Below are 72,089 nucleotides of genomic sequence, written 5' to 3'. Positions count from 1 at the left end.
AAAATTCTAGAATGAGTGAAGGAGAAGATTGTTTGTTCTTGGACCGATCAGATTAGACACTTTGTAAACACAACAACTAACCAAGTTGAATTTGCCCAACCTACACTGGAGAATTGGTTGGGAACTAGTAAAGGTGATTTGTGTAGAGTTTGAGACTCTATGAACCAAATGATTCAAAATAAGCATAATGAGATACATACATCATTTAGTCGCAATATTACACAGTTGTTCAACAACATATCTCAAGCATGATTAAATTTTATTTTTCTAGAAGTCAAACGAGCCGAGAAAGTAGGTTCTTATAGCTTTAAATGTGGTTGTACACTTAGGATGGCGCATGCCTCCCATGCGCTTATTTAATTTCAAAGAAGGTGAAACTTGATACCCTAATACGATTGGACAAGATTTGCACTCATTGGAAAGGCTTAGGTTTGATGATGATGGTGTGATGAAGGATGGTAAATGGAATATCTCTATCTTGACCAAATGAAAAGTGATACAAGAGAGATTTTTTAAAGCAAGTGATAACATGAAACTCCACATCAAAGAGCAAATGAGAAAGATTGCTTATCTAGATACCACAAGTTTGAAGCCACTGTTTCAATCAGTAAAAACAAAAGGTGTTCCTAAGAATGTAAACCAACACCGAGTGACAAGATAACTATGCGATCTCCTTCCTATTTTAAACATGTTGACACATTTTTCCATATTCTCCGACTTCGAAATCTTAAAAAAGTATTTTCAAAGGAGGTCACGTTAGCAAACAATCTTCTTCACCACCTTTACCCAAAACTAGGGGTGTTCAAAACCAAACCAACCCAATAGAAAACCGCAAACCAAACCAAACCAAACCGAAACCGCAAAAAACCGCATTTGGTTCGGATTAGTTTGGGTCATCTTTTAACAAAACCGCACGGTTCAGTTCGTTTTGCGGTTTGTATTTTATAAACCGAACCAAACCGAATCAAACCGCATTATCTTACAACCTAACTTTTACTTAACTCACATCCAACCCAAACTTAAACCTATTATACCTTTGCCTTATGATTAAGAACAATTTTCTCATCCTTACACATATAATTTCAGTCCCAATCTTCTCAAATATCTAATAACATTATCGCACTTTTTTGCCACATACATCTTCTCTCTTCTTCTATAATCTCTACTCTCTTATATTCTTTCGTTTTCACCTTCTCATTTTTATGTAAATGTTCCATATTTCAGTTTTGTTTTTATCGCACATCTTCTTCTTTAATCTCTCAACTTTTTTTTTCTTTTTCACCTTCACTAATCTCTCATCTCTTCTATTTTTTTTTATTATAATAATTTTTATATCGTTTTATGCTATTATTTTTTTATTTAATATTTCACTTTTGTCTAATTTAATTTTTACATATTAAATAAAAAATTGTTGTCAAAATATGACGTGTTTTGTTGTTATTTGATAGTGTATGAATGTCTAAATACAAAATTATGTTGTCATCTATATGTGTATGCATGACTCAATAAAATATTTGTAAAAAACCGAACCAAATCGCATTAGTTTGGTTTGGTTTGGTTCGGATTTTTTTTAAAAGTCAACCGAACCAAACCAAACCGCACAATTTTTTCTCTTGCGGTTCGGATGATTTTTTTCGTCAAAACCGCCCAAACCGCACCGCGAACACCCCTACCCAAAACGCTATACATTAAAGAGGTGTCGCTTTTTATGCACAAATACATTAAACAGATTGTAAATATTGAGGGAGAGGATCGAGCTATTTCAGCTTTGCTTAGTAAAGGAGAGGAAAATCATACATTTTCTGCCAAAAAATTATCAAATAGTTGAAGGAGTATAAAGAGTCATACACAATGCTATTAGGGAAAAAAGAATATTTTGATGCAATTCATAAATCTCTTATTCCTTGAGTTAGCGGTTCAATACCAAAGGAAAAATGGACGTGTTTCCCTTAAATGAGTCGTCTTATAGCAAGTGCATATAATAGAGTGTGTATTGATCTAACAAAATACATTTTCTCGAAAACATTTTTTCACTGTAGTTTGTCCCACCTCAAAATCCAACTGATCATATTATGTGTATTGGATGACTTTCAAAATCACTGCATTTTGTTCATGTTTATTTGAAATTGGTATGCCCTATACCACTCACTTCCGGGTGGACAACTCATTCAACAAGGAAATCTCAAACTCGGCCGGATCATTTTTTGGATAGGAAACAAGAGTTCACCAAGTTAAGCGAGATTGAAAGAGAATCAAATAAATAAAAGTCAAAGGCGGAATCACCCCATAGATATAGATTTAGACAGTGACACATGTTTCATTTCATTTTAGTTTTTACACAATAATGCATTTTATGTGGTTAGACACATTTTGTATGTAATCTTGGATTAATGTTAAAGATGTCAAATGTATACATTTTCATAGATCTCAATGTATGTTTAATTTCCCAAAATTTTCTTCATTTTTGTTTTCTATAACAGGTTTTGTTTCTAAAATAGGTTCTGTGTGAACAATATAGGGTGAATATGGAAATACATTTCCGAATACACCACAAATGTTTAAAAAATTACTAACATGGATTTATTCGAAAAATGGATTTTCGAACTCACCCTAATTTTACTAAACGAAGCAAGGTGTATCTAGAAGTACATCTTCAGATTATCCCTTGAGACATGATTGTGTTTGAAAAATTCATATTAATCTAAAACTTGTATAAATATGGGTGCCACTAAACTTGTTAGCACAAACACACAAAAAATACAAAATGTCTTAGTATGCATATTTCACTTTTGTCTTCTTCAACGGCGTGAAACCCTTCTTAAATTTATGTTCTTAGATATCACCCGTCTTGTCAATCTAAAATCAAAACTACATAATTCATACCCAAACAATTGAAGAGTTATGAAACTCTATTATCACCCGCCATCTATTGATAGCGATGAGAAGATACAGTTATCAAAGTTTTAGCTAAAGACAAATGAAGATTTATCTGTTATGTGAAGTGCACTTTAGTGTTACGAAACAAATGTCCGATTGAGTTGGATGCGAAGATTGCAAGATCGACCAGAGATATTTTAAAGATGTTGAAACGTCCAACTTGATGATGAGATATATTGTTCGATTTACGTTAATAATTATCTATGGAATATTTATTTTTTATATATGTCAAATTATTGGTGTTAATTTATCTCTATTTCTATATTTTTATATACAAAATATTGAAAATATAAAAATTCTCTTATTAGTAAATTTCAAAATTCTCTTTTCCCCTTATCCTCCTCTCTATATCATCCCTTCCCAAATTCACTCTGTGTGGCCTCTATCTCTCACAATCTTCACCCCAACAGTATCCAACCATGGCTATATGCATGGGTTTCAACATAGCAACCGCATTCAAATCCCTTTCCATTTCATCCTCCTCCTCCTCCTCATTATCATCATCTTCCTTTCTATCCGGTTCCTCCACTCTCCGTTTCACTCCATCACCATCTCTCCCGCGGATTCATAGGTCAGCACTCATCATCCGGAACGCTCACAAGAAGGGAGCCGGAAGTACCAAAAACGGCCGTGACTCCGCCGGAAGGCGTCTCGGAGTTAAGGTTTACGGTGACCAGGTCGCTAAACCTGGTTCTATCATCGTTCGCCAACGCGGAACCAAGGTGTGTGTGCCACTCATTCTTATCTCTTTTGAATTTTGAATTAGGGGAAAATCAATTAATTGTCATGAATTTTATATGAATGTGAAATTATTTACATGTTTTATCAATCACAAGAAATTTGTAACTAACTTGCAACTAATAAGTAACTCTCATCTAGTGTAACTAATTTGTAACTAACTTGCAACTAATTTGTAATTGATGCTAATATCTCTAAACACATACAGACTTGTTTTTCAAAGGCGTCGGTGCTACGTAGTGTTTTATTGTTAGGATTGATATTGTGGGTGAATTGAAAGAAACTGGAAATGGAATGGTGTGTAATTTGTGTTGAATAATTTGAAGATGTGGTTACTAGAGAATTATGAATTATGATTGGATGGGATGTGTGAGTCTGATGCATTTCGTTTTAATTCCCTTAATCCTTTGGTTCTCAGTTAAGGAACTCTGTTTAATCCGGTTTTAGTCTATTAAGGACGGACACTAGAAGCACAATACCGATGCTGACATGTTGACACCGGTAATAATTTGAAAAAAAAATAAATTAAACGTATTGGTGTCGATTTTGGATATTGACCCACAAACACATTTTTTCAGAGGTGTGAGGTGTTGGTGCTATAGAGGTTTTAATTCCCTTGATCCTTTGGTTCTCAGTCAAGGAAGTCAAGGAACTCTGTTCATCTAGTTCGGGTCAGCTAAGTAAAATATGACTAATGATTGTTTCAGTTAGGATTTCAAGATATAATGTTTTGAATTTGATTATGGATTTTAAGATATCCTATGGGTAAGTTACTATTCATACAATTAGTCCAAACATTATCAAATTGCGGTTATTCCGCCATCCCATTTTTAGAGTCGGCCGCTCCACTCCACTATCTAAGATTGATAACTCTGTCTCCGGATCGATCTTTAACCAAAGAAAAGTTCATTATTAATTAGGTAGTAGGAATATATAGTTAATAGCCTTAGTTGATTGAGAAAGAATGTAGGAGTGGAAGTTTGTGGTTTAATGTGGTTTTCTGGTGTGAGTTTTCAACTATGAAGCCCTGATTCTTATACAATAAGTAGACACGATATGGCTATATTTTAATTTAAAAAAAGTATAAATGCACAACTTATAAAAATCACTAAAAATGATGATTAAAAATGATTCACATTACTAAAATGATTAAAACCATGACAATTACGTATCTTTTCCGAATCAATTAGAATACTGCAAAAAGAACTACATTAGTACCATCCAAAATAAATTTGGGCTTCATAGAATTCTCTAATATTTTCACTACTTAATACTTGACACTAGTTGCGTGTACCTATGACATTCAGCCACATCCCAAACATATCAGCGACGTTTGTTTACAAAAAATTAAAATTCATTTCCCGGTTCCAGGTACGTATCAGGCTGTATCGATGTTGGATAGTGTCAGATACGTTACTTTGGCAGTTTTGAAGTATTGGGGCTTTAGAGGTTTTCAATGATGAATGGAGCTTTTATAACTTATGCACTGTTGTGGACTAAGTCTCTCTGAACAAGTAGCTATAGCCTGCTAGCCTTGAACTTTGCAGATTGGGATTAAGAATTTCACATAACTTAGTCAGTTTAGTTTTATCAATAGTGGACTATAGCTCCCGAATAATAGGGAGATAGGGTGGCAGTCTCTGCTAATAGTTAATGAAGCACGGAGTGGTTTGCTATAGCGGCAGTAGCATTTCACAACCGCAAAACTGCTAAATGCTTTATAAAGAAGAAAAAACTTGTTTAGTAAAATATTTATCTGAACTGTCTCCTTGGTATGCAAGGTCAATAAGAACGAGCAAAGAATGTCTACTTTCGTATGAGCTAGAAATCCATATAAAGTAGAACTAAGAACGAATAATCTCTTTTGAATCATAAATAGTCTCTTTTGAATCGTTGAGCCACATTGTGTAATTAACTATATGGGATTGCTACTGAATCTTTTGATTGTTACTCAGTATGGTAAAACTATAAGCTATTCCATAACTTTTATTCCACACTTTTTAAGTTCTAATTATGTTTTTTTTGCAAAACTTGAAGTTTCATGCAGGAAAGAATGTGGGAATTGGTAAGGACCATACAATTTTCTCCCTGATTGATGGAGTTGTTAAATTTGAGAAATATGGACCTGACAAGAAAAAGGTAATGCTCTTTCGCAGCTTGATTCATGTGGCCTATAATCCTAAAGTACAAATTAACTTACTAATAAAGTTGTAATAATATGACAGATCAGTGTTTACCCACGAGAAGTTACGCCTCCAAACCCCGATAGCTATAGAGCAAGGAAGATAGAGTACTTCAGGATGAGGCGTGAGCGCAAAAAAGCTGCAAAAGAAAGAAGAGCATTTCGACCGCAGCTGATTCTCGCTTCTGCTGATGATGCTGCTGATGATGCCGCATCAACTAATGTAGATTGTTGATTCTATACTTCATTCACTTCTATGTAAAATTTAGCAGTCTTCTGTTGTTTTTCTTCTGTGTATCTGTTAAAACCTTAGCATTGTACTATTGAATTTGGTTGAGCACTGAGTAACCACTATCTGTTGGTTCTGCAGTGATGGAAATTGATTTTAAATGAATTAATTATGTAAAATTGATTATGGTTAAAAATGATTTATATTTGAATACATTCATGCAGAAGTGAGTCAACAGGAAGTTTCGGTGTAAAAATCATGCTCATAAAAGCTATAGAGCCTACTTTCGACTAGAATCAGTTTTGAAGGTCATAATCAATTCAATTTTACTTTTGATGAGTGAAACACATCAAAATCAATTTTACACCTTAAAAATCGCTTTTTACCTCTTTTAAAATGGAAAGCTCACATATATTGCTTCAAGTCTATTGTGAATTTTTATTATGATTTTGGTGTTTTTCACACACACACACAATAAGGCACCTGAGTTGCATATTAACAATTTTTCATTTGATCAAATTTGAAATGCATCTTGATCTAAATCTACTAAACTTTTAGGTAGTAACTTTCTCCAACACTTCAGAGACAAACTCGCATTCTTATTCATTCACTTCATGGAAAAATTATAGCGAATTTGTTTATTAACAAGCATCGAAAACTACTAATCATCATCGAAAAACTCTGAGCGAGTGATTTGTTCGGGTGAATCCTCCATCAACCATAAGATTCTCTCCACTTATATACTTTGCATCATCACTCGCAAGAAAAAGAACAGCATTAGCCACGTCATCAGCAGTTAACTCTACACCCTGCAAGTTCGCGTTTTTCCCGACGAAAGAACGAAAACCCTCCATCGCATCCTCGGTTCTTTCCTCCTCGGGCAAATGAGCCAAAGCCAAACCTGTTGCAACACAATAAGGCGACACGCAGTTCACTCGTATTCCGTGGTTCCCCAATTCAGCTGCTACATTCTTTGTTATCCCCCACACAGCATGCTTTGAGCCTGTATATGCATGAGGCCCTACTCCTCCTAAGGAACTTGCAACACTTGAGATAGAAATTATTGAGCCACTTTTCTTTGGGATCAGAAAATGAGCAGCATGTTTCATTCCATGGAAAACACCTTTCACATTTATGTCAAATACTTTGTCGAATTCGGACATGTCCACGTTGCGGATATCAGGACAAGGTGCTCCGGAAATTCCAGCATTGTTAACCATGATGTCTAGAGTGCCGAATTTACCAACAGTATTGTGTACTGCATCCGAAACATCAGTCTCTACCGCAACATCACAATGAACGAAATAAACATTTTCCGGATCATGGAAAGAATCACAGAGCTTCTGTCCAAGATCGTCTTGGACATCGGCTATACAGACTTTAGCACCGTGGGAATGGAACAGGCGGACAATGCTTTCTCCGATCCCGGAGGCACCACCAGTTACCACTGCCACTTTGCCTAATAACCTGAGAGAAATAACAGAGAAATTCGGCTCAAATTAACTTTTTTACATTATAGGTAAAGCAATGCAATGAAATGCACAATCGATTTTATCTAACTAGCTTAAATTTCTTGAAGATGTTTCGGGCCTTCATCTGGCCAAAGTAGCAATGAAATGTACATACCAAAAATAGATGCTACTTTATTCAGATGACGGCCCAAAACATCCCGTTTATTAGTTGTTATACTTGAATTTTCCGCTTAATCAAGATTTGAACTCCAAACACATTCGATCAAACCAGCTATCAGGTCATAACACTATATAAAGCAAGTAATGTAGCAACTCGATCCATTCCGCTAACGAATTCCGCTTCCTCCTAACAAACTAACCACTAAAATTTGCCTATAAAAAAAAAAACCAGAAATGGCCTTGAAGAAGCCCCTAAGTCCATTATGTAATCTTGCAGGTTGAATGCCAGATTTGAGGGCTTGCAAGGCGGACTACCGCACAGGGTCCAAAACTAAAAAAGACCTCATAAAATATTTGTCACTGTTAAAGTATGATCAAATACGGTCTCTATTTGTTTCGCCGTAGATAAATCGTGACTAATCTACACACGGCCTCCAAAAACATATGACGGCTCCGATCATCATATTACATATAAGGCCTATAAATGAAAACAATCATAAATCAATTTGAACCCAATACACATTGATATAGATCTGAGATTAAACTAACAATGAAAGAACAATGAATATCTGACAGTAACAAATTTTTTTTATCAAAGATTCTTCTGTTAAAAAAAGAGATCAAATTCAAACAAGATCAATACAATTTGCAAAAACATAACCTCAGTAAATCTTTGTTGTGTCTTTTATTTATCAAACAAACTTAGTCAACTAACTGTTATCAAGTCAAAAGCTGACCAAAAACAGTTACCACAAAATTGCATGTATGAAAGAGATTTAAAACATAGAAAACAAGAACTATGAAGAACAAAGTAATGTTGTGAAGTGAATGTTACCTTTGTGCTGGTGGAGCAGGAGTTGAAGCATTGATTGTGGTTGACATGGTTAAGATGTGTGAAGTTTCTCTCTCTTGTTCTACAGTTTGTTTGTTCTATCTTTTTCTTTCTTCTTTTTCATGAATTCTACATTCTATTCTATTTGAGTGGGTTCTTTTAAAATGTGACGTTTTTGCTTTTCATTAAAATTGGAATAATGCATGAAAAAAGCTATGTTTTATCTTAGATTTATTTTGAAAAAAAAAAAGAAGTATTAATTAATATAGAAATTAGACACTTATTATCAATAAAGGTAATGAATGCAAAGGTATCTATATTAGGTCCACATATGTTGCGATAAGGATATATAGGTGGTTCTATATGATAGTATAAAGAATCTTTTATTAAAGTATTAAATGAAATGGAAAAAAACAAATAAGATAATAAGACTAATATTAAAAGATAAATAGACTAATAATGAAATATAATGACAGTAATCTTTCTTTATCGATTCCCTCTAATTTTCAAAAATTTGACGCAACCGTGTTCTGTTGTGATGGTAATAAAAGTTCAAATTCAAATGAGTTTAACTTCTCTTTTTTAAAAAGATTATGTAGTCTACTTAGAGTTGATTTGGACATCATGTTTGATTAATTTCATCGTTTTGCATTTATACTTTGTAATTTTACTTCTTACTTTATGACTTTGATACTTAAGGTTAAATTCCCGTGTCATCTTGGAGATTTTAGACCTATTTCCTTGACATGATCCTTGTACAAGCTCATGGCTAAAGAGTTGACCATTAAACTTGGGTTGATGGAGAAGTTCATTTCCCCTAATCAACTGGCTTTACTTAAGGGGAGAGTGTTGATAGATGAAGTGGTGATTGTTAACGAGGTGGTCGACTTGGCCAAAAGATCTAAAAGACATTGCCTGATTCTCAAGGTGGATTTTGAGAAAGTGTACGATTGGAATTTCCTAGATTATATCTGTTCAAATTTGGGTTTAGTGAGAAATGGTGGTCTTTGATGAAAGCTTTTGTTTTTGTTGGGAATCTCGCGATGCTAGTTAACGGGTGTCCTACCCAAGAGAACAACAACCAAAAGTATTTGAAACAAGGGGATCCCCTAGCTTCCTTCCATTTCCTACTAGTGGCCTGGTAATGAGGCAGAGGAGATTGATCTTTACTCTGGGTTTAGGGTCAGTAACTTCGGGTTAATAGTGTCTCATATTCAGTATGTTGATGACAACCTTCTGGTGGTTGATCCTTCTCTGAAGAATTTGTGGTGTATTAAGGTTATTCTAGAGGTTTTGATATGGATTCGGATCTCTGCATTAACTTCTTCAAGAGTAGTCTTATCAAGGTTAATGTGGATCATGTATTTCTTTCTTCAGCTGAAGATTTTCTCCAATGTGAGATATAATATCTTTGTTTTTTAAGTACCTTGGTCTGCCAGTGTAGACCAACCTCCGACTTGAGTCTACTTGGAATCTTTTGGTTGCCTTGCTTGAAAGAATACTTAATTATTGGAAGCATAGATATGTGAGTTGGGGGGTAGATTGGTTCTCCTAAATTTGATGCTTAATGGTATTCCTCCCTTCTTTTTGTCTTTTTTTTAAAATTTTTATTATAGTTTAGAAGAAAATTGTGAAATTACAAAGAAGACTCCTTTGGGGGAGAGGGGGGGGGGGGGTCGAAGGGAATGTCTAAAATTTCATGGGTGAAATGAAAATATGCGTGTAGATCTAAAAGTAAAGAAGGGTTAGGAGTGAGGGATCTCCAGTTGATTAATCGTGACCTTCTGACAAAGTGGAGATGAATGTTGCTTGCAGAGGGACTCAGGGTTATGGAGGGATATTCTTGTGTAACACCCCAAATTTTTATTCAAATTTTATTTTATTAATAATGTGATTTTGTGTGTGATATGGTTTTTTTTATTATTAGTGTTATTATTATTGTTATTATCAAGATAAGGACTATGGAGATTAATTGAAATAAAAAGTAGAATGAGGTAGAATTAGTGGAAAAAGGAAGTTGGAAAAATAAAAATGAGGAGGGGAATTAAAAAAATAAAAATAAAAATTGTATTAAGGAGAATGAATAAGAATAAATGGGATTAATTAGCCGAATTTTAATTAGCAAATAAAAGGGAGAGTTAGAGAGAAAATGAGTGGTACGTATTCATTTGAAAGAAAAAAGAGGAAAAGCCTTGACACTCCATGTTTCTTCTTCTTCTCCAAAAACTTCAAAATAAAGTCTAATTCATCAATAGGATAACATTAGAGATTATGCAAGCAATGATTTCCACCATTGTTAGGAGCTTCACAAAGAATTTACGCACTAACAAGTTAAAGAGGGATTGCTCTATAACTTCGGTATTTTGACATTTAGGAGAGTAGGGTTTTCCCTTGAATCCCGAACTGTATGAATTTCCTATGAGATGATGATTCATAGACCCTAGGTCATGAATCTTTCACTTATCACAAATGATTTAGTTGAATTGCAGAATTTTGATGTAGTTTTCCCATGAATCATATGTTTTAATGTCATTATCATGTGTTGGCTAAATGATGATGTATCGTTAGTGCTCCATTTGAAATTCAAATTTTCCTTCCAACTAGGATTGTAGGTGTTTGAGTAAGGATTATTCTTCTGAAAGTTGGCATATTGAGCTTCAACACTCTCGACTTCGGGTATACGATTCTCGATTGTACGTCCTTCCCCATAAGAATCATTCCTAAGTGTTTAAATCTGAATCACATTTTCTTAGGCTAGTTGGGATGCTACTAATTGTTTGGAAAGTGCTTTCATTTGAACTTGCAATGTTGTGTGTGCATCAACTACGAGAACACCTTTTTGCCCCATCGCTCGTTCACTTGAGTGATACTCATTATTACACATATTCTCTATCTGTACTGTCAACTCCTCACATATCTTTGCTTTTAGCGTACCTCCAACTGATGCGTCAAGAACCATCTCGTTTTTATTTTCAAACCGCCGATAAAGTGTGTCAATTATTCCACAACACTCATATTATGATTCAGACACTTACAAAGTAACAAACTGAATTTTCCCATGCAACAGATAATGACTCGGACTCTTCCTGATCAAAATTGGAAATTACAGCATTTCTTTTCACAAAATTGAGTGTTTGACTAAAAGCGTTCTAGAAACTTATCTTCCAATTCATTCCAGGTATGAATAGTACCATTTAGGATGCATTGCATTCAATATTTAGCGTGACCTATCAAAGAAAAACCAAACAAACGTAATTTTACATAATCTTCAGTGATGCCACCATTTGGATTGCACATCGAGCATGTCTATTAGAATTTAGCAAGATGCTCTCAAAGATTTCTGATTGTTTTCCTGTTGAACTAGTTATCCTTCAAACCTGAAAGTACAGAATTCTTAATATCAAAAGTTACAGGATTAACTGGTTGAAATTCTAAGGATATATGTCCAACAACAGTCCTCTTGCAATAGTCCCCCAACGTTTGTCGTGGTGGAATGACCATTTTTTTTCTTTCTTCCGTAGCTTTCCGTGTTTCTTGTTTTACTCTACAAATTGTGTATGTTATTCTTCCCATTTCTAGATCAATTGATATAAGCGTCGAATTCATACCTTGCATAAACAAACAAAAAATACCTTAGTAGCATCGCACTACTCAGAACAAAATAAGTGTAAAAAATAAAAATAAAAATAAAATTCAAAATTACTAAAGTAAAATAAAATTTTAAATATAAATAAAAATACAAAATTAAAAACGCCGCACTTAATTGCCTTGTCGAAATTATCAAGAATCCCGAATAATAGTGCCAAAGACTTGATGATAATTCTAGCAAGTGTACTAGTCTTGTTGAAGTAATGAAGTAATGGGTTAAATATGTTTTTGGTCCCTACAAATTACCAAAATTTGCTTCTGGTTCTTATAAAAAAATGGTATGTTTTGGTCTCTACAAAATTATTGTGCACGTAGTTTTAATCCATGCTATTGAACCAATGTGTATTTTTGAATGATTCTTTTGCTGACATATTTAGAACGTTGAAAAAAAAATTCCTTGAAAAAAAAAGAACTCAAAATTTGACTTCTAAGTCGAGATTTTCATTACTTTTATCATTATCTTTTGAAATTTTAAAAATTCATATTTAATTCTTCGTATTTTGAAAAATTTTAAAGTTTGGTAAATAAATATTTTACAGTATTCTAAACATATATGAAAAAAAATCATTCTAAAATTTAAAAGTTAAAGGGTAATAAAACAATTTTCAAAATTTTAGAAAATAGTAGAGATTAAAATTGCATGCATAAAAATTTTGTACTGATCAAAATATGTCATTTTGTTAATAGGGACTAAGAATAAAATTTGAGATATTTATAAGGACCAAAAAGATATATAACCCATATAATTCTTTACATGAATTGTGAATTTAAACAAGGTAACTATATTGTGAATTACAAGTAATAACAAAGAGGGGTTTCAATAATGATTCAGTTACGAAAACAAGATTTGAAAATTATCGAATTAAAGTACGATTATGAAAGGCAATCAGATCTTTATTTCAAATCCCCTGATTATACATGTTGATGAACTCTGTATTAATTGAATTACAATTACGCTATTATGTTATAGTGAATTAACAAGGCCACTGCACCCAATTCTTTGGTGTACATCTCACTAATTTACACAATAGTTTCCTAATTTATACAATAGTTTCCTATATCGAATCGGTAGACTTGCGTTCAATAATCCCTACTCATCTGATATAAATTTGCACGCTCGTCACACATACAAATAACATTAAGATCAAGAACAATTAAATAATGGTAATAACATAACAACATTCAATTAATTTCAAACAATCATATGATCCAAGAGAGTGTAAACACGTTATTCTAAAAAAGACCTAATCTATAATAACTTAGCAACTCATAGAAAATTTAACAATTATCATGAGTTGATAAGAATTCCCCATCAAAATCTAGGAAAATAAGCCCTCCAATGACTTCATTGCTCTGAAAAACTAGCTCCAAAAAGCTCTTGACCGTCACTTTCTGTCTTAAAAAGCATACTTTAGAAAGTGTGTGTATTTTGTTTACATCATACTCCATCTAATCTTTGTTAAAACAAGACTTTGATAAAGAAAAAGTGAGGTGAAGAAATATTGATATTAATTTTTTGTGCGAAAAAGGAAAGAATATATAAAAAAAGTGAACATAAAAGGATTGGTTCAAAAGATGCATGATCATTTCATTAATCTTACCATTCAAATGAGTAACATATTTTAAAGTAAATGAGTACTTACAAAAAAGAAAATTACAAAGGATAATATTGAAATAGCCAATGGATCATCAACGTCGAGGATAAACTCTCATGCTCGATTCAAGTTTGGTTGATCTTTTACACACTCAAAGATTGAGGTCGATATGTTCGCCTAAAGGAGAAATGATATTTCAGGTTTCATTGTGATTTGTCATCGAATCATCCAAGTTTTCTTCTTCTTCTTTAGGCTCCTCTAACATTGAATTCTTGACTTTTACTGCATTTGGAGGACTATCGATGATTCTTCCTAATTCTATACCCATTTCGACTTTCTCCCTGATAATGACTAAGTTGGAGAAGTTTATTAAAGATATTCCTACCATTTTCTCATAAAAGAGGTATTTGAGTGTATCAACAAACATTGTAGCCAATTCTTTCTCAAAAAGTAGAGGTTCAACTTGTGAAGCGATTTCTCTCCAACATTGAGCATATTCTCTAAAGGTCTTATCATCCCTTTTTTCCATGTCTTGTAGTTGCATTCGATCAGGAGTCAAACCTAATTTCTACTTGTATTGCTTGAAAAATGATTCAGCTAAGTCCTTCTAAGAGTGAATTTAGTCCTTCTTGAGGTGCATGTACCAACTTAGGGCTTCCTTAGTTATACTTTCTTGAAAGAGGTGAATTAAAATTTTATCATTATTGGCGTGAGGAGCCATCTTTCTATAGTACATGATCAAATGATTCTTTGGACAATTGACCCCATTGTACTTTTTGAAGTCAGGTATTTTGAATTTTGGACGAACCATAACACCAGGACCAAGCATAAGTCAATTCCATTCAGATTGTAACTATCACTCATTTCTATTATCCTTAGTCATTCTTCCATGAAATCTCTCCCTTGATTGAGTATCTTGGGTTTTACTGATTAGCGATGGTGCAGAGTTTTGGCGAGTCCATGATTTTAGGTACCACTTCCCCTTGAGGATGATGAAGAGGTGGATGATTATATATTGCGGTTGAGGAACGATGTTTTGGCACCCCACACTCGCAACCAGACGTTCTTGGTTTTTTTTTTCTTTTTTCCATCAAAGATTGTAAGGCTACTGAAATCCCATCCATTTTTTCTTCGAGTTTGTTAACTTCATGTTTCAAAGTTGCTTGTCTTAATGAAGAGAAATTTCAGGGAGGTTGTGCGTCTTCATTTATGAAAATTTATTTGAGGATGAGCGGTAGAACTACTGTTTAGCGCGGACTAAAGAATAATCCATAAATGACTGGGAAATTTGGTGTCCCTGTCTGAAGTAATTGACTTAGGAACCTCATGAAGACGCACAACCTCCCTGAAAAACAGTTTGACTATGTTGGACGTATCAGCAGTCTTCCTGAAAGCAATGAAGTGGGTCATCTTGGAGAATCTGTCTACTACAACGAACACAGAATCTACACCTTATTGTGTATGAGGCAAGCCCAACACAAAATTCATGGCTAAATCTTGCCAAATATCATCAGGAATAGGTAAAGACATATAAAGACCAATATTTTGCTCTTGAGTACCGACATATATTTTCTAATTGTTGTGGCTAACGATGATCGACATATGTTATAACATCCACCAAAAAGGTGGTCCAAATTGTCTATATGTTTTTGCAGGGGTATGCCCATATGTAGAGAAAGAAAACAGGTTTGTGGCAACTCTTCATTGTATCCAATGACAAATTCCCACTGAGCGTTAAGTAGGAAATGATGCGATATTCAAGCCAAAGAAAAGGTTAAACAAAAAATATTAGAAATTATATTAAAAATAAATAAAAGTATTAGATTACATGAAATATTATCTTAAAGAGACAAGTGTTTTTTTTTTTTTTGTCAATTATTTGGTCTTGAACTTACTTGTAAAGTCTCATAATTTGTTTTTGTTTTCCTTTGATCATGAGTTACTCAGCGTAAAGAGTATCTTCATGGTCAATTTTAGTAATTGTCTCATTGACTAAATTAATGATCAAACCCCATCCAAAGGATCTCTTGTATGACCATGATCATGTCTACAATAAAATAAAATTTAACCATAAAAATTTCATTATTGATAACTAAAATATCAAAACCAACAAAGGGCTTACATGTTCTCATCAATCTGCCTTTCATAGTGTGGAAGTCAAACGTTATATCAAGAAGTTTTACAACAAGTGCATCTTCTAAAGAGCAAACAAGTTATCTAAAACTGAATCTATACACACCATATTGTTCACATGTGTATCATCAAAGAAGGTTTTGCTTGAACGTGAGGGTGTGAGGAAATCTCATACCATATTGTTCTAGCACAAATCAAACAATATGTTCATCCCAACATTCTGAAAGTGTTGCCCCCGACGAGTACTATTAATTTATTTCTTGAGAATCAGCAGTGGCGGATCTTGCCTAAAATATTAGGGGGGCGACAAGAATTAACTAAAATATTATAATTGCAATTTACTAAAATTTTATAAAACTCAAATACAATTTTTCCAAATATTCAAAATAACTTCAACAGAAAATAGAAATAGAGTTTATAAAAGGAGATATCCAACCTCAAATTAAAGTACCTCCTTCCGCTCTTTTAAAGACTTGAATCCATCAATAATTGAATCAGTGCTGAAGTGTCGATGTTGAAGCTATACAATTTTCATTTTCATCGGAAATTTTCCTTTTGAAAAATGCATCGATTTTCTTATGTTGACCATTAAATAGCTCCTAAAAAATACACAAATAATCAATCTCACTTTTTAAATAATCAATCACACATTCACACTTAAATTAAATATAATAAAATCTAAAAATCAAACTAAAATTTAATTTAGCATTTAAAATATCAAACATTAAATTTATAGTTTATAGGTAGAAAACACATCATCACATAAAACCAATTTAGAATTGAAATTATTAAAGTAAATCAGAAAGCAATATTTTGTTTGTTCATGAAAGTAAAAGATAACACAAACTTTAAATGCAAAAGCTTAAAGCCATGAATAAGCCATGAAAAAAGTTGTCACTGTTTGTTCATGAATGAAAAAGACTTTATAATAAGAATATCAGCGAACGAACCGTAAATAAAGATGAAATTGTAGTTATTTTCGAAGTCGAAGATGTTGTTGAATTCAAAGCCGAAACTGTAAACAAAGACGAAGTCGAAGCTGTTGAAGTGGTTGTCGAAGTCGAAGCTGTTGTTGTCGAACTCGAAACCGTTGTCATTGTTGAAGCTGTCAACAAACAATTTTTTTATCATCGTCGTCGTAGAAATAATTGATAGCTTTGCTTGGTATTTTATTTGTGAAAAAGGAAGAAAAGAAAAAGTTTTGTAGAAACTATAGTTTAAAAGTTTCTTTGGAAGATGAAGATGTAACAGGGAAGTGGCTTGGGTAACTTTGATGTTACTATGACTTTGTAACTTTAGTTGATATACTCCCTCCGTCTCATAATAAGTGTTCTATTTGAGTAGTGCGCGGTTTTTAAGAAAATGATTGGATGTGTTGGTTTTAGTAAAAAAGTTAATGTCATTTACTAGAATACCCCTATTAATAGTAGTTGAATATCGTGGAAGTTAATAAATAGGGGTATAATAGTGGAAAAATAATAATGATTGATGCTTTGGAATTGTAAATAGACAATTAATTTGAGACAAGGAAAAACTGCAAATGGGACACTTATTATGAGACGGAGGGAGTATTAAATTAATAAATAATTAATATATATTATATTAATGTGATGAAATTTTTTTTAGCCTAAAGTTATCAAAGTTATACTATTGCAAAGTCATTGAATCCTGGTCCATGTAACAGTGTCGTGTAGATGTTGTAGCTTATGGAACTATGCAAAATAAAAAGTAAAAATTTGAACCGTTAACTTATTGAGATAGAGTGTTAGACTATTAGTGTAATAATAGCTACTACTTTAAAGTTTTGTTTTTTATTTGTTCAAACTTCAAACCCACCTTGTTTACGTTATTAAATTATTATTATTTTTTTTTTAAGTGAGGGGTACCCGCACCCCTATAGATCCGCCACTGAGAATCAGGAATATCAATAAAACTCAAATAATCCTTGAGCACTTAATAACACAGGCTTCTCAAGAAATCCAACTGAGTCATGAATTGTAATTACATTAGGGAAAATACTTACATAGAAACAGACATTAGTGCAGTAATCGACACACAGTGCCCCCAAATTCGGTACCCATATTATTATTACTCATTCAAATTTTGTCATTATTCGTGATGTTTACGCAACATTTCATCGATAAAAACTTATATTTTCTTATTTCAATGTCTCAAATCTTTGTAATTATATGAGATAATTTTTTTATTATTCCCCAAACATATATAGTACAATGAGATATAGAGATAATTCAACTAAAATTTTGTAAGATTTTGGTAAAGTTATTTAATACATTGTTGTGATTCTTGTGAGTTTTTTTATGAGTTAATTAAATTATAATAATTTAGTGAAATAAAATAAAAGTTAAATCATTTAAATTAATAGTTTTAAATTAAGGGTATTTTAGTACTTTAAAAATAATTCATATATTTTTTTTTTCTATTTCTTCTATCTTTCTCTTATACCAATCAACACATCAAATCAGCTTTTTTTTCTCATTTATTTCTCTCTCTTCATACTTCTTTTCACTTATTTCTCTGTTCACACTTTCTTCACACAACCAAACACACTCTAATTGATTTCAAAATCCCCCTCAAATCTCTATATTTCACCACCATCTTCATCTCATTACCCTTCACATGTAATTCTTTATTACCCTTATAAAAATTATTGAAAAAAACTAAAATATCAAAATCAAAATTAATTGTTTATATTTTCTTTATTCTTTGTTTGTATGTGTGAATAATAGTTTTCTTTTTTCTTGAATATTCATACTTTTCAGTGGAGCTTTAATTGATTGTTTTCTTGGTTGATGAATGTGTTTTTTTTCAAAATAAGCTCCATATTCAAATTTAATCACTTTGATTGTAGACGAATGAATGATGCATGCATGCATTTTGATACATTTAAATACAAGTTTCCTATCATATTTCAGTTAGAAATTACTTTTATTTATAGAAAATTTCTTTATCCACCTCCCTATGGGGTCACCTCCAGCGAAATCCCCAACTTACCCCTGCTTCGGAGATATATCTCCGAAGTAATTTTTTTTTTAGATTTTATTTGACTTCAGAAATGTATTTCCGAAAACACCAAAAAATTGGTGTTTTCGGAGATGCATTTCCGAAATGCATGAAAATTCAAAAAATACGTTGTTTTTAACAATCAGATAATATTTCGGAAGTTCATTTCCGAAAAAAAGTGTTCATATACCATTTTCGCTCCTTCACTATTTCGTCATTTTTCTCCAAAACTAACCCAAACCCTCTCCAAAACTTCCATCAAAATCAAACCATTTTTCGTCTCAAAATCAAATTTCAAACCGTTGATCACGTTAAAGGGAGCATGAAAGCTACAATTTGAGGTAAACATCTCTCATTTCATTCCCTATTTTACTACATTGATTGATGAAATCTGTGATGGAAACTGCAATGGTTCGGAAGTGCATTTCCGAAATAAGTTACCTAACAAATTTCGAAAATGTACTTCTGAAATCATCTCTGGCAGTAAAAAACAGTTTTGGTCAATTTTGCTAATTTTTGTATATGTTAGGTATGGTGCATCCGGACAACATTGTTGACGATGACGTAGTAGTTCCGGAAGTTGTCAACGTTAATAACGATCCGGTTATCGACGTTAAATCTATGATCGATGAGGTAGATGTACGACAACAATTTACAAATGATCGGAGTTTCGCTTGTTGTGAACAATTGCGTGATTGGTGTCATACCCCAAATTTGCCCGCATCGGAGATAATGGTCAATTTGATTTATTTAAATCTCTTCTATTAATTATCTTCTCCTTATATTTGATTAAACTCATGTTAATTTTTAAAGTCATTTTAGATGGGAGATTTATTTTCATGTTTTATCAAACGGGTCCCTTTTTCTCAAAGAAACTTTTCAAAAATAGATGGCCCATTAAGATCATAAGCTTGGCCTATCAAATATAATTAGAAGTTTTATGATATAACTTGTTAAAATGATAAAATAAAACTTATTTAATATATGTATATAACTTGTTATGGCATGTATATTTTATATTTTTGGTGTAGACTAACAATAACTATTAAAATAGTTAATTACCTGTACATATATACATTACGAGTATATATTGTTGACTAGGGACAATATTTGGCTCAAAGAAAGTTGGTTATCATTATGCTGAGTTTTATTAATATTATTATTTATTTATTTATCATCATTAATCAGGAGTATTAATACTCTATTAATTATTAAGTGTTAGTATCAATAACTATTATTGTTGATAATCACTAAATATAATACCTTTGTTGTTAATTAGTGATTAATTATCAAATTTTAATTCTATTATTATCCATTATTCACTCCAACCATTATTATTTAATTAATTAATTAACGATAAATTATTAACTGTTATCATTTTAAAATCATACTATTAATTAATTGACCAAGTCAACTAGGGTTACAAGAACCCTTTCTTCTTCGACCTCTCCCACCGGCGCCGCTCCAACCCACTTTACCACCACAAACTCTAATTCGGTTTCAACCCAATTCCAACAAAATCAAATATAGAAAAGGAAAGATTTAAGATTTTCATTGATTAAAGATGAAATCAAGTACATATCTGAAGAATACTACAAACCAAAATCTAAATCAATAACGCATAATAAACACCAAATCAAATCCGGAATTAATTTACAATCAATCTCAATCAAACTCATAAACACAAATCAAAATGCAATCAAAATATTTCCTAAATCAAATTGAAACTTAGCACTATAAAATCAAACCTAAACTAATGTAAAGGGGGACCGGGAAAACATAAAACAAAAAAAGAAGGAGTATAAGAAGATATAGCGACCCATTCTTTGAAGATTAGAGGTTTCAAGTCTGAATCCCTAATCTCCTTTCGTTCCGCCGCCACCTAATAACAAAAACAAGGAGGAGGTTAAAAATCGGAGTGAATCTTAATACAACCACAGAAAGCACACGAGCAAAAGGGTAAAAATTCTTCACTTAACTTTAATTTTTGTTTATGCATGTTATTCTGGGGGGTGCAATTGGGGGATTTTGGGAATAAGGGTTTAAATATTTGTAGGTTTTGGAGATGATTGCATGAAAATATTTATGGGTTGAGGTTTGTTGTTCATGGTTTCTGGTTCTTGTGGTTAAGAGGAAGAACGAAAGAGAAAGCAAATGAGAAGAGAGAGAAAAAGGAAATCGGTGGAGAGTGAAAAGGAAATGGGTCATGAGACCCTTCACGTTTTTTTGTTTATTTTTGTTCATAAAAATGAATTAATGATCATGTGTGCACCAATTACCATACTCCCTAGTTACTTTCTGATCTAAATTAATCTATTGCGTAGATCTCCGCTAATCTACCGTAAGTACGAACACTCGCACACACTGGATTCCAACGGATCCTTGTTATTTCACATGGGCTCAAATCCTACGCTAATCACACCCCAGTCTGATCCTTTTAATTTTTTTTATTAACAAATTACACCCTTCTAGCATTTTGGACTCAATTGATCTTTTGGGCCAAACTTCCTCTCATTTTACTAACCTAGGAATAAAATATACCCCCGTGTATAATTCTGAATAAAAATGATTAATGGTAGTTAATAACTTTTATTTTGATTAATAAATATATACTTCTTAAAATTTGAACAAATAAATTAATATAATTAATATGTTTGATAATTTTGTCCATTTAAATTTTTTTTTTATATATTCATTAATTCTACAATTTTATTATTTATATAAGATCGTTTTTTAATGTATAATGATCAAATGAGTAATATGGTTAGTAACTACTAAGCCAACGACATTATAATAATTAGGCAAGCCATTAATTTTAGATTAATTAACATTTTATTACTTCTAAAAAATCACTAAGTTTACTTTTACCTTAATTAACCTATTTTTTTTATATAAATCGCTAAAATATCTAAATAATTCAAATTTTTTTCTTATTATCATTTCCAACATAATAATTTGAATCTAATATTATTTTCCCAAAAAATAGGAAAGCGAATTTATTTTAAAATCAACCGCGAACTACGTCTACAATTACACTAATTCAAACTCGGACAAATTCAAAGGAGATTTCTAAAATACTTCGCAATCTCTAAAAATACAGTCAACTTTAATATGAACTACGGTACTCTGACTTCCTCATTGCACTAGAGGATACGTAGGCATAAGGTTTTGAAACCCTAGCGAGTATAACCATAAAAAACTAACATTTAACCTTATATCGATAAAAACCATTTTTTAGGATATAGGTGAATGTACGTTTACCGTATCTTCAATTTAAAACCTAAACCTAGAAGGGGTCCCCTTGAATACAAGGGAGATGAAGGGTGCCTAACACCTTCCCTCCGTCTAACCGACTCACGAACTAGAATCTCTGAACATTAGGGTAATCCGTTTAATTCCCTTCCCTTAGGATAAAATAAATGGTGGCGACTCTTTTCCTTAAAATTTTAGGCCGGTTGCTACAATTGGGTTCGTAGCGAAGCTAGTAAAATTGGATTTGGCATTGTTATTTTAAGGTCCGACAATGGAAATAGTAGACGGAAAGCTTTTTTCATTTTGAATTGCGAGAGAGGTGGGGGTTATGTACCAACAAACCGGGTGTTAAAACACGAAGACACGAAATCAAGAAAGTGTGGGTGTCCGTTTAAGTTGCGCATGATTCGGAGGGATGATGATTTGTGGCGTTTAAGCATCATTTGTGGAATTCATAATCATTCCTTGGATGCCAAGTTACACGGGCATCCAATGGCGTGTCATTTGTCCCGCGAAGAGAAGAATGTTATTTCGGATTTATCGATAGTCAAAGTGGCGCCTCGCAACATACTTGCCGATTTGAAGCGGAAAAAACCGGATTGTGTTTCAAATATCAAGCAAGTTTACAATGAACGACACAATCTTAAAGTCTTGAAAATGGGCCCTCGGTCGGAAATGCAACAACTTTTGAAACTATTAGGCGATAACCAATACGTGTCAAGCTTCCGAACGTCCGAGGACAAAGTTACGGTGCGTGACAATTTTTGGACTCATCCCGAAAGTATCAAATTGTTCAACACATTTGCAATCGTTCTTGTGATGGATTCGACTTACAAGACCAACAAGTATAGGCTTCCTCTTCTAGAGATTGTCGGTGTGACCTCGACGGACAAGACATATTCGGTCGGATTTGCTTTTTTGGAATGTGAAAAAGAAGATAACTTTACATGGGCTTTGGGAATATGCAAGTCTTTGTTGGTTGATCAAAAGGTTATGCAAAGTGTCATTGTTACCGACCGAGACAATGCTTTGTTATCGACCGCATTACTTTGCCGGTATCACATAACGTGCAACGTAAGAAGTAAGCTCAAACCCGCGGTTGGCACGAAAGATAGGCCGGATGAAAACGGTAAAGTCATCAAAGCCGGTGTTGTGGTGGATAGAATTATGGCCGCGTGGAGGGAGATTTTAGATGCACACTCCGAAGAGTTGTATACCGAGAAATTGGTACACTTTAGGTCTTTGTGCGTTTCCATTAAGACTTTTTGTCATTATGTCGAATCCACTATCCTTGACAAAGTAAAGGAAAAAGTTGTTTGTGCTTGGACGGATCGAGTAAGACATCTTGGTTGCACCACGACTAACCGAGTTGAATCCGCACATGCAGTGTTGAAGAGATGGTTAGGTGATATCAAGAGAGATTTATGTCGGGGATGAGACACCGTAAACCATATGCTCCAAAATCAACACAATGAAACTCAAACATCGTTCGGTCGGAGCAAGACGGTTATGGAACACCGGTTTAAGGGCAAAAATCTATTCTCGCAATTGATTTACAACATATCTCGTTCGGGTTTGAATTTTATGTTTCATGAAGCGAAGTGGGCGGAGGCAACGGGTCCTGATAGTTCTAAATGTGGGTGCACCATTAGAAAGACATACGGCCTTCCACGTGCTTGTATACTTTCTAAAAAAATGAATTTGAATTCATCGATACGAATGGATGAGGTAATTGACCATTGGAAGAAGCTTTGTTTTGATGATTTCGAGCCGCCGAAAGAAAATGATTCCAAAATCACCATCTCCGACGAGTTGGAGATGATAATGGATAAGTTTGTTAAAGCGGATGACACAATGAAAATGTACATAAAAGAACAATTGCGAAAAATTGCATTTCCGGAGACCACCGATTTGAAACCGCCATCTCAACCAATTAAAACGAAAGGAGCTCCGAAAATGCCAAAAAATACACAAGAAGACACTTCAACAAAACGATCTCCTTCCTACTTTGAACATGTTGATGCATTATTCTCGGATTCATCGACACCAAAGTCCAAGTGTAGTGGTAACAAAAGAGCCCGTATTTCGAAGCCGCCTCGCACCCCTCCGATCAAAAAATCTCCCATGATCTACATTGATGAGATGCCTCTTTTTATGGACAAATATATTGATAACATAGTTGATCTTGGAGGCGACGATAATTGTGGATATCGGGCCATTGCGGGTTTGCTCGGAAAAGGAGAAGAAAATCACACTCTAATTCGACGGGAACTTATTTCGGAGATGACTTTGCATCGGGACATCTACGTCCGACTCTAACAATCAAGAAAACTTTGAGAAACTTCATGATTCACTTGTTCCATCACTAAGCGGTATCGCCCCGGTTTCGAAGTGGATGTCATTTCCCGATATGGGCCATCTAATAGCAAGTGCATACGATCGGGTGTGTGTCGATTTGACGAGATTTGGACTATGTGAGACATTCTTTCCACTTCATAGCCGACCGCCATTGGACGCATCGAGCCGCATCATATGTATCGGGTATCTAAGATCGCGCCACTTCGTGCAATTTTTTTGAAACTCGGGTGTCCTATATCGGCTACTTCTTGTCAATGGACGACACATCATTCAAATGAGGTGGAGACTTGACCGGATCCTTTCGTTTCAAGAATGGCGGAGTTTGAAGAAATGATGAGCTTAGAGCGTGAGGAAAATAGAGAGCGATCGAAGAACATACCGATTTTAGATTTAGGCGCCACCGATTGGTTCGGCGAATTTTAGTTTTTACCGGGCCGTTTTTTGTTTGTAATGACCGGTGCGTGTCTTTTTTTGTATGTATTGTCGTTTACCATGTAAAATCGGACCGATTCAATACATATATAATATATGTATGTTTTATGTTGTCATTGCCTATTTTATGCCTATTTTGTATGCATTTGGTATTGTTAACCCAAAACAAAATGCAATGCACAAAATTTGAAATTCACCTCTGTTTCTGCATAATTCAGAAATGAACTTCCGAATTATACATGTTTTCAGACCAACTTCGGAAGTTCATTTCCGAAACTTCCACTAAATGCAGGATAAGGTTTGTTGGGTCATTATTACTCCAATAAGTCTATAAATACAACACAATCTTCTTCATCCTCTTCACACCACAAAACACAAATGACACAAACCTACCCCCTCCTAACATTCGTCTACTTCACCAGTGGCTACCCGATGCCGTTCCAATTCCGCTTCTCGCGCGACACACCGTTTGCGGACTTGATAACTTCGCTTAACACGCTATTGCAATATCCGGAAAATCGGAAGGTTGTTAAGCTTGAGTACTGCTCGCCATCTCTTAACGACGACGGAGACGTTGAGTTCACACCATTCGAGGTCAAGAACGACGAAGATTTAGCGGTTTTGTGGGCAACTTTCGACCGATTTTCTTCGAAGGGTCCGATCGAGTTGGATGCGAAACTTCAAAGATCGGGGGCCGACGTTATCAAAATGTTAACTCATCCTCACCTACACGTAATTAACAATATGTAACTTTAATCTTATGTAATGTGATCAATGTAATCTTCATCCGTTAAATAAATCGAATCGTTGTTGTTTATTATTTTTTTTCTGTCCAGACCTTATTTTGGAAGTACATTTCCGAATTCTTTCAAGGGGGTGAATTCGGAGATGCACTTCCGAATTCATCTATTTTCTAGGAAAAAAATATTATTTCGAACGTACATTTCCGAAATCAGTATTTTTCATCAAAAAAAATATGTATTCGGAATTACATTTCCGAAATCACCTTTTTTCTCATAAAATAAGTGACTTCGGAAATGCATTTTCAAAACAGGAGATATTTTGGAAATTTCACACGGAGTGACCAAGAAAGTAAAAAGGTGGGTAAATAAATTTTCTATTTATATATGGGTAGGCAGACACAAATCCAATATATAAAGAGAGTATGACAGATATTATGTGCTGTGGTTACTTAACCTATCTTATTGATTACCTAATTCTCCAATGAGTATGTGATTATAACAATCCCTTTTATTATATGCATACTTTTCTTCGAACTTTTATATGCACATTTTTACTTGACTGAGACATGCCCGTGTCTGTTTTGTTGGCTCAACGCTCGTGCTCTTTTTTCGGTCTGTAAAACTTGGTTTCTTGCTCTATCTTATATAATATATACGTTTTGTTTTGCTACTAAATAAAATAAATTTACACGTTCCTTCTAAATATATATACTACAATGTTATTCCCTCAGTTGTTTTTTAATTGTTATATTTTGACTTTTTACACATATCAAAAAAATTAATAATAATTGTTACTTTTTAAGTTATAATTTTTCTTTTGTGTATAATACCCTTAATTTTTAATCATTTCAATATACTTATCTCTCTCATAATAATTGGTTATGGACAATTTTAACAAAACTATAATAATTACTACATTAAAATTTGAAAATGACAATTAAATTGAAACAAAATTTTTTCACAAAAGTGATAATTATAAAAGAAGAGAGGGAGTATCACTCACCGTGTAATAAAAATCTCTTCCTTTTTCTATACTCTTCTTTGAGCTCCGTTTTATTTGATAATAAAGGCAAACACAAATCTCTATGATAGCGTACTTTAATTTCCTGAGCCTCATAAGTCTCGTCGAGGATAAGATTTTGCACTGCATCATCTTTATTATCTGAGGCTGTACTTGCACAAAATTGGTTCATGACGCTGAACATCAATTTGTTCAATTTGTCAAAATCTGCAAAAGGTGAAAAAATTATTTAAGCAAAATGTTAGTCTAGCATAAGAGGAAAACAATGCCATGGTGTGGTATACTGCAGACATTTCAATATGATACATTAAACTAGAGGGCGGGAATAAGTTAGATCAGACCGACTAACAGGGGTCTACGGTCTTAACTTCTAGGTCAAGACCAGGTCAAGTTTTTTTAAGTAGAAAAAACTTAGGTTTTTTTATAAGTTTAATTAGTTAAATAGGCTAGACCACATGCCCTAATAAAAGTCCTTTACACTTATCAGACCGACCTACTTTAATAAATATGAATAAATTTATTATTTTTTATATTATATTTTGCATTTTATATTAAATACAAATGAAAAGTTTAGTTATCTTAAAAAACTTGAGAATATAAGTTGTTTTCATAAGTTCTCCCAAACTAATAATTTCACAAAACTTATGCTTTTATGTAAGCTCAAATAAGTCAATGTAAATACATATTTAGTCTCATTGTACTTTTGATTCAATAGTACATTTAAATATTATTTGAATTATTTATTTATATATGTTCAAATGATATTGGTTTTTAAGAAGACTAATAGGCTAATATGGTCAAAAAAATAAGTCTATGGTAGACCATAGGCCAGTCTTAGTCTTGGAAATTTTAGTAGACGAAATTCAGACTTGACAAAGCCTAACCCAGCCCAGCCTACTCCCGCACATTACATATTCAACATGGTCACTTATGAAGCTTCAAGTTATGACCATTGGTGCAAAGTTATTTATAAGCTATTCATGCAAAATGTTGAATGATATTGAGAGTGTTTTATGATAGATGTTGAAGTTTCATTTACCACTATAGAGTAAATAAAAAGAACTGGCTGTGTTTGATAATGTGGCATAAGGTCATGAAAAAAAGAAGTATATTCTTACTTTCTGCTAACTCGGTAATTGAACATCCCTTGAGGTTGCCTTTGAAGAGTTTTCTCCTGAAATGGACAGCAAAAAACATAAATAAAAAGAAGCAACTTAACACACCTATTCTTTCAATCAGGCAGAAATAAACAGAGCCTAATATTTTTCACCTTCCCATGGAACCAAAACCAGATAATGTTATTCTTTCCATTATTCTCCGAATCTCTTGATTTTTTTTACCTTCCCAAAATTCTATTTTCTGTTTTTTTAACAAAGAGGAACCAAGATTGTGAAATAAGACGAAATCGTCATTTCCATTTTCTAGGAACACATATAGGAGAGACCACTTTAGAATCCTGTTAGAGATCAAACCCTGGTGGGCACTGGGCATGAGATGTTCCATCTCACATAAAATCTCCACATGGTTCCACTCATTCTCTGAAAATAAACCCTCCACATTGCATACTAGATCACAACAAAGCATTTGGTCCGTCTTTCTTTGTTTGTAAAATATGTATTCACATGAAGAAGTGAGTTGCTTAGTGCCATTGATGAGTACATTCAGCTTGAAACTCAACACCATGCTGTCAAAATGATATCCAGGTTCTACCAAACACCATAGAGCTATCCGGGGAAATTTCTTTTGGAACTGAAAACACACAGATGATTCATTCCTTTTAAGAATACTAAAACGTAACTTCTCCTGTAAACACCCCGAACAAATGAGTTTAAATAGAAGATATGCAAGACTTATTCCATCGAAATTCCACCACGGATTACATACTTCTATGACATCGTTGGAGCCATTATTACTAGAATACACATGAAGGATGGACTTGCCATATTCATTATAAACACACATGGCATTTGCAAACACTTTGGGACTCACTTTTTCTGCATTCTCAGATGTTTGAAATCCCCTACAACCATAAGAAGTTATTATCTCAAGTTTGGGAAATACGTAGCTTGGCAGCTGAATCATCTTTCGGCATCCCCTCAAGAACAAACGTTGGAGGCCAACCATTTTTCCAATTGTAACAGGCAACTGTTTTATTGCAGTCTGGTCTAAATAAACCTCTTCTATGTTCTCCATTACTCCAACTACTTCAGGGAACCTCTCGAGACTTGAGCAACCCCTTAAATCTAAAGTCTCTAGAGATGGCAAATTGATTTTGGGAACCAAACTTTCTAGTTGATTGCATCCTTGAGCACTTAATAACACAAGTCTGTCAAGAAACCCAACGGATTCATGGATTTTATTTAAATTAGTGCAGTAATCAAGACACAGTGCCCCCAAATTTGGTACTCTAGATAAGCTAGGTATTTCAATGAGAAATTTGCAGCCTTCAAAATCTAGAAAGTTCAACATCTCAAATACCTAAAGAAAAATAGAAGCCTCAAATTGTTACGTATCAACTTCAAATAAACATAATTTAAACCAAACAGAACATGTTCATCGTACACTTTCATTAAAAGGATACATACCTTGAATGAATCAAAATGTTTAAAGCAACTTTCAGGCAGGTTAGGCATTGCAAGATTCTTGGGATTAAAATCAGAAGGTAAGGAGGATGATTCGTATCCGCTCCAATCAAGCACTTTCAAACTATTTGGAAGAATTTGAGGACCTTGGGAAAACCGTCCATTTCTAATTATAAGAATTTTCAAGTTCTTCATTTGTCCGAATGCTTTTCCACACCATTTCACTTTTCTGTCTTTGCGCAAGTCAGCAATTATGACTTCAATTGAATCGGTTCCCTTTCAATTTCAAATAACAATTCAAACAAAAATTAAAGGTTGAGAATTTGTCATCTACATCTATGGTTGTAAACACAAATTTCTAAATCATTATGTTTGTCTCTACTAATAAATTTCAGCAAAAATGTATAAATTAAAATGTATAAATATAAGAAAGCAAAGAGGGTATACTCTAACCAGCATACCTTGTTTTCTTCTAAAACATGAACAATATCATCACTAAACCATAATCTACTGCGTCTTCCAGGCTCCAATGCTGGTTCTTGCCTCACAATTTTTCTGCCCATATCTTGAATCAAGTCATGCATTCTCACGCAGCCATTGTTATCAATTTTCACGAGGGATTTGTCAATAAGCTCATCAATGCCATCTTCCGCATGAAAACCGTGTAAGTATAATATTTCTTTGACGTAGCCTATTTCATAAGAATTAAAGAAACAGGCTATGTCTAAAAAAATACCCTTTACATCTTCTTCCAAATCATCATAGCTAACTTTCAGAATGTCATGGATATCTTTATGAATGACTCTTTCATATTTATCTAATGAGGATTTCCATACAGCTAAACTTTTTCCAAACAATTGAGAACCTATCACCTCCAAAGCCAAGGGAAGACCATGACAATAAGATGCGGCACGTTTTGCAGTATCCACATAACCTGGATCCGTTTTTTTATTTTTAAATGCATGCCAACTAAATAATTCAAGAGCCTTTTCTTTGTTTAGCTGTGGGACCTCATACATTTTCACAATCCCATGAGTGGCCAGCAAATGCTTGTCTCTTGTAGTGATTATGATCTGGCTTCCGAAGCCAAACCAATCATGTCCTCCTACAAGTACCTGTAACTGCTTTTCTTTGTCAATATTGTCAAGAATCAAAAGGACTTTCTTTCTTTGGAGCCTCCTTTTAATCATTGAAATTCCTTTGTAAACATCTCCCACTTTAATATCCTTCTCCCCGAGTATTTCAGAAAGTAGTGTTTCTTGGAGCTTTGCAAGATCGTGATTAGTTGCCCTCTCTCTTATGTCAGCAAGATAACACACACCTTCAAATTGATCAGCAACCAAGTTATGCACAGCACGAGCAAGTGTTGATTTTCCAATTCCGCCAATTCCATATATGCCTACCATGCTGACTCTCTCATTAGGTTCAAGTTCAAGGAGATTTGTAACTTTTAACATTTGAGACTCCAACCCAACTGGTTTACTTGCAACATGCAAATAAACACGGTTGATTTTTATAGAGATTTCATCAACTATCTTCCCAATAAACTTATATTCTGATTCAGACCTGCTTAATACAAAAAGCAGATGTAAATTGAAACCGAATCATTGATTGTGCTTAGTCTATTCACCTCAAACAAAACTAATAAAATAACAAAATATTAATACTTCTTAAAAAAATTTCCTTCAACTAGATCATCTTCAAGATTTCATGAATGAGGAAATAAAATAGCGCGAAACAGATATGTGAAATTTTGCAAGTGTTAAAAAAAACATAAAAAATGGTAAGTGAGGTACCCTGATATGAAATGGCATCCCGCAACATTAGCAGCTTGATGCAAAGCTTCCCTCCATTTCTGCACCTTATCCTTCTCATTTCTAAACCTCTTTTCGTGTTTTTTGAAAGCTTCACCATAAGTTCCAGTTAGGTGTCGAATCTGGGAAGGATCCACATCATAAAAAATAGGAATAAACAACCTTTCAGGTGGCTTGGCGCACTCAAGAATGGTGATAAGCTCATTCAAACAGAAAGTTGAAGATGCATAGTCTTTGGAGAAAATAGCAATGAAAATTCTCGAGTGTTTAATGGCTTTGAGAAGAGTAGGTGTGATTTCATCTCCTTTATCAATTTTTTCTTCATCAAAGAAAGTGTTTATACCTCTTTGATGAAGAGAATTGTAGAGATTACCAGTAAAGTTGTTTCGGGTATCAATGCCTCTAAAGCTTAGAAAGACATCATAAGTCCAATCACAAGAAGGTAGTGCCATGATTAGAGATGCAGAATTAACTTCACTTTTTGTTCTCCTAGATTTCTAATCTTTTAAATTAGAGAAGAAAGGTTTAATATATATGAACAAGAGAAAGGAGCTGGTGTAACAGTTCCTTACTTCCTTGAAATTGGCTACACATTGACTTGGCAATTCACACTTAGTCTCCTTCTTAATGTTTTTTAAATGAAAATATCTTGATTTAACAATATATTAAACTCAAATGTCATTGTAGGTGTTCCCTTATAGTGTTTGTAAGAAAATATTAATTTCATTTTAGCATTTATTTATCCTCAAAAGTCAAGAATATATAAAAAGAGACCTTATAAGATAATATTAATTTTATTTTAGTATCTATTATTTTACTCAAATCATGAAATAAATGGAAAAAAAAAAACAATTGTCTACCATATTTTTTAGGTGTCGTGATATTTTTAGAATATTTTAGAGACACCATATCTTTTTTAGGTGTCATGGTATTTTAAGAATATTTCAGAGACCAGATTATCCAGTTCAACCTAATTTATTACCTACACAACCTTGTTAATTGTTATCGAGATCGACTATTATCATTGGTCATCTGATTTTACCCGAATGTGTCATGCGGAGTGACTTTCTCGTTCGACCACCAACCTCTTGAGCTTTAGTTGTACCTTTGTGTCACATAAAATTCTTGAAGTCCTTCTCCATTTTAGAGCCACCCAGCTTGAATTCGATGGTTTATATCCCCTTCTATTTCTCCATTGTTTTGTATTAAGAACCCAAGATATTTAAACCGCGTGACATGTCCGTACACTAGTCGATACCTCTTCACACAAATTTTAAATAGCTCAAATATAAGCAATCCTAACCCCTTTCTTGTCTAAGGTATTTAAACAAAAAAAAAAAAAAAACTAATTTTGGCTGCAACCACCAATAATGATGCACATACAATACACTTCGTTAGATCATAGAGCAGATTTTTAAGAGTTTTAATTACTTTGTTAATTTTTTTAAACATTTAGTTTTGTAGACAAAGTGAGACCATAAATTAAGAATATAAATATCAAAATTGATTGTTACCTCCAATAATGATGCACATACATTAGACAAACTCAAAGTTGCTTAAGTCTCCTAAGCAGTTGTCTCAAAAGTCTCACCGAGGACTAGATCTGGTACTGCATTATCTCATCTTCTTGTGCTATGCTTGCACTAGCACCTAATTGGTGGATGATGCTAGAGAGAAAATCCTTCAACTGTGCAAAATGGAAAATAATTATATATGCGAAATGTTAGTCTAGTGTGAAATCCATTCAAAATCAATTGGAACTCTAATGTTAAGTCTAACACTAGAAATGAGGAAAACAATTCTATGGTATGTGCACTACAAATTGTAACAAAGGTTTGACCAATCCAATATGATACATTACATGTTAAACACTGATGCTCTTGAAGTCTGCAACTTATGAACAATGTTATAAAGTTATTTATAACCCATTCTTAAATCACCATGTGGTCATCCTTAAATAATTTTGTTTGAATAGGTGGTGATTATGATTAAAAACAAAAAAGAAAAACATGTTAAATAAAGTAATACTTCAATCATTCCTAGTAGAATAAAACATACAAATGAAATGGAAATAAAATGCATTTTGAAAAAGAAAAAAAAAAAGAGAGAGAGATATTTACTAGTGAGAGTTAGGAACAAGAAAGTTGTCCTGTAGATGCACATTCACACCCACGGTGGCGGCAAGGCTACGGCGGCTAGCAACCACGGCAGAGCAAGACAGCGGGAGGGGTGAGGGACACACTCCACTTTTCGTATGCCATCTTCCGCATGAAAACCTTGTAAGTATAGTATTTCTTTGACATAGCCTATTTCATAAGAATTAAAGAAACAAGCCTTTTTCATCTTCTTCCAAATCATCATAGCTAACTTTGAGAATGTCATGGATGTCTTTAAAAATGACTTTCTTTCTTTGGAGCCTCCTTTTAATTATTGAAACTCCTTTGTCAACATCTCCCACTTTAATATCCTTTTACCCGAGTATTTCAGAAAGTAGTGTTTCTTGGAGTTGAGCAAGATCATGATTAGTTGCCTATTCCACTGGTTCCATAAATGCATACCATGTTGACTCTCATTAGATTCAAGGTCAAGGAAATGCATACCATGTTGACTCTCATTAGAGTCAAGGTCAGGGAAAGATGTAACTTCTAACATTCGAGACTTGAACCCAACTGGTGTTATGTTATTGCAACATGCAGAGGAATACGGTTGATCTTTATAGAGACCTCTCAACGGTTTTTCCAATAAAACTCTATTCCTCTCAACGATTTTTCCGATAAAATTCTACTCCGGTTCAGCCCTGCGCATTACAGTCGTACATGTAAACTGAAAAGAGTCATTGAATGTGCTTAGATTGTCTATTCACTTCAACCAAAACTAATCATATAACATATTATTACAACTTCGCAATATTTCTCAATTAGATTTATATGTTTACTAGTAAAGATCATGTGCAAGATTGCATGAATTTGTGAAAAAATTACGTAAAGAATGTATGAGGTTTTGCCATGTGTGATTAGGGAAAAATGTTTCTTAGAATGAATATATAGTGACAGAAAAATGTATTTATAAATAAATAAGTGCAGACAACAGAACCAGAGTTCAATCAACTGTCTCTATGTGTATGATAACAGAAATATATGAATCTGAAGAAAAAAGGTGTCAAAGAAGAAATGATTTTGCCTTGACTTGCATCCTACTAGTTCTACTTACTGTGAACTGTTATTGAATTCAATGGACCCAAATTTTTTTTGAGAGAAAATTAAATAAAAATAAGAGCTTAAATGTAATACTCACTTTTTCTAAATTTTTAAAAAAAAAACTAAAGAGAAACAAAATATAAAGAAAGAAACATCTAATATTCCAATTAGATCAACATTGACACTCACATTCAAAAGTTTGGGAGAATAAACCAAAATTCAATATAACAACGATGCAAACCAAACTGATTCATCAAGTGCCTACTTAAAACATCCAATTAGTCCTCTGTTTTGTTTTAATAGACATAAGGTTGAAAGTTATTCGTGTACAAATCATAGCATAAGGTTGTTGAGTTTGTTGGGTTGAACTTATGTAGTAAATTTCTCAATATATTTCATGATTCTGAAATTTCAATTATACTCTCTGCATATTAGGAGGCACATTTTTTTTTAAAAAATTATCTTCATTTGAGAAAATACTCTTTCTATGAAGTTGTGGAAAGAAACTTCACTACAGGAAAAAAGGTCTCCTACCACGCCCAAGAAACCGAGGCTATATGCAAAATAACCGCGGCGTAACGCTGAGGCCACGGTTTGGCCACGGAAATCCAACTGTGGAGTATGCGGCCGTGGCCTAAAGTAAAGTCCACGGTTTTTTGGTATAGACCACGCCTTTTTGACAACCGTGGCTTTTTTAGGCCACAGTTTAAGTAGCTTGATTAAGGCCGCGGTTTGTATTTGTCATGACTGCAAAACTGTGGCTATATGGTAAAGCCACGGTTTCAATTTAACGTTTACGATACAGTTTTGGTTCAAGATATAGCCACGGTTTGGTTATGACCACATATTTAAAATTGTTGTTATATGTTATGCTTTCTAAACCATTTATCTTGCCACGGTTTATTTCTGTATCATTAAATAAATATGTCATTATATATATATATATATATATATATATATATATATATATATATATATATATATATATATATATATCAATATAAAATTAATAATAATATTGATGATTAGAATCTAATTAATTACAAGCAAATTAACATTAAGGTCAAAAGTAAGTTTTTTTTTGTAGTGCCACTAATAATAGTTGGATACTAAGTTTTGATGTCATCCCAAATTCAAAACAACCATGGGATCCAAAACAAGAGCTAAAATAAACACAAGTTTCTCTCAAAAAAGAGTCATCCCAAAATAACAAAAAAAAATTCTAAGAACTAGCTAACTAGATAATATAAAACACAACTATTCTTTTTGATCTTCTCCTTGTCCTTTTCTTACTTGCCCCTGTGTTAGATAAAATATAATTAGCATGGGATATAAATTTGAATGAAACAGTAATAAAGAATGATGCATGACACGAAGCTTAGTACGTACCTTCAGTTTGTTTACTTCCATTTTGCTGAGTGTTTTCTTCTTCACCCATTATATTTTCTTCTTCCTCAAGATTCTCACATTCATCTTCTTCACTATTTCCCCCATTTTCTTTGAGGAATTCTTCAGCTGATGTCGATTTACACATTGGTTATATCAATTGAGTTAGACCAACAAAACACAGGTGCTGATTAAAAACTGAAGAATAATAACTAATGTCTTTATAAATTCTCAGGGTGACAGCTAGCATGTTGAAAAAGAATGCAATTAAAAGGATGTTTTAATATGCTGCCAAATATACAATTAAAAGGATGTTTATCAATTCTAACATCTTCTATAAAAGAAAAATAGAATTACTATAATAACATTTGAACAAGCCATGAAATGTAACTGCATACGTTAAAAAAGTTTGACTTTGATTTCCAAATTCCTGCCCCTTGGTATAAATATATATATATACACACCTAACAAACTCTCTTCACATTCAATTCATATTCTGCCTTAACAAATTGACAACAAATTGATTGATGTCTTAAAAACCATATCTCCAATATTGACAGCTTCATTAATAAGACTACTTTGATTAATATCATTGAGACAGTCTTTCAGTTTCTGAAGCCGGATTCCCTTACTCTCATCAAGTGTTTGATCATGTTTTTAGTGCATTTAGAAAGTAGAAAATAGAGAGTGAATGCTAATAGAAATGAGAGGAACAAACAACTTAGCAAAAACTCCATCTATCAAACAAAGAGATGTATGGTGTTGTAGTTATTCAGATCTAATATTCGAACTATATATGCAACATGAAGGGAGTAGAAACATGCATGTTATCTGGCAATGCTAGGAGTCAAATATGGAGGAAATGATTCTCTTCATAGTCGCATTTGATAGGAAGCTGTCGACTGTCTCTAGGAGTCAAATATGGCCACAATAGTCTTCATTAATGCAGTAGTAAAATATTATTTTTCTTCCAATATTTTAATCTATTTCAACATAATTATTATTATTATTTTATAAAATCAAATCTTTTCTATCAATTTACTTGATAGAGTCAAATTGACTAAGTCAACATATCTCAATTTTTAATAAGTAATTAACTACTTATAAAAAAACTTGCATATCACTACTGACAAACAATTGTTAGAATGATATTCTAACATCTAAGGTTGTTGTTACATTACATTAGTTTAACAATTGTCAGGTATCAACAAACATGCAGTAGAAGAACACAGATGTTAAATACCAGATATATCCAAGTAAGCCTCGGGTAGAATTGGCGGACCGTTATCAATTGGCGGACAGTTAATACATTATTTAGGTCAGGCAGAATCAAAATTTCATTGAGATAAGACACTAAACATCAGATATTTTCATGGGAAGAAATCGATAAAATGTGCATTCATTATTTTAAGCGTATTTTTTAACTTTGAACATAGAGTGACAGAATTGTAATAAACTAGAGCTTGTACCTCTCCAGTAAATTGCACGGTCGTAAATTTGTTCAGGAAAATATCACAATAATGAGCAGGTGTAATGCTTGAAATCTTGAAGTGATTCAATTTCCACACGGATCTGGTGCTGGCTACTGAGAGCTCTCTTGGCACGCTCACTCTCCCTCCTCAGTTTGCCAAGTGCTCTGTTGTCCTTGCTAATATCCTTTCCATGCTTTTTCTTGATCAACTTAATGAAGTACTCCATTATTCTCTGATCAAAGTCCTCACCTAGTAAACAATGGAATAGAGTTAGCAAGCATTAACAGTAGAATAAAGTTTCATAAAAAGTAAAAATTGTCTTATTCTTCTATTATATAGCAAAAACTAACCTCCAAGATGGGTATCTCCATTTGTAGCAAGAACCTCAAAAACACCATTGTCAATTGTCAAGACACTGACATCAAAAGTACCACCTCCAAGATCAAAGACAAGAATGTTCTTCTCTCCACCTTTCTTGTCCAATCCATAAGCAATGGCCGCAGTTGTGGGTTCATTGATGATTCTAGCAACATTGAGACCGACAATGACACCGGCATCCTTGGTGGCCTGTCTCTGAGCATCATTGAAATAAGCTGTACATTTCAAAAGAAAACAATAAACATTAGAATAAAAACAACAGGTGAAAGAAAATAATCAAGATTACATGAGGAACATTGTAGTTGGCTTATTCACCTGGGACAGTAACAACAGCATCACGAATTGTCTTTCCGAAGAATGCTTCAGCAGTGTCCTTCATCTTAGTCAGAATCATAGCACTGACTTCCTCAGGACTGAAGAACTTGGTCTCACCATCCTTTACTCTGACCTGAATGTATAGTTTTCCATCCTTGTTGACAATCTTGTAAGGAACTAGCTTCATGTCTCTCTGAACTTCCTTATGATTAAATCTACAAGCAAAAACACCTCAGTCAATATTGATCCCATTAAATCAAATTATAACAGGAGTAGTAATCTAATGATTTATGAACAACATATAACAATGTCTTACTTTCTTCCGATAAGTCTCTTGACATCAAAGATAATCCTTTCAGGGTTGACAGCTGCAAGATTCTTTGCAGCCTCCCCAATCAATCTCTCATCATCGGTGAAAGAAACCCATGACGGTATGATACGGTTACCTTGGTCGTTGGCTATGATCTCAACATGGCCATTCTTGTAAACACCAACACACGAATATGTTGTTCCAAGATCTATCCCAATAACAGTCCCCAACTTGGTAGCTTCCTCTTTTGCAACAGATGATGCAAACAGACATCCTACAACTAAATAATAACAGAACGAATACTATGAACCACCAATGATGATTGATAATTCCATCAGTGTTGCTTGTAAAATGTTTTTTTCATGCATAACAGCAGGAAATTCATATCCTTTTATAGATTTACCAATGTCTGGTTTATAAACAGTCTCAGAGAATCAAATCCCAATAGAAAATTAAACAGATAGATTAACTAAATAGATGCATACCCATTCCTATCTCCAAGGTGCCATCGTCAATGTCGTTAGCGTCTTGAGCCACACTCATCTTAGAACTTTAAACAATCAAACAAAAGAAGAGTGCAAGAGTCAATACATGCCAAATCAAAAACACAAGAAGAAAAACCCTAAATTTAGAACCTATAGCTATTCACAAACATTCCAGCGCAGCTTTTTGACAAAAATTTCCAGAAAACCCTAAAATCTATCCATGTTCGTTCATAGTCTTTGCAGACCCAGAGAATAAACCCTAAAACGAAAAGAAAGAAGAAGAGCTCACCTGAAAAGCTTTCTACCGCCGCTCACCACCGTCACTTCCGCCGATTGAAGGTTTTTGTTGCTCGATTCGCTCTTCACATTGCAGAATCCTTGATTTTTTGGAGATTCTCCATTAGGATTTCCACTCGACCCCTTTTAGATCCGCCTCATTCCACCCATTTCCTGCAATAATCGCACTCGGGTTAGAAAGGATAAGGGAGAGAGGATTTCAAAAATGTAAACGAATTGGATATCAGACCTAGGTGCAGTGTCGCCGCCATCGTCTTCTTCATCGCTGCTGTGGAGATTCATCATCTCTGCGTTGGTTTTTGTGTTTAGAGCTGCCGCGACTGCCGTCGGAGGCATGGCGGCGCGTTGGTTTTCTTTGTTTGAAACTGAAGGCGAAGGTAAGAGAGGGAGGGAAGCGAAGGTATGAGAGTAAAAGAAGAGAGAAACTGAAACAGTGTTAGGAATTGGTTTTTCAATTTTTTTTTAATAAAAAATAATTAGAAAAGAAAATAATAAAAAAGAGGGAAACTGAAAATAAAAGAGGGAATGTTTGGCGGGGTATAAAATTGTGGGCTTCGACCACAGTTTGAAGTGAAACTTATAAGCCGCGGTTATTAATTGTGGTAGAAATATAAATGTCATTTTGTAAACGTGACAATTTAAGAAAAGGCCACCGTTTCACAATCTGGGATCAATATTTCAAAACATATTTCCACGGTTTGAAAACTCCGGCCAAAGCTTATATATAGCCACAGTTTTTGAGCTGTGGAAGAATTTAGCGTGGCCGTAGGTCATATTTCTTGTAGTGCTTCTAACGCCTTTAACTTATAGATAGAATACATACATTGTCTTCAATGTGTTAAATGTGATAAACAACCAAGGGAGTAAGAATGTAAAAACATAAAATGGTAAGATACTATCTAGTAGAATTATAACTAATACGATGTAAAAAAATTTAGATGCTAAAATATTTTATTTCTTCCTTTATATTATTTATTTACTAATATTTATAGTTCAATTTAAAAATGATTACGGTACTTGCATCATATCTTATTTAGTTATATATATATATATATATATATATATATATATATATATATATATATATATATATATATATATATATATATATATATATTATAAATTTTTGTATCTTATTATTTCGTTTTAAGAAATAAATAGTTATTACATAATAAAACGATATATTTCACTGTATGAAATTTCCAAAATATATTACTAAGGGAAAGATATATACTAATATCAAATTTAATAGCACGGATTTTTACTTAAGTTTGGTTATTGCATTTTAAACCAAAATTTTAAGAAGACGGTTTTATTTATAAGGTATTAAGTAATCTTAAGTACTTATATCATATACATGACATGATTGGTTAACTATTTGATCAAGAATGGCATGCATAGAAATTTAGCTTTAAGAAGAAGGGCATAATATTCATTCTCACTCAAAATCATCCTTCTAGTAAATATAAATCTTAAGGAATTGGTTACGAATGAACAAGATGGAAAATTAGTAAATAACACATGATTGGAGGGAAAATATAGGTCTTTTTCATAAGGATCTCTTTTGCTAATATTGTGCACTTGTTTTCTTGACCTCTGAGAAGGAAGAAATCAGAATGTGAATGAGTAAATGAAGAAAAACTTGAATGGAAGAAAATATGAGGAAGTGTGCACTCAAAATTCTTTCCATGAATGCATGCATGAACCTTTGTAAGAATCATGATCTAGCACATCATCATTCCCTCCATCTCAAAAATATATTAGTTAAATATATAATGCTATTCAAAATTCTCCTAAAAACATGATAAATAATGTTTTAATTAAATAACATCATATTTAAAAAGATTTTATACTCTAGCAATGTTGAATAGCGATTTGATACATTATTCATAAATTAAAAAACATGCCCTAACAGGTCCATGTTTGAAAATTTAATTCTATTACAATTTTTAATAATCTCTAAAAATATGTTCCATTAAAAATGATTAGATCATGAAGAGGGTGGAGGAGAGGAACATCCATCCTCCATTGTAATATCAAATACACTTGGTAGAACAGTCTTAGTGATGCGATATGCTGCAAAAGCTGAAACCTACATTAAATTGGTATTCAAAAAGTCAGTTATCTATGCTTTTTAAATAAACCTTGAATGAATTTTTGTTATTAAAGAACATGTTATTACTATTACTTTGTTATTTACCTCGGTCGGGTGAGCACTTGAAGTAATGGGGAATTCACTCATTAGCCATTCAGTTTTCACAAGTTTCCCTCCTTGCATTTTCCAAAATTCGAGTGTGTTTTTTATCCCAGTGAACATTTTGTTTGGTAGAGAAATTTCCTTGTTCTTTTCCATGCTCTTCCATTCCCCGTTTCCATCTGGTCTTGTATCCTTATTTTTAAATCTACTAATAGATGTAAAATATTGCTAATAGATGTCACAATACCTGAAAAATATTAAGGGTGGGGTGGAAATAACACTTAAAATTTAAATAGGTAATGCAACTTATGAATGAGATTTCAAATATTTTAAATTGACTACTTACCTCTTTGTAGCTTCCAAGGTTCTGTTTGAAACACATCTAATTGAATAATAGTATTGAGTAGAAATAGGGGCTTATGAATCTTCTTTCTGAGGTAAATGTGTATAAGATCTTCAGTGCTTGGATCAAACATCCTCCGAGAACCATCTTCCAACTCATAGCTAAGATGTCTCTTTGCAGCCATGCGTCTTGTCACCCAAATACATTTACTAATTTTATTTGAGAAAGTACTCTTTCTATGAAGTTGTGGAAAGAAACTTCTAACGCCTTTAACTTATAGGTAGAATACATACATTGTCTTCAATGAGTTAAATGTGATAAAGAACCAAGGGAGTAAGAATGTAGAAACATAAAATGGTAAGATACTATCTAAAAAGGTAGAATTATAACTAATACTAGGGGTGATCAAAACCAAACCAACCCAATAGAAAACCGCAAACCAAACCAAACCAAACCGAAACCGCAAAAAACCGCATTTGGTTCGGATTAGTTTGGGTCATCTTTTAACAAAACCGCACGGTTCGGTTTGGTTTGCGGTTTGTATTTTGTAAACCGAACCAAACCGAATCAAACCGCATTATGTTATAACCTAACTTTTACTTAACTCACATCCAATCCAAACTTAAATTTATAATACCTTAACCTTATGATTACGAATAATTTTCTCATCCTTACACACATGATTTTAGTCCCGATATTCTCAAATCTCTAATAGCATTATCGCGCCTTCTTTGCCACATACATCTTCCCTCTTTTTCTATAATCTCTACTCTCTTATATTCTTTCTTTTTCACTTTCTCATTTCTATGCAAATGTTATCTATTTCAGTTTCGTTTTTATCACACATCTTCTTCTCTAATCATTTAACTCTTTTGTTTTTTCTTTTTCACCTTCACTAATCTCTCGTCTCTTCTATTTTTTTGTTTCATTCTAATAATTTTTATATTGTTTTATACTATTATTTTATGTTTATTATTCCACTTTTGTCTAATTTAATTTTTACAAATTAAATAGAAAGTTATTGTCAAAATATGACGAGTTTTGATGTTATTTGATAGTGTATGAATGTCTAAATACAAAGTTATGTTGTCATCTATATGTATATGTATGGTTCAATAAAATATTTATAAAAAACCGAACCAACCGAACCGAACCAAACCGCATTAGTTTGGTTTGGTTCGGATTTTTTTTAAAAGCCAACCGAACCAAACCAAACCGCACGATTTTTTCTCTTGCGGTTCGGATGATTTTTTTCGTCAAAACCGCCCAAACCGCACCGCGAACACCCCTAACTAATACAATGTAAAAAAATTTAGATGCTAAAATATTTTATTTCTTCCTTTATATTATTTATTTACTAGTATTTATAGTTCATTTTAAAAATGATTACGGTACATGCATCATATCTTATTTAGTTTTTATATTGTATATATATATATATATATATATATATATATATATATATATATATATATATATATATATATATATAGTATAAATTTTTGTATCTTATTATTTCGTTTTAATAATTAAATAGTTATTTCATAATCAAACGATATATTTAACAGTATGAAATTTCAAAAATATATTACTAAGTGAAAGATATATACTAATATAAAATTTAATAACACAGATTTTTACCTAAGTTTGGTTATTGCCTTTTAAACCAAAATTTTAAGATGACGGTTATATTTATGAGGTATTAAGTAATCTTAAGTACTTATATCATATACATGACATGATTGGTCAACTATTTGATCAAGAATGGCATGCATAGAAATTTAACTTTAATGTCAAGGGCATTTTGGGAAAAGATGGAATTCAGGGCATAATAGTCATTCTCACTCAAGATCATCCTTCTAGTAAATATAAATCTTAAGGAATTGGTTACGATTGAACAAGATGGAAAATTAGTAAATAACAAATGATTGGAAGGAAAATACAGGTCTTTTCATAAGGAGCTCTTTTGCTAGTTTAGTGCACTTGTTTTCTTGACCTCTAAGAATGAAGATATCAGAATGTGAATGAGTAAATGGAGAAAAAATTGAATGGAAGAAAATACGAGGATGTGTGCACTCAAAATTCTTTCCATGAGTGCATGCATGAACCTTTGTAAGAATCATGATCTAGTACATCATCATTCCCTCCATCTCAAAAATATATTATTTAGTTAAAGATATAATGTTATTCAAAACTCTCCTAAAAACATGATAAATAATGTTTTAATCAAATAACATTATATTTAAAAAGATTTTATACTCTAGTAATGTTGAATAGTGATTTGGTACATTATTCATAAATTAAAAAACATGCCCTAATTGGTCCATTTTGAAAATTTAATTCTATTAAAATTTTTATTAATCTCTAAAAATGTGTTCCATTAAAAATGATTAGATCATGGAGAGGGTGGAGGAGAGATACATCCATCCTCCATTGTAATATCAACTACGCTTGGTAGAACAGTCTTAGTGATGTGTTAAGTGCCAAAATGTAGTTATTTTGTGTTTGTAAATAGTGACACTTATCGATACTTTTTGTTAATACCATTTGAATAATTCCCCGTTTTTGTGTATATTTGTATCGTTTGTGTTTTGTTACGTTTTGTGTAAATGTATACCGTTTGATAGTTTTGTTGTCTTTTTGTAGGTATTTATGCGTGTTCGATGCTTTGAAGAATAAAATGTTGAAGACACGGCGGCGAGCACGCGATTTTACCAATTCATCGGCGGATAACGCTCAAAACAAATATGAGAAAAATCATCAACTTTATTGATATTTATTCATTGTTAGATAGAGCATGAAATAAGCTTCCTAACGCTTCGAACCGGGCGCAAATCGGAGTTACGGTTCTCAAGATATGACCAAAATAAGATTTGCTGTTCTGTTGAGCGGGCTAAGCGGGCTTGACCGCGCTAAGCGCAGTCTGGGAGCATTTTTGACCCGTTTGGCAGAAAGTTGGGCGCTTAGCGCGGGTTTTTGGCGCTAAGCGCGGTCTGGCGGCTTAAGACCAATAAAAAACAGCCCGCTTAGCGCGGTGGGCGCGCTTAGCGCGGTCTGCGACTTCAGTTTTGGTATATATGTTGTAAAATCATATTTTTTAGGTATGTTTTTGGGTATTTTTGAACCCCAACTCATCAACCTTCAATTTTTGGTAGATTGAGCTTAGAAAACAACATTTGTGGCTTGTAATCGGAAGATTCTTGGTCGGGAGCTCGATTGATCGTGATTGACACCGCAAAAGATTTGATTTTCTTCTACTCCTCTTCTCTTTGTAACCACTTTTGTTGGGTTTGTTTGTAAGTTTACTCTAAACACATGGATGTTTGTTACTCTTTGTACTAGTTGTATAATATATTTGTTTTACAAATCTTAATCGGTGTTTCCTTGATCGTTTTGCTTAAATGCTCTGGATTTGTGTTGTTGTAGACATAGACATCACAAATCTTGATTAGGGGGATATCTGTTAGCTTTTGATTCTAGACATAGGATTGGGGTTAACATCCACATAATATTTGAGTTTAATGTCTCTGTGTTGTTTGATCGGTTGAGACATCGTCGAAAGAGCAATATAGTTGAATTTATGTTGATGTTGCAGAAATGGACATTGATGTGAGGGATATGTGGTGATTCTGACGAGTATTGTAGATTGAGTACGGTGGAGTGATAAATTTAAGTTTGTGAGGAGTAGTTTAGATTCAAACCAAATAAGCTATTCTCTATCAAGAATGAATTTATATTATGTTCATATGTTATATTTTTCCTGTTTACTTTAAACCCATTTAACCCAAACTCAAGAACTAAGAATCCGTCGAACGGCAGTTCGGTATCACCAATCTCTGTGGACACGATAATTCCCGGATAAATATTTCCAAATCTTTTGTTGCTTGCCGCTATATCGCCTCAACAAAATGGCGCCGTTGCCGGGGATTGGCGTTTTTATTGAATTCGCATTGCGATAGTTTCGTTGTTTTTGAGTTTTGTGAATATCGTATATTTGTGAATTTCCTTATACTTGTATACTTTTGTATAGTCTATTGTATAGATACATGTTTTAATTTTGTTTGGTGGACTTATTAAACAAGTTGAACTCGGATAGTTCTTTAATTTCAAATCTTCACTTTTCAACTTGTTTAGTTAATTTCACCAAACTTTTGTAAAAATTGTGTTTTTACTTATCGTTACGTGTTTGTTAATACGTGTTGTTGTAGACATAGACATCACAAATCTTGATTAGGGGGATATCTGTTAGCTTTTGATTCTAGACATAGGATTGGGGTTAACATCCACATAATATCTAAGTTTAATGCCTCTGTGTTGTTCGATCGGTGGAGACATCGTCGAAAGAGCAATATAGTTGAAATCTGTCGGTGTTGCAGAAATGGACATCGATGTGAGGGATATGTGGTGATTCTGACGAGTATTGTAGATTGAGTACGGCGGAGTGATAAATCTAAGTTTGTGAGGAGTAGTTTAGATTCAAACCAAATAAGCTATTCTCTATCAAGAATGAATTATTTTTATGTTCATATGTTAATTTTTACTTGTTTGCTTAAAACCCATTTGAACCCAAACTCAAGAACTAAGAATCCGTCGAACGGCAGTTCGGTATCACTAATCTCTGTGGACACGATAATTCCCGGATAAATATTTCCAAATCTTTTGTTGCTTGCCGCTTTACCGTTCCAACATGATGCGATATGCTGCAAAAGCTGAAACCTACATTAAATTTGTATTCAAAAAGTTAGTTATCTATGCTTTTTAAATAAACCTTGAATAAAATTTTGTTATTAAAGAACATGTTATTACTAATACTTTGTTATTTACCTCGGTCGGGTGAGCACTTGAAGTAATGCGGAATTCATTCATTAGCCATTCAGTTTTTACAAGTTCCCCTCCTTGCATTTTCCAGAATTCGAGTGTGTTTTTTATCCCAGTGAACATATTGTTTGGTAGAGAAATTTCCTTGTTCTTTTCCATGCTCTTCCATTCCCCGTTTCCTGCTAGTCTTGTATCCTTATTTTCAAATCTACTATTTTTAATTTTAAAGAAATAATACTTGCTATCGCTAATAGATGTCATAATACCTGAAAAGTATTAAGGGTGGGGTGAACATAACACTTAAAATTTAAACGGGTAATGCAACTTATGAATGAGATTCAAATATTTTAAATTCACGACTTACCTCTTGGTAGCCTCCAAGGTTCTGTTTGAAACAAATCTAATTAAATAATAGTATTGAGTAGAAATAGTGGCTTATGAATCTTCTTTCTGAGGTAAATGTATATAAGATCTTCATCACTTGGATCAAACTTCCTCCGAGAACCATCTTCCAACTCATAGCTAAGATGTCTCTTTGCAGCCATGCGTCTTGTCACCCAAATACATTTACTAATTTTATTTGAGAAAGTACTCTTTCTATGAAGTTGTGGAAAGAAACTTCTAACGCCTTTAACTTATAGGTAGAATACATACATTGTCTTCAATGAGTTAAATGTGATAAAGAACCAAGGGAGTAAGAATGTAGAAACATAAAATGGTAAGATACTATCTAAAAAGGTAGAATTATAACTAATACAATGTAAAGAAATTTAGATGCTAAAATATTTTATTTCTTCCTTTATATTATTTATTTACTAATATTTATAGTTCATTTTAAAAATGATTACGGTACATGCATCATATCTTATTTAGTTATTATATTGTATATATATATAGTATAAATTTTTGTATCTTATTATTTTGTTTTAATAATTAAATAGTTATTTCATAATCAAACGATATATTTAACTGTATGAAATTTCAAAAATATATTACTAAGTGAAAGATATATACTACTATAAAATTTAATAACACAGATTTATACCTAAGTTTGGTTATTGCCTTTTAAACCAAAATTTTAAGATGACAGTTATATTTATGAGGTATTAAGTAATCTTAAGTACTTATATCATATACATGACATGATTGGTCAACTATTTGATCAAGAATGGCATGCATAGAAATTTAACTTTAATGTCAAGGGCATTTTGGGAAAAGATGGAATTCAGGGCATAATAGTCATTCTCACTCAAGATCATCCTTCTAGTAAATATAAATCTTAAGGAATTGGTTACGATTGAACAAGATCGAAAATTAGTAAATAACAAATGATTGGAGGGAAAATACAGGTCTTTTCATAAGGAGCTCTTTTGCTAGTTTAGTGCACTTGTTTTCTTGACCTCTAAGAATTAAGATATCAGAATGTGAATGAGTAAATGGAGAAAAAATTGAATGGAAGAAAATACGAGGATGTGTGCACTCAAAATTCTTTCCATGAGTGCATGCATGAACCTTTGTAAGAATCATGATCTAGTACATCATCATTCCCTCCATCTCAAAAATATATTATTTAGTTAAAGATATAATGTTATTCAAAACTCTCCTAAAAACATGATAAATAATGTTTTAATCAAATAACATTATATTTAAAAAGATTTTATACTCTAGTAATGTTGAATAGTGATTTGGTACATTATTCATAAATTAAAAAACATGCCCTAATTGGTCCATTTTGAAAATTTAATTCTATTAAAATTTTTATTAATCTCTAAAAATGTGTTCCATTAAAAATGATTAGATCATGGAGAGGGTGGAGGAGAGATACATCCATCCTCCATTGTAATATCAACTACGCTTGGTAGAACAGTCTTAGTGATGTGTTAAGTGCCAAAATGTAGTTATTTTGTGTTTGTAAATAGTGGCACTTATCGATACTTTTTGTTAATACCGTTTGAATAATTCCCCGTTTTTGTGTATATTTGTATCGTTTGTGTTTTGTTACGTTTTCGTGTAAATGTATACCGTTTGATAGTTTTGTTGTCTTTTTGTAGGTATTTATGCGTGTTCGATGCTTTGAAGAGTAAAATGTTGAAGACACGGCGGCGAGCACGCGATTTTACCAATTCATCGGCGGATAACGCTCAAAACAAATATGAGAAAAATCATCAATTTTATTGATATTTATTCATTGTTAGATAGAGCATGAAATAAGCTTTCTAACGCTTCGAACCGGGCGCAAATCGGAGTTACGGTTCTCAAGATATGACCAAAATAAGATTTGCTGTTCTGTTGAGCGGGCTAAGCGGGCTTGACCGCGCTAAGCGCAGTCTGGGAGCATTTTTGACCCGTTTGGCAGAAAGTTGGGCGCTTAGCGCGGGTTTTTGGCGCTAAGCGCGGTCTGGCGGCTTAAGACCAATAAAAAACAGCCCGCTTAGCGCGGTGGGCGCGCTTAGCGCGGTCTGCGACTTCAGTTTTGGTATATATGTTGTAAAATCATATTTTTTAGGTATGTTTTGGGTATTTTTGAACCCCAACTCATCAACCTTCAATTTTTGGTAGATTGAGCTTAGAAAACAACATTTGTGGCTTGTAATCGGAAGATTCTTGGTCGGGAGCTCGATTGATCGTGATTGACACCGCGAAAGATTTGGTTTTCTTCTCCTCCTCTTCTCTTTGTAACCACTTTTGTTGGGTTTGTTTGTAAGTTTACTCTAAACACATGGATGTTTGTTACTCTTTGTACTAGTTGTATAATATATTTGCTTTACAAATCTTAATCGGTGTTTCCTTGATCTTTTTGCTTAAATGCTCTGGATTTGTGTTGTTGTAGACATAGACATCACAAATCTTGATTAGGGGGATATCTGTTAGCTGTTGATTCTAGACATAGGATTGGGGTTAACATCCACATAATATTTGAGTTTAATGTCTCTGTGTTGTTTGATCGGTTGAGACATCGTCGAAAGAGCAATATAGTTGAATTTCCGTTGATGTTGCAGAAATGGACATTGATGTGAGGGATATGTGGTGATTCTGACGAGTATTGTAGATTGAGTGCGGCGGAGTGATAAATTTAAGTTTGTGAGGAGTAGTTTAGATTCAAACCAAATAAGCTATTCTCTATCAAGAATGAATTTATTTTATGTTCATATGTTATATTTTTCCTGTTTACTTTAAACCCATTTAACCCAAACTCAAGAACTAAGAATCTGTCGAACGGCAGTTCGGTATCACCAATCTCTGTGGACACGATAATTCCCGGATAAATATTTCCAAATCTTTTGTTGCTTGCCGCTATATCGCCTCAACAAAATGGCGCCGTTGCCGGGGATTGGCGTTTTTATTGAATTCGCATTGCGATAGTTTCGTTGTTTTTGAGTTTTGTGAATATCGTATATTTGTGAATTTCCTTATACTTGTATACTTTTGTATAGTCTATTGTATAGATACATGTTTTAATTTTGTTTGGTGGACTTATTAAACAAGTTGAACTCGGATAGTTCTTTAATTTCAAATCTTCACTTTTCAACTTGTTTAGTTAATTTCACCAAACTTTTGTAAAAATTGTGTTTTTACTTATCGTTACGTGTTTGTTAATACGTGTTGTTGTAGACATAGACATCACAAATCTTGATTAGGGGGATATCTGTTAGCTTTTGATTCTAGACATAGGATTGGGGTTAACATCCACATAATATCTAAGTTTAATGCCTCTGTGTTGTTCGATCGGTGGAGACATCGTCGAAAGAGCAATATAGTTGAAATCTGTCGGTGTTGCAGAAATGGACATCGATGTGAGGGATATGTGGTGATTCTGACGAGTATTGTAGATTGAGTACGGCGGAGTGATAAATCTAAGTTTGTGAGGAGTAGTTTAGATTCAAACCAAATAAGCTATTCTCTATCAAGAATGAATTATTTTTATGTTCATATGTTAATTTTTACTTGTTTGCTTAAAACCCATTTGAACCCAAACTCAAGAACTAAGAATCCGTCGAACGGCAGTTCGGTATCACTAATCTCTGTGGACACGATAATTCCCGGATAAATATTTCCAAATCTTTTGTTGCTTGCCGCTTTACCGTTCCAACATGATGCGATATGCTGCAAAAGCTGAAACCTACATTAAATTTGTATTCAAAAAGTTAGTTATCTATGCTTTTTAAATAAACCTTGAATAAAATTTTGTTATTAAAGAACATGTTATTACTAATACTTTGTTATTTACCTCGGTCGGGTGAGCACTTGAAGTAATGCGGAATTCATTCATTAGCCATTCAGTTTTTACAAGTTCCCCTCCTTGCATTTTCCAGAATTCGAGTGTGTTTTTTATCCCAGTGAACATATTGTTTGGTAGAGAAATTTCCTTGTTCTTTTCCATGCTCTTCCATTCCCCGTTTCCTGCTAGTCTTGTATCCTTATTTTCAAATCTACTATTTTTAATTTTAAAGAAATAATACTTGCTATCGCTAATAGATGTCATAATACCTGAAAAGTATTAAGGGTGGGGTGAACATAACACTTAAAATTTAAACGGGTAATGCAACTTATGAATGAGATTCAAATATTTTAAATTCACGACTTACCTCTTGGTAGCCTCCAAGGTTCTGTTTGAAACAAATCTAATTAAATAATAGTATTGAGTAGAAATAGTGGCTTATGAATCTTCTTTCTGAGGTAAATGTATATAAGATCTTCATCACTTGGATCAAACTTCCTCCGAGAACCATCTTCCAACTCATAGCTAAGATGTCTCTTTGCAGCCATGCGTCTTGTCACCCAAATACATTTACTAATTTTATTTGAGAAAGTACTCTTTCTATGAAGTTGTGGAAAGAAACTTCTAACGCCTTTAACTTATAGGTAGAGTACATACATTGTCTTCAATGAGTTAAATGTGATAAAGAACCAAGGGAGTAAGAATGTAGAAACATAAAATGGTAAGATACTATCTAAAAAGGTAGAATTATAACTAATACAATGTAAAGAAATTTAGATGCTAAAATATTTTATTTCTTCCTTTATATTATTTATTTACTAATATTTATAGTTCATTTTAAAAATGATTACGGTACATGCATCATATCTTATTTAGTTATTATATTGTATATATATATATAGTATAAATTTTTGTATCTTATTATTTTGTTTTAATAATTAAATAGTTATTTCATAATCAAACGATATATTTAACTGTATGAAATTTCAAAAATATATTACTAAGTGAAAGATATATACTACTATAAAATTTAATAACACAGATTTATACCTAAGTTTGGTTATTGCCTTTTAAACCAAAATTTTAAGATGACAGTTATATTTATGAGGTATTAAGTAATCTTAAGTACTTATATCATATACATGACATGATTGGTCAACTATTTGATCAAGAATGGCATGCATAGAAATTTAACTTTAATGTCAAGGGCATTTTGGGAAAAGATGGAATTCAGGGCATAATAGTCATTCTCACTCAAGATCATCCTTCTAGTAAATATAAATCTTAAGGAATTGGTTACGATTGAACAAGATCGAAAATTAGTAAATAACAAATGATTGGAGGGAAAATACAGGTCTTTTCATAAGGAGCTCTTTTGCTAGTTTAGTGCACTTGTTTTCTTGACCTCTAAGAATTAAGATATCAGAATGTGAATGAGTAAATGGAGAAAAAATTGAATGGAAGAAAATACGAGGATGTGTGCACTCAAAATTCTTTCCATGAGTGCATGCATGAACCTTTGTAAGAATCATGATCTAGTACATCATCATTCCCTCCATCTCAAAAATATATTATTTAGTTAAAGATATAATGTTATTCAAAACTCTCCTAAAAACATGATAAATAATGTTTTAATCAAATAACATTATATTTAAAAAGATTTTATACTCTAGTAATGTTGAATAGTGATTTGGTACATTATTCATAAATTAAAAAACATGCCCTAATTGGTCCATTTTGAAAATTTAATTCTATTAAAATTTTTATTAATCTCTAAAAATGTGTTCCATTAAAAATGATTAGATCATGGAGAGGGTGGAGGAGAGATACATCCATCCTCCATTGTAATATCAACTACGCTTGGTAGAACAGTCTTAGTGATGTGTTAAGTGCCAAAATGTAGTTATTTTGTGTTTGTAAATAGTGGCACTTATCGATACTTTTTGTTAATACCGTTTGAATAATTCCCCGTTTTTGTGTATATTTGTATCGTTTGTGTTTTGTTACGTTTTCGTGTAAATGTATACCGTTTGATAGTTTTGTTGTCTTTTTGTAGGTATTTATGCGTGTTCGATGCTTTGAAGAATAAAATGTTGAAGACACGGCGGCGAGCACGCGATTTTACCAATTCATCGGCGGATAACGCTCAAAACAAATATGAGAAAAATCATCAATTTTATTGATATTTATTCATTGTTAGATAGAGCATGAAATAAGCTTTCTAACGCTTCGAACCGGGCGCAAATCGGAGTTACGGTTCTCAAGATATGACCAAAATAAGATTTGCTGTTCTGTTGAGCGGGCTAAGCGGGCTTGACCGCGCTAAGCGCAGTCTGGGAGCATTTTTGACCCGTTTGGCAGAAAGTTGGGCGCTTAGCGCGGGTTTTTGGCGCTAAGCGCGGTCTGGCGGCTTAAGACCAATAAAAAACAGCCCGCTTAGCGCGGTGGGCGCGCTTAGCGCGGTCTGCGACTTCAGTTTTGGTATATATGTTGTAAAATCATATTTTTTTAGGTATGTTTTGGGTATTTTTGAACCCCAACTCATCAACCTTCAATTTTTGGTAGATTGAGCTTAGAAAACAACATTTGTGGCTTGTAATCGGAAGATTCTTGGTCGGGAGCTCGATTGATCGTGATTGACACCGCGAAAGATTTGGTTTTCTTCTCCTCCTCTTCTCTTTGTAACCACTTTTGTTGGGTTTGTTTGTAAGTTTACTCTAAACACATGGATGTTTGTTACTCTTTGTACTAGTTGTATAATATATTTGCTTTACAAATCTTAATCGGTGTTTCCTTGATCTTTTTGCTTAAATGCTCTGGATTTGTGTTGTTGTAGACATAGACATCACAAATCTTGATTAGGGGGATATCTGTTAGCTTTTGATTCTAGACATAGGATTGGGGTTAACATCCACATAATATTTGAGTTTAATGTCTCTGTGTTGTTTGATCGGTTGAGACATCGTCGAAAGAGCAATATAGTTGAATTTCCGTTGATGTTGCAGAAATGGACATTGATGTGAGGGATATGTGGTGATTCTGACGAGTATTGTAGATTGAGTGCGGCGGAGTGATAAATTTAAGTTTGTGAGGAGTAGTTTAGATTCAAACCAAATAAGCTATTCTCTATCAAGAATGAATTTATTTTATGTTCATATGTTATATTTTTCCTGTTTACTTTAAACCCATTTAACCCAAACTCAAGAACTAAGAATCCGTCGAACGGCAGTTCGGTATCACCAATCTCTGTGGACACGATAATTCCCGGATAAATATTTCCAAATCTTTTGTTGCTTGCCGCTATATCGCCTCAACAAAATGGCGCCGTTGCCGGGGATTGGCGTTTTTATTGAATTCGCATTGCGATAGTTTCGTTGTTTTTGAGTTTTGTGAATATCGTATATTTGTGAATTTCCTTATACTTGTATACTTTTGTATAGTCTATTGTATAGATACATGTTTTAATTTTGTTTGGTGGACTTATTAAACAAGTTGAACTCGGATAGTTCTTTAATTTCAAATCTTCACTTTTCAACTTGTTTAGTTAATTTCACCAAACTTTTGTAAAAATTGTGTTTTTACTTATCGTTACGTGTTTGTTAATACGTGTTGTTGTAGACATAGACATCACAAATCTTGATTAGGGGGATATCTGTTAGCTTTTGATTCTAGACATAGGATTGGGGTTAACATCCACATAATATCTAAGTTTAATGCCTCTGTGTTGTTCGATCGGTGGAGACATCGTCGAAAGAGCAATATAGTTGAAATCTGTCGGTGTTGCAGAAATGGACATCGATGTGAGGGATATGTGGTGATTCTGACGAGTATTGTAGATTGAGTACGGCGGAGTGATAAATCTAAGTTTGTGAGGAGTAGTTTAGATTCAAACCAAATAAGCTATTCTCTATCAAGAATGAATTATTTTTATGTTCATATGTTAATTTTTACTTGTTTGCTTAAAACCCATTTGAACCCAAACTCAAGAACTAAGAATCCATCGAACGGCAGTTCGGTATCACTAATCTCTGTGGACACGATAATTCCCGGATAAATATTTCCAAATCTTTTGTTGCTTGCCGCTTTACCGTTCCAACATGATGCGATATGCTGCAAAAGCTGAAACCTACATTAAATTTGTATTCAAAAAGTTAGTTATCTATGCTTTTTAAATAAACCTTGAATAAAATTTTGTTATTAAAGAACATGTTATTACTAATACTTTGTTATTTACCTCGGTCGGGTGAGCACTTGAAGTAATGCGGAATTCATTCATTAGCCATTCAGTTTTTACAAGTTCCCCTCCTTGCATTTTCCAGAATTCGAGTGTGTTTTTTATCCCAGTGAACATATTGTTTGGTAGAGAAATTTCCTTGTTCTTTTCCATGCTCTTCCATTCCCCGTTTCCTGCTAGTCTTGTATCCTTATTTTCAAATCTACTATTTTTAATTTTAAAGAAATAATACTTGCTATCGCTAATAGATGTCATAATACCTGAAAAGTATTAAGGGTGGGGTGAAAATAAAACTTAAAATTTAAACGGGTAATGCAACTTATGAATGAGATTCAAATATTTTAAATTCACGACTTACCTCTTGGTAGCCTCCAAGGTTCTGTTTGAAACAAATCTAATTAAATAATAGTATTGAGTAGAAATAGTGGCTTATGAATCTTCTTTCTGAGGTAAATGTATATAAGATCTTCATCGCTTGGATCAAACTTCCTCCGAGAACCATCTTCCAACTCATAGCTAAGATGTCTCTTTGCAGCCATGCGTCTTGTCACCCAAATACATTTACTAATTTTATTTGAGAAAGTACTCTTTCTATGAAGTTGTGGAAAGAAACTTCTAACGCCTTTAACTTATAGGTAGAATACATACATTGTCTTCAATGAGTTAAATGTGATAAAGAACCAAGGGAGTAGATGTAGAAACATAAAATGGTAAGATACTATCTAAAAAGGTAGAATTATAACTAATACAATGTAAAGAAATTTAGATGCTAAAATATTTTATTTCTTCCTTTATATTATTTATTTACTAATATTTATAGTTCATTTTAAAAATGATTACGGTACATGCATCATATCTTATTTAGTTATTATATTGTATATATATATATATATATAGTATAAATTTTTGTATCTTATTATTTTGTTTTAATAATTAAATAGTTATTTCATAATCAAACGATATATTTAACTGTATGAAATTTCAAAAATATATTACTAAGTGAAAGATATATACTACTATAAAATTTAATAACACAGATTTATACCTAAGTTTGGTTATTGCCTTTTAAACCAAAATTTTAAGATGACAGTTATATTTATGAGGTATTAAGTAATCTTAAGTACTTATATCATATACATGACATGATTGGTCAACTATTTGATCAAGAATGGCATGCATAGAAATTTAACTTTAATGTCAAGGGCATTTTGGGAAAAGATGGAATTCAGGGCATAATAGTCATTCTCACTCAAGATCATCCTTCTAGTAAATATAAATCTTAAGGAATTGGTTACGATTGAACAAGATGGAAAATTAGTAAATAACAAATGATTGGAGGGAAAATACAGGTCTTTTCATAAGGAGCTCTTTTGCTAGTTTAGTGCACTTGTTTTCTTGACCTCTAAGAATTAAGATATCAGAATGTGAATGAGTAAATGGAGAAAAAATTGAATGGAAGAAAATACGAGGATGTGTGCACTCAAAATTCTTTCCATGAGTGCATGCATGAACCTTTGTAAGAATCATGATCTAGTACATCATCATTCCCTCCATCTCAAAAATATATTATTTAGTTAAAGATATAATGTTATTCAAAACTCTCCTAAAAACATGATAAATAATGTTTTAATCAAATAACATTATATTTAAAAAGATTTTATACTCTAGTAATGTTGAATAGTGATTTGGTACATTATTCATAAATTAAAAAACATGCCCTAATTGGTCCATTTTGAAAATTTAATTCTATTAAAATTTTTATTAATCTCTAAAAATGTGTTCCATTAAAAATGATTAGATCATGGAGAGGGTGGAGGAGAGATACATCCATCCTCCATTGTAATATCAACTACGCTTGGTAGAACAGTCTTAGTGATGCGATATGCTGCAAAAGCTGAAACCTACATTAAATTTGTATTCAAAAAGTCAGTTATCTATGCTTTTTAAATAAACCTTGAATGAATTTTTGTTATTAAAGAACATGTTATTACTAATACTTTGTTATTTACCTCGGTCGGGTGAGCACTTGAAGTAATGCGAAATTCATTCATTAGCCATTCATTTTTTACAAGTTCCCCTCCTTGCATTTTCCAGAATTCGAGTGTGTTTTTTATCCCAGTGAACATATTGTTTGGTAGAGAAATTTCCTTGTTCTTCTCCATGCTCTTCCATTCCCCGTTTCCTGCTGGTCTTGTATCCTTATTTTCAAATCTACTATTTTTTTTTAATTTTAAAGAAATAATACTTGCTATCGCTAATAGATGTCATAATACCAGAAAAGTATTAAGGGTGGGGTGAAAATAACACTTAAAATTTAAACGGGTAATGCAACTTATGAATGAGATTCAAATATTTTAAATTCACGAATTACCACTTGGTAGCCTCCAAGGTTCTGTTTGAAACAAATCTAATTGAATAATAGTATTGAGTAGATATAGGGGCTTATGAATCTTCTTTCTGAGGTAAATGTATATAAGATCTTCATCGCCTGGATCTAACATCCTCCGAGGACCATCTTCCAACTCATAGCTAAGATGTCTCTTTGCAGCCATGCGTCTTGTCACCCAAATACATTTACTAATTTTATATGAGAAAGTACTCTTTCTACGAAGTTGTGGAAAGAAACTTCTAACGCCTTTAACTTATCGGTAGAATACATACATTGTCTTCAATGAGTTAAATGTGATAAAGAACCAAGGGAGTAAGAATGTAGAAACATAAAATGGTAAGATACTATCTAAAAAGGTAGAATTATAACTAATACAATGTAAAAAAATTTAGATGCTAAAATATTTTATTTCTTCCTTTATATTATTTATTTACTAATATTTATAGTTCATTTTAAAAATGATTGCGATACATGAATCATATCTTATTTAGTTATTATATTGTATATATATATATATATATATATATATATATATATATATATAGTATAAATTTTTGTATCTTATTATTTTGTTTTAATAATTAAATTTTTATTTCATAATCAAACGATATATTTAACTGTATGAAATTTCAAAAATATATTACTAAGTGAAAGATATATACTAATATAAAATTTAATAACACAGATTTTTACCTAAGTTTGGTTATTGCCTTTTAAACCAACATTTTAAGATGACGGTTTTATTTATGAGGTATTAAGTAATCTTAAGTACTTATATGATATACATGACATGATTGGTCAACTATTTGATCAAGAATGGCATGCATAGAAATTTAACTTTAATGTCAAGGGCATTTTGGGAAAAGATGGAATTCAGGGGCATAATAGTCATTCTCACTCAAGATCATCCTTCTAGTAAATATAAATCTTAAGGAATTGGTTACGATTGAACAAGATGGAAAATTAGTAAATAACAAATGATTGGAGGGAAAATACAGGTCTTTTCATAAGGAGCTCTTTTGCTAGTTTAGTGCACTTGTTTTCTTGACATCTAAGAATGAAGATATCAGAATGTGAATGAGTAAATGGAGAAAAAATTGAATGGAAGAAAATACGAGGATGTGTGCACTCAAAATTCTTTCCATGAGTGCATGCATGAACCTTTGTAAGAATCATGATCTAGTACATCATCATTCCCTCCATCTCAAAAATATATTATTTAGTTAAAGATATAATGTTATTCAAAACTCTCCTAAAAACATGATAAATAATGTTTTAATCAAATAACATTATATTTAAAAAGATTTTATACTCTAGTAATGTTGAATAGTGATTTGGTACATTATTCATAAATTAAAAAACATGCCCTAATTGGTCCATTTTGAAAATTTAATTCTATTAAAATTTTTATTAATCTCTAAAAATGTGTTCCATTAAAAATGATTAGATCATGGAGAGGGTGGAGGAGAGATACATCCATCCTCCATTGTAATATCAACTACGCTTGGTAGAACAGTCTTAGTGATGCGATATGCTGCAAAAGCTGAAACCTACATTAAATTTGTATTCAAAAAGTCAGTTATCTATGCTTTTTAAATAAACCTTGAATGAATTTTTGTTATTAAAGAACATGTTATTATTAATACTTTGTTATTTACCTCGGTCGGGTGAGCACTTGAAGTAATGCGGAATTCACTCATTAGCCATTCAGTTTTTACAAGTTCCCCTCCTTGCATTTTCCAGAATTCGAGTGTGTTTTTTATCCCATTGAACATATTGTTTGGTTGAGAAATTTCCTTGTTCTTTTCCATGCTCTTCCATTCCCCGTTTCCTGCTGGTCTTGTATCCTTATTTTCAAATCTACTATTTTTAATTTTAAAGAAATAATACTTGCTATCGCTAATAGATGTCATAATACTTGAAAAGTATTAAGGGTGGGGTGAAAATAACACTTAAAATTTAAACGGGTAATGCAACTTATGAATGAGATTCAAATATTTTAAATTCACGACTTACCTCTTGGTAGCCTCCAAGGTTCTGTTTGAAACACATCTAATTGAATAATAGTATTGAGTAGAAATAGGGGCTTATGAATCTTCTTTCGGAGGTAAATGTATATAAGATCTTCATCGCTTGGATCAAACATCCTCCGAGAACCATCTTCCAACTCATAGCTAAGATGTCTCTTTACAGCCATGCGTCTTGTCACCCAAATACATTTACTAATTTTATTTGAGAAAGTACTCTTTCTATGAAGTTGTGGAAAGAAACTTCTAACGCCTTTAACTTATAGGTATAATACATACATTGTCTTCAATGAGTTAAATGTGATAAAGAACCAAGGGAGTAAGAATGTAGAATCATAAAATGGTAAAATACTATCTAAAAAGGTAGAATTATAACTAATACAATGTAAAAAAATTTAGATGCTAAAATATTTTATTTCTTCCTTTATATTATTTATTTACTAATATTTATAGTTCATTTTAAAAATGATTACGGTACATGCATCATATCTTATTTAGTTATTCGCCAGAGGTGTTTAAGAAGGTTAGGAGGTGGGTAAAGAAATTTCATATATATATATATTATAAATTTTTGTATCTTATTATTTTGTTTTAATAATTAAATAGTTATTTCATAATCAAACGATATATTTAACTGTATGAAATTTCAAAAATATATTACTAAGTGAAAGATATATACTAATATAAAATTTAATAACACAGATTTTTACCTTAGTTTGGTTATTGCCTTTTAAACCAAAATTTTAAGATGACGGTTTTATATATGAGGTATTAAGTAATCTTAAGTACTTATATCATATACATGACATGATTGGTCAACTATTTGATCAAGAATGGCATGCATAGAAACATAACTTTAATGTCAAGGGCATTTTGGGAAAAGATGGAATTCAGGGCATAATAGTCATTCTCATCCCTCTTGCTCTAGGCCTGCTATGTACCTTCATGCTGCAGAGTTAAATCATTCTTGATGGCTTTAGCTTAAGATCAAAGCATTGTATCATTATCTTTCACCATTTCTTTTTTAATTTAACCTTAAATGTAATAAAATTAAACCAAAATAGAAATAAAAATGTTATGGGCCTTAGGTTGGTCGTGGCAGGCCCTTAGCATCATTAGAATCATGTTTGGATCATGAAAACTTGGCCTCTTTTGGAAAAAAAACATTTTTGATCAATGTTGGTTTCATGCATTTTCCCAAAAAATAGCCAACTTCAACAAGGCATAAATCCCTCAATTTTTATCATATGAAGGAGTTCTTGTACTTTTTAGAAACCTCAAGATGTCCTCTACAAGCTACTTTGGAAACTTTTTTCCATTTGGAGAAGTTAACTTGATGTTATGGCCTTTGACAAAAAACCACTTTTTGTTGACTTTGAAAATGACCTGTAATGTCTGAGCTCATATTTTCCAAATGGTGAATCCAATGACCATGGGATCAATTGCATTTGAAAGATAATTAAATTTCCTTCAAAACAAGATTTGGTTTGAATTTTTTGAGTGAACGAGGAAAGAGTTATGGCCGGTCAAAGTTCAGTTGACTTTTTAGGAGAAAACCCTAATTTTGAAACTTAGAGTTTTGTTGATTTTTGATCTTTTCTTGATGAATTATGATCAACCATTGATCAAATGATGAATCTTTTGACAAAATATGGATGTTGACAAAAAATTTCATTTTTGACTGTCTGTTGACTTTTCGGTCAAACTGGTCGTCTGTTGACTGTTTGAGCTGCTGACTGTGCGTCTGAGCAAATTGAAGTTTGAAAATTTGTATGGTGGTACTTTGAGACATATGGAGGTCCATGAAATCCACTTGAGGTCTCAAAAAACTTGTTCTCCTGAAAAAAAACAAAAACCCTAGTTAGGGACTATTTGTGTAGGAGACAGTTAAGCGTACCTGATTTTTGTGCAGTGCTGAGTCTCTGCTGATCATGTTATTATCAGAAGACTTCTAGAACAAAAATCTTGAAATTTTGAAATGCAAAATATTGATTTGATTGATGGTGCAAAACACGGAGAATCGCGCTGTCAGCGGGTTTGACTGCCAACTGGCTGTCCGGGCATTAACATAACAGTTAAAGTGAGAATTCAACAGTTAAAGTTAATTTTTTCTTTTTGTTTTTTGTTGTGTTAATGGTGAAAATTTATTTACATGAGTTGTTAGAAAAACACAAACATAATAAATAAATAAAATATACCGTACATGAACGAAATTACCGATAATAACCTTGAAAAATATTTAATGCACAGAAAAATAAATATTTAACTAGCAATAAACACACATAATATTATCTTGATAATTAAACGACAGTACGACAGATAGTACGACATTTAATACTGACAGTACAAATATTACATAATATAATGAACAGTACGACAAATAAAATAAACGGTACATTATTTGAAAATAAAAGATACGACAAACTTTAAAAATGACGATTAAAAACCCATGCTATAAATAACAACATATAGATGATCAGGAGTGTAAGCAACCCAGGTCCGCATTTTTCAGGACTATGCTGACAGAAAAAGGACATGATCACCACCAAAACAGTGATGACCATAAGAAGACACGTATCCATCCACTTTGCCATTTTTGCCGGGGAAGAAGAGAAAATAAATATGAGGTAGAAGTTTGAGAAATGAGTTGAAATTTGATGTGAGAATTTATGGAAAAAATGAGAGGTATTTATAGAGTGAAAAGAAGGATAGAGACGTTGGGGAATGAAGTGATTTCGTACAAAAAGGAAAATTTGAGTGGTAGTAGGATTTGAAAGAAAGTGTATGGTAGGGTTTGAAAAGAGAGGTGTGTAGAATAAAGTTAGGATTTGATTTTGAAAGAAAGAGATTTGAAAAGAAAGGAAAAGATTTTGAAAATAATAGAAGAGATTTTGAAAATAATAATAATATAGTACAAAAATTAGTGGGAAACAAAAAACTAATAATAATTTAATTGTTACCAGTACAGTCTGAATCCTCGGACTTTGCGCCTGCAAAATTTGATTCTGTACCAATTGCGTCAGTACTATTTATCTGCAAATAAATCTCAAATAAACAGCGTGTGTGAAGTGATAAACAGTATTTGGCGTTTGTGTAAGAATAAATTCAACAGCGAACCAAAATACCGTATAAGAAAAATTCTAAAAACCGAGTATTCACAAAATCAGGGTATTTATGAAATAATATCCAAGATTATATGAAACTCCCAATTTTTAGACAGAAGTCTGTTGCCTTCTTTCTGAAAAAGATGCGGGCAAATTTTTGGGTATAAAAGTTGCCCTTATTCAATCTTCTTAAACCTGATTGGAATCCGAAGGTAGAAGATGATTGAATATTTAGATGCCCTGAAAATTTGCACTTACCTCCACCGGAAGTGATGTTGGAAATTGCATTTGAATGTTGTCTGAGAAATGTTGTTGGCAGATCGAAACATTACCTGAGATGGGCTTTCAGATGCCATCTGGCAAATGTGTTGATGGTTTGTTCATCAAAATGAATCCATTGATTATATCTTGATGAAGGATTTGAAAACCTCTGTGTTGACCGTTTCGAAACCGTCCGAGGTTACCGCTTTGGATCTAGGAGGCTGATCGTTACGGAACTGTCCAAAGTTTTTCCGCTTTATATTTTGAAAGTTGATCTATGAGGAACTGCCTGAGGTACCAACTTTAGATCTTTGAAGATTGATCGTTGTGGAACCGTCTGAGGTATCCGCTTTGGATCTTTGAAGGTTGATCGTTGTGGAACCGTCTGAGGTATCCGCTTTGGATCTTTGAAGGTAGATCATTAAGGAACCGTCCAAGGTATCGACTTAGATCTGAAGGTAGACCATTAAGGAACCGTCCAAGGTATTGACTTGGATCTGCGTTGCTTGTTTTGAGTTGATAGGTGATTCGGAAAGAAAGATCCCTTCAGTTCGAATCTTTGATTTGATTATATCTGAGAGGAATGTTCGTCTGAATAGAATCCTGGGGAACACTGCATGTGATTTGAGAATAACTTTGCTGAGGATATTCGTCCATCTGAAAAAATCAAGTTAGTGACATGCAATGTCATGGTGCATGTAATGTATATGTTGAGATTCTCAAACTAAATGAGAAATGTGCATGTTATGTATGTGTTTGTCATGAAACATTATATGCTATGTATGAATATGCATATGATGTATGACTTATGCAATTTTACAGCGTATCAAACTTCTGGTTGGGAAAATAAATCCCTGCTTGCTATTTTTTATAAACGAAGGCATTATGATCGTTGATGATCTTTGCTATCTTGTTCGAGTACACTCAGCTGGGGAACTTCCTTACAGACCAGGGTACTCTGTTGAGGGATCTTTGACTACTGCTTGGGGATGAAGGTAATTTGAAAGTTCTGATTTTGATGTACCCTGAATGGGAATAAGAAAGATGTGTAATCCTCCGATGCACTATTTGATCCAACCTCGGTGTGGAGGATCACACCTTCTGGGGATAATGATTTTGAGCAGCCCTGCTGGGGAATAAGGTTTCTCGAATCACTTTGTTGGAAAGAAAAATCTTATTGAGGAATTTGCTGAGAAACGTATCTCTGTTGGGGAACTTTTCTTCCGATGCCGGTTTCGGGATGATGTCCAGATGATTGGGACATTACCTGGATGCTATTCCTGTTTTTCTTATAAACATCAATCATATTCAAATGCATATGTTCATTCAAAATTATCATTGGGACGTTTACGTATTCAAAACAGAAAAAATGGAAACTTTGACTTTAAGCATGAACTGTATTGATTTTGAAAGAGAGCCATAATAGGCGGATTAGTACAAGGAGACAAAAATCCTAGTAGTAGGAAATTGTCATAAAACTTTGAAAAGTAGTTATAAAGGGAAAAAGCTATGTGAAAACAATCCAGTCAAGTTTCAACTCTGCTATTGCCAATCTGTCTTTGAGCATATCATCCCTCACTTGTTGGAAGAAAGTAATTGGACTGATTGGTGCCTTTGATGTGTTGAACCTTGAAGGTGAGTAGGTAGCCAAACGGGACATAGTCGTACGCTTTATTCCCTAACTTTTTCCTAGGCTGCCTTTTCAGGTTTTTAGCCTACCGGGATAATTATTATTCTTTTTATTCTTTTAAGGTTTTCAGCCCACCGAGACGCTCATTTTTTTTCCTAAGTCGCCTTTTCAGGTTTTCAACTTAGCGAGCTTTTCTTTAAGAGAAGTACTTTTTGACTATGTCCGCATTTACAGGATGTGGGAAATCCTCGCCATCCATAGTGGTAAGCAACATGGCTCCGCCGGAGAATACTTTCTTGATTATAAACAGTCCCTCATAAGTGGGAGTCCACTTGCCCCTGGGGTCACCTTGTGGTAGGATGATAAGTTTGACAACCAAATCACCGGTTTGGTATGCTTGACTTTTGACTTTCTTGTTGAAGGCTTTGATCATACGCTTCTGGTACAACTGACCATGATAAATAGCTGCGAGCCTCTTCTCATCAATCAAGTTTATCTGGTCCAACCGAGTCTGAATCCAATCGTCTTCATCTAGATCGGCTTCTTTCATAATCCTTAGGGAAGGAATCTGAATTTCAATTGGAAGAACTGCCTCCATACCATAGACTAAGGAAAATGGAGTTGCCCCTGTTGAAGTACCCGCTGATGTGCGATAACAATGAAGAGCAAAAGGTAACATCTCATGCCAGTCTTTGTAGGTTACTGTCATTTATTGTATGATCTTTTTGATGTTCTTGTTGGCAGCTTCTACTGCGCCATTCATTTTTGGTCGATATGGAGAGGAATTATGATGTTTGATCAGGAATTGCGTGTAGAGTTTAGTAATCATTTTGTTGTTTAAATTTGTGCCATTGTCTGTGATGATCCTTTCAGGGATGCCATACCGACAAATGAGATTGTGCTTGATAAACCGGGCCACAACATTCTTGGTGACTGAAGCAAACGAGGCTGCTTCTACCCACTTTGTGAAGTAATCAATAGCGACCAGGATAAAGCGATATCCGTCGGAGGCAGTAGGCTTGATTTCTCCAATCATATCAATTCCCCACATTGCAAAAGGCCAAGGATCCGTCAGGATGTTTAATGGTACTGGAGGTACGTGTACTGTCGGCATATATCTGGCATTTGTGACAAGTTCTGGAGTGATGATGGCAGTCTGTCTCCATGGTAGACCAGTAATAACCTGCTCTTAATATCTTTTTAGCCATTGTATGTCCACTTGAATGAGTACCAAAGGCACCATCGTGTATGTCTTCCATAATCTGTTCTTCTTCCTTCTTGTTCACACAACGAAGCAAAGTCGAATCATGGTTGCGTTTGTATAGGATTCTATTACTTAGAAAGAATTTGGCGGCAAATCTTCTTAGGAACTTTCTGTCGTTAATGGGTGCCCCTTCAGGGTATTCTTGGACTTCGAGATATCTTTTTACTTCATGGAACCATGGTTTTTCTTCCATTCCTTCGGTATCAAACTCATTGCAATAGGCTGGTTCATCCAGTCTGTAAATGGTGATCATTGGCGCCTCATTGTCCCACCTGACTTTGAACATAGATGACATGGAAGCTAGAGCATCAGCTAGTAGATTTTCTTCTCGCGGGATATGTTCAAAAGTGATTTCTTCAAAGTAAGGAATCAAACTCAGCACATATTCTTTGTAAGGAATTAGATTCGGGTGCTTCGTGTCCCATTCCCCTTTGACTTAATAAATTACAAGGGCCGAGTCTCCGTAGACCTCCAGGAACCTGATTCTCGGAATGATTGCAGCTTTGAGACCCAGAATACATGCTTCATACTCAGCTATATTATTAGTGTAGTTGAAACATAATCTGGCAGTGAATAGTGTATGTCCTCTTGTAGGAGAAATGATCATAGCTTCGATGCCATTGCCAAGCGCATTAGAGGCTCCATCAAAAACCATAGTCCATTGGGATCCTGGCTTGGGTCCTTCCTCTGGTCCTGGTTGTTCGTAGTCATTAACTAGCATAATGTCTTCATCTGGGAAGTCAAAGTTAAATGCTTGATAATCATCTACTGCTTGATGAGCCAGATGATCAGCTACCACACTTCCTTTGATCGCCTTTTGTGAAGTATACTGGATGTCATACTCTGTTAAGATCATTTGCCATCTTGCTATTCTTCCAGAGAGAGCAGGTTTTTCGAACACATACTTGATAGGATCCATTTTGGAGATCAGGAAAGTGGTATGGTTTAGCATATATTGCCTTAGTCGGCGAGCCGCCCATGCTAAGGCACAACAAGTTTTCTCGAGTAGTGAGTATCTTGTTTCACAATCGGTAAACTTTTTGCTAGGATAGTAGATTGCATGCTCCTTTCGGCCAGATTCGTCATGTTGCCCTAGTACACACCCCATTGAATCTTCTAACATAGTTAGGTACATTATCAGAGGTCTTCCTTCCACTGGTGGTAACAAGATTGGAGGTTTTTGAAGATATTCTTTGATTTTATCAAAGGCTAATTGACAATTGTCGTTCCATCTTTCCACTTGATCTTTCTTCAACAGTTTGAAGATTGGCACACAAGTAGTAGTCATATGGGCAATCAATCTGGCGATGTAGTTCAGACGTCCCAAAAATCCTCTGACTTGTTTCTTGGTACGGGGTTGTTTACGGTGATTTCCGGTAAACAACCGCTAGTCTTCCAAACTATAATAAATATGATTTGGTTACTCGCAGGATCGACTAGATTGATCCTAGGACACATAGTCAAAAAGATTGTTATCAATGTTCATTTGAACCATATTCATGATTCGTCTTCTTCAATAAGCGTTGTTCGATTAAAGAACAAGTAATCTTGATAATCACTTTGTTATATGTAAGTATGATTTCAATGAAAAGATAAGTAACATAACATATGAAACTAAAAGGACTGTTAAAACGTAAAGAATCTTAGAATGCAGAAACGTTAAAGACTTTGAAAATAAATGACATGAAAGTAATTCGAAAGTAAATGACATTAAAGTAAAGATACAGAAATGTAAATGGCAAGAAGTAAATGGAATGCAGTAATTCTGAAAGATATTTGAAAACGAAAGATAATACACATGTATTAAAGTGGTGGTGTCATACGTACATTTTCTCAGCGAACTCTTTCTCTTAACACTTGATACTTGAGTAAATATGTGAGTGATTTGTACAAAATGAACACACAGAATCCTAACATTAAGACTCCTATTTATACTAGTTTCGACCTTAACGGTCCTACACTAATCTGCTGCCACGTCTCTCATAAGAACTTCAAGCGACGCCATCTGTTACTTGGACAGTTACGAAACCGTCTTCGAATTTCAAATCTTCCCGCCTGAGTCCGTCTTCGACGCGTGGCAGTGTATTAAAAACACTACGAAAACACGCTAAGTAGTAATACTTGAATATATTTTATAAATTTTGTCTAAGTCCCCGAAGACACATACTTTCACTAGCTTTCAGTATTCATTATCTTCATAACGAACTTAGAAATCTTTATTCTCGAAGCATGGCCATCAGTAGCCATCTTTTATTTTTAAGGGATGGCCATCAGTAACCATCTTTCCTTCGATTTTCCACTTCTTCGAAGGACAAATATTACAAGACGAAATCTTCAGCTAACAAATTGCCCCCAATAAATGCCTGTTTCGAAAATCAACCAGAAATAGGCGTTTCTTGTCATCATAAGATTTCGTTTCTTATTGATCTTTGAGAGTTCCAAGACTGCTGACTAACGTCTTAATCATTGATGACCCTGTTCCCGAAACGTCTTGTCATTTTCAAAGATGTCTTCTCATAACTTACATTCCCACGTTTTTGACCTTACTTCTTGATCATTACTCCTACATACTAGGAGTGAAGCTAATTTATTCGACCGCCGTCGGATTAAATCACCAGCCGCCACGTGTTCTTTGGGTTTTACCCAAAAGATTTAAAAAGGGTTTCCGTTAAACCTTTAAATACTTGGTCTTGCACTTCTATACAACCTTTCATTCCTATTTCTTCATCTTCTTCAATAGAAAAACCAACATCCTCAATCTTTTCAAAATCTTGCTTTCTTAATCAAAATCTCTCTATGGCTTCATCTTCAAATGTTCTTCAACCTGTTCTGAAGCTCCAATCAACAACACGGTCTGGGGAACAAGAGCACATTCCAAACCCTAACACCGAAGAAGTACGCACTATTTACGCTTCCCAGGTAATCATTCCCTTTGAAATTTCTGGAAAATCTCTTGCTTTTATGGGTCCGTTACCAGGTGAAAATATTTCATCTCTGAATAGATTCTTCCCTGCTTATTACAAGACTAGACCATTAGTTAGCAAAACTAAGATAGATGAAGATGGCTGTTCTCCCTCAGGAGAATCTGCTAACATTGAAGAAACTTCAACTGTAACCCCTTTGGCTTTGACGAAAATTAGGTTAAACTATATGACCAACTTTGTAAAAGTGTTTAGGTCAATTCCTTTAGCCAAAGATCCTGATTTGTACTATGCCTGGTTAGAAAAAGTAGAGAAACAGAAAGAATCCTTCTGGAAATCGTTAGGAATATACGATTTGATTCAACTGTCAAAAACAGGCTTAGAATATAACCAACCCATGCTAGTAGCAGCGGTTCACTTTTGGGATGCTTCTCACAACACTTTCCATCTCCCATGTGGAATGGTTACCCCCACTCTTTTCGATGTGGCTGCGATTACAGGACTTCGACCAACTGGCGAAACCTTCGATCCCAATGAGATGGATACTGATACTATTGGTTTTAATGACTCGCTAGTCACTTATACTGCATTCATCCAGAAGCACCATATCACCACCGAAACGGCAGTATCCGATGAAGAGCATATTGCTTTCTTAGCGCTATGGCTCTCACGATGTGCCTTCTGCTCAAGATCCATACAAGTTGCAAAGAGATACCTTTGCATGGCTAATCAGTTGCATGCTGGAAAAAAGCTCAACCTCAGCCAACTGCTTTTAGGGTTTCTTTATGAAAACCTCAGCGAAGCTGCAAACCTTACCAAGAATTACAAATCCGGTACTTTGCTTTATGCTGGTCCTTTCTGGCTATTGCAACTGTGGCTTAACGCTACATTCGAAACTCATCTTCCCTTTCGAGGAAACGTTAATGAGGAAGATAGCAAAATCAAGAATCGAACTATAGAAGGGACCAGGTTAGCTTACCTAACTCCAAAAGAAGAAACTGGGAAGCTTCGTGAACACTTTCTGGCGTATTCAATGATGTTTGCCCAGCGTAATCAGTTCGATCCTTCTATGGCCCCGTTTGTACACAGAACAATAGGTCCCGAATGGTTTACTCGAAAATTCCCATCAACATCTCAGGATCAACAAACTGAGTCTATGGAAATTTGGGAAGCCTTTCTGACTCCAAGGTTATTTTCTCATCGCCTTCGACCATCAAAAGGTCAATGTATTCTCGTGTGCTATCAACCAAATTTGGTCTCGAGACAGTTTGGGTTGGTTCAAATAAAACCCAAGTGCTTATATGAGAAAAGGAGCCATATGTGTTTCCATACCTTGTACTTGACTGAAGGAGAATGTGAAACAAAAATCAACAAATACGTTGGCACCACCAATTTTTCTCCTGTTCCTTTCGAACCTGCTTTTTACTCTACACCAGATTTTCACCAATGGTGGACGGATTATTATAGCTCCCAAATCTTTGATGCCGATAGTCTTGCTCAAGAACTAACTGCAGCTTTTGCTGATGTGCAGGAGAATTTTCACAAAGGTACTTCAACTCATATTAAAGAAATCCAAGCTTTTCAAAAATTCTTTGAAACTATCTACAGGCCTGATGATCTTAGTCGGACCGTTCGTGAGGCTGCAGTCATTTTGCGCGAAAAGTTTTCCGCCAAACTGGATAAGTTGAAATTGCCCTCGTATGTTCGACCAGAACTACGTTATGAAGTGGCTTTCAAACTTAATCCTCCAAAATTCCCTCCACTGCCAAGTGCGGATTTTGGTGTGGCTTTGAGCCCTCCTTTTCCAAATTGGTTTGTGTGTGGCAACGTTCTAAAAGACCTTCAAAACAGTACTAAAAAACGCGCCGAACGAGTGGTTCCGACTAAGCATACCTTGGATACTTTCAAAGGACATCTTCATATAGATCATGAACATGTTCGTGTCTTGACTCCAATACCTGAAGGTTTGGATTCAGACAATCTTTTCGACTGACTTTTCTTTTCTTTGCTGATATACTGATTTCAGTTTCAACTACAGCTGTTGCTCGAAGGAGGAAAATTAAGGAAGCTCCTGCCCAAAAGGATTCTGGGACATCTAAAAGCAACAAACCAAGTGAGAGTGACTCCATCGTCACTGACAAAAAGCCCACGGTACATACCCATCTCATATTCTTAATCTTGTACAATCTGTGAGTAGTACTCATCTTACTTATCATATATTTTCCAGAGCTCGAAACCCCCAACAGGTTCGAAGCGGAAAGTTTCTTCGACAGCTGCCTCAGATGACGAAGATAAATCCCCTCCTCGTACTAGACAAGGACACAGGAAGAAACAAAAAGCTGTTACCCCTTCAAGAAAAGGGAAAGGGATAAGTCCCTCTAAAGCTGCTTCTCCTGGCGATAAGGCATCCTCTGAAGAGTCTCCTTTGAAAGCTGCTAGTAATGCTTTCGTTGTAGAAAGTCATAATTCAAGTCCAGACAATATCCCTACCAAGGTATTTGGGTTTCGCCCCACATATTATCTTGTGATTTTAACTAAATAATTGAACTGACATTTTACCTTGTTATTGCAGGATGATGCTGGCACTGCCACTTCAGGTTTTAAGGATCATGGCCTTACCATTAATGTTGACAAACTTTACGGTAATCGCCAAACTTTAACTTTCGTCAATAAACCCCTCAAAGGCTTATCTTTATGACTAACTCTACTTCGTTTAATACAGATACCTCTCAAAACAAAACTCATGTTCTCTCGCCAGTCTTCGAAGATGCTAGGCCAATCGCCACCATATTGCCTAATAAACCAGTCGAAGAAAGCCAATCCACTGATGAATCCCCACCTACTCACCAAGACAAAAATTTGGAAGAAGATCACCCATTCTCAGGCAGCGACAATGTGAACCTACAACCACATGACAGCGAAGATACTGCATCGGAGCAAGATGCTATGGAGGAGACTTCTAAACCAGAAAAACAAGATCCTCAAGGAACTTCGACTCTTGATACAGAAGCCATTCCTGGGACAACTTTGACGCTTGCCCCTGCGAAGCCTACTCCTTCGGAGCTGGAACAACTTAAGCAAACTGATCCTCTTAGTTTCCTAAAGGCTATTATGAATGTGAATACTTCTTCGCCTTCGGAACTTGATGTCTCTCCAGCTGTGACTGTAGAATCTAGTGACAAGGAAGATATTCCTAGCCTCCTTCGACAAATAAAAGAGAGATTCTTTGGGGTCAATCTTGTGGATGTTCTCAGCCGAGAACCTATTAAGAGTCACAACTTAAATCAACTTTTAAAGAAAGTAGATTTGCTTCAAGTCTCCACAGAAGTTTCAGAGGTAATTGTTCTGCTAGGTTCTCTAATTGATCAACTCCAGGCCAACATTCTTCGAAAGCAAAATGTCGAAAAAGAGCTATCTGAGACAATGGCCTCTCATGACTCTTCATGGAATTCTGCTGTGGATGCAACGAAACAAGGTGAGGCCCTCAAGCTTAAGCATTCAGAAAATCAGAAGGCTTTTGATGATTATGAGAAGAACATCAACTCCTGGAAACAAGAGATAAAGGTACTCGAGGACAAGATAAAGGAAGCTGAACGTTGTCAGACAGCCATACAAAAATCCAACCAACAGGATTTGCTCGAAGTGGTGCAGTCGGGGATTAAACATTTTGAGACTGCACAGAAATTAGTGCCAG

General features: G+C 33.8%; 5 protein-coding genes across 6 annotated transcripts; 1 reads left to right on the top strand and 4 right to left on the bottom strand.

The window, feature by feature from the left end:
* Positions 1 to 3,264: 3,264 nt before the first annotated feature.
* LOC131631925 (large ribosomal subunit protein bL27c) lies at positions 3,265 to 6,299 on the top strand. Its single transcript, XM_058902686.1, has 3 exons — positions 3,265 to 3,659; positions 5,713 to 5,814; positions 5,901 to 6,299. Exons 1-3 carry the CDS (start codon positions 3,357 to 3,359, stop codon positions 6,090 to 6,092), a joined length of 597 nt encoding a protein of 198 aa, XP_058758669.1. The 5' UTR covers positions 3,265 to 3,356; the 3' UTR covers positions 6,093 to 6,299.
* A 365-nt stretch (positions 6,300 to 6,664) lies between these two features.
* On the bottom strand, positions 6,665 to 8,725 carry LOC131631924 ((+)-borneol dehydrogenase 2). The gene is made up of 2 exons (XM_058902684.1): positions 8,553 to 8,725; positions 6,665 to 7,553 (listed from the first exon to the last, which is right to left on the bottom strand). The coding sequence occupies exons 1-2, from the start codon at positions 8,597 to 8,599 to the stop codon at positions 6,755 to 6,757; spliced, it is 846 nt and encodes a 281-aa protein (XP_058758667.1). The 5' UTR covers positions 8,600 to 8,725; the 3' UTR covers positions 6,665 to 6,754.
* A 7,202-nt stretch (positions 8,726 to 15,927) lies between these two features.
* Positions 15,928 to 31,718, bottom strand: LOC131631893 (disease resistance protein Roq1-like). 2 transcript variants are annotated; one of them, XM_058902654.1, is made up of 9 exons: positions 31,131 to 31,718; positions 29,796 to 30,900; positions 29,338 to 29,610; positions 28,023 to 29,230; positions 27,871 to 27,926; positions 26,735 to 26,959; positions 16,876 to 17,030; positions 16,362 to 16,524; positions 15,928 to 16,212 (listed from the first exon to the last, which is right to left on the bottom strand). In XM_058902654.1, exons 1-8 carry the CDS (start codon positions 31,598 to 31,600, stop codon positions 16,420 to 16,422), a joined length of 3,597 nt encoding a protein of 1,198 aa, XP_058758637.1. In that variant the 5' UTR covers positions 31,601 to 31,718; the 3' UTR covers positions 15,928 to 16,212; positions 16,362 to 16,419. The 2 variants fall into 2 exon arrangements, with proteins under 2 accessions (XP_058758637.1, XP_058758638.1); XM_058902655.1 differs by lacking the exons at positions 15,928 to 16,212; positions 16,362 to 16,524; positions 16,876 to 17,030 and adding an exon at positions 20,554 to 20,828.
* Positions 31,719 to 35,408: 3,690 nt separating this feature from the next.
* Positions 35,409 to 39,397, bottom strand: LOC131631928 (luminal-binding protein 4-like). The gene is made up of 9 exons (XM_058902689.1): positions 39,218 to 39,397; positions 38,981 to 39,141; positions 38,692 to 38,756; positions 38,213 to 38,486; positions 37,897 to 38,111; positions 37,554 to 37,796; positions 37,201 to 37,452; positions 35,735 to 35,860; positions 35,409 to 35,644 (listed from the first exon to the last, which is right to left on the bottom strand). The coding sequence occupies exons 3-7, from the start codon at positions 38,747 to 38,749 to the stop codon at positions 37,244 to 37,246; spliced, it is 999 nt and encodes a 332-aa protein (XP_058758672.1). The 5' UTR covers positions 38,750 to 38,756; positions 38,981 to 39,141; positions 39,218 to 39,397; the 3' UTR covers positions 35,409 to 35,644; positions 35,735 to 35,860; positions 37,201 to 37,243.
* A 1,581-nt stretch (positions 39,398 to 40,978) lies between these two features.
* LOC131631907 (uncharacterized) lies at positions 40,979 to 46,891 on the bottom strand. The gene is made up of 7 exons (XM_058902666.1): positions 46,828 to 46,891; positions 46,711 to 46,731; positions 46,353 to 46,612; positions 46,207 to 46,244; positions 41,532 to 41,552; positions 41,189 to 41,390; positions 40,979 to 41,080 (listed from the first exon to the last, which is right to left on the bottom strand). The coding sequence occupies exons 1-7, from the start codon at positions 46,889 to 46,891 to the stop codon at positions 40,979 to 40,981; spliced, it is 708 nt and encodes a 235-aa protein (XP_058758649.1).
* Between the last annotated feature and the right edge of the window lie 25,198 nt (positions 46,892 to 72,089).

The sequence above is a fragment of the Vicia villosa genome, unplaced genomic scaffold, assembly GCF_029867415.1.
Source record: "Vicia villosa cultivar HV-30 ecotype Madison, WI unplaced genomic scaffold, Vvil1.0 ctg.000881F_1_1, whole genome shotgun sequence".
NCBI classification, from domain to species: Eukaryota; Viridiplantae; Streptophyta; class Magnoliopsida; order Fabales; family Fabaceae; genus Vicia; species Vicia villosa.
The sequence above is the reverse complement of the archived record's forward strand: the minus strand, read 5'-3'. Positions and strand labels throughout refer to the sequence as shown.

Bases quoted from the DNA above. Each gene is read 5' to 3' on its own strand.
- LOC131631925 (XM_058902686.1), top strand. From the start codon at position 3,357: ATGGCTATATGCATGGGTTTCAACATAGCAACCGCATTCAAATCCCTT. The intron at 3,660-5,712 runs GTGTGTGTGCCA...CAAAACTTGAAG, and splicing joins TTCGCCAACGCGGAACCAAG to TTTCATGCAGGAAAGAATGT. The intron at 5,815-5,900 runs GTAATGCTCTTT...ATAATATGACAG, and splicing joins ATGGACCTGACAAGAAAAAG to ATCAGTGTTTACCCACGAGA.
- LOC131631924 (XM_058902684.1), bottom strand. From the start codon at position 8,599: ATGTCAACCACAATCAATGCTTCAACTCCTGCTCCACCAGCACAAAG. The intron at 7,554-8,552 runs GTAACATTCACT...TATTTCTCTCAG, and splicing joins CCTGCTCCACCAGCACAAAG to GTTATTAGGCAAAGTGGCAG.
- LOC131631893 (XM_058902654.1), bottom strand. From the start codon at position 31,600: ATGGCACTACCTTCTTGTGATTGGACTTATGATGTCTTTCTAAGCTTT. The intron at 29,611-29,795 runs GTATGCTGGTTA...TGAAATTGAAAG, and splicing joins ATGTTTTAGAAGAAAACAAG to GGAACCGATTCAATTGAAGT. The intron at 26,960-27,870 runs GTAAGAATATAC...CACCTTTTGCAG, and splicing joins AATTACCGAGTTAGCAGAAA to ATTTTGACAAATTGAACAAA.
- LOC131631928 (XM_058902689.1), bottom strand. From the start codon at position 38,749: ATGAGTGTGGCTCAAGACGCTAACGACATTGACGATGGCACCTTGGAG. The intron at 38,487-38,691 runs GTATGCATCTAT...GTTATTATTTAG, and splicing joins CACCTTGGAGATAGGAATGG to TTGTAGGATGTCTGTTTGCA. The intron at 37,797-37,896 runs GTGAATAAGCCA...TGAAATGTACAG, and splicing joins TGCTGTTGTTACTGTCCCAG to CTTATTTCAATGATGCTCAG.
- LOC131631907 (XM_058902666.1), bottom strand. From the start codon at position 46,891: ATGGCTGCAAAGAGACATCTTAGCTATGAGTTGGAAGATGGTTCTCGG. The intron at 46,613-46,710 runs GTAAGTCGTGAA...AATACTTTTCAG, and splicing joins ACCTTGGAGGCTACCAAGAG to GTATTATGACATCTATTAGC. The intron at 41,391-41,531 runs GTAAGTAGTCAA...ATCTATTAGTAG, and splicing joins ACCTTGGAAGCTACAAAGAG to ATTTAAAAATAAGGATACAA.